At 49.0% G+C, this 70,739-nt stretch overlaps 1 protein-coding gene and 1 pseudogene across 2 annotated transcripts; one reads left to right on the top strand and one right to left on the bottom strand.

Moving 5' to 3' along the window:
- Nucleotides 1-37,995: 37,995 nt before the first annotated feature.
- On the bottom strand, nt 37,996-46,223 carry LOC148042352 (uncharacterized; annotated as a pseudogene). The gene is made up of 3 exons (XR_015695220.1): nt 46,108-46,223; nt 44,011-45,971; nt 37,996-38,940 (listed from the first exon to the last, which is right to left on the bottom strand). The product of XR_015695220.1 is annotated as an uncharacterized LOC148042352 (transcript).
- A 3,352-nt stretch (nt 46,224-49,575) lies between these two features.
- On the top strand, nt 49,576-60,434 carry LOC148042351 (prelamin-A/C-like). The gene is made up of 10 exons (XM_087703042.1): nt 49,576-49,829; nt 51,625-51,750; nt 53,746-53,916; nt 54,171-54,296; nt 54,779-54,999; nt 55,398-55,608; nt 56,854-56,961; nt 57,247-57,393; nt 58,539-58,952; nt 60,296-60,434. Exons 2-10 carry the CDS (start codon nt 51,670-51,672, stop codon nt 60,320-60,322), a joined length of 1,506 nt encoding a protein of 501 aa, XP_087559168.1. The 5' UTR covers nt 49,576-49,829; nt 51,625-51,669; the 3' UTR covers nt 60,323-60,434.
- The last annotated feature ends 10,305 nt before the right edge of the window (nt 60,435-70,739 follow it).

Here is a 70,739-nt window from a genome sequence, read left to right as displayed (position 1 = left end):
TCTAGATATGGGAAAGATGGGATTTAAATCAAGAATCAACAAACCAAGAACCAACTTGGTAAAATTTTAATGAGAACGGACAAAAAATTGATTAAAAATACATAATTACTTATTGACTTATAAAATGGAGGAAGAGCAAGTCAAAGAAACAAAGATTGTATGGCCAATTTTTTTTGGTTATAATATAGAATTAGAGAAATGGTAAAAACTTTGGGACATTTATAAATTGACTACGGCTTTGGCATACAAAGAGAATCTTTACAAAATCTTTTACAGGTAGCATTTACTGCCGGCAAGACTGGCAAAAAAAAATGTTTAGCAATCTTCCTGCCAAATGCTGGAAATACAAGCAATCCCCAGGTACTTACTATCATATGTGGTGGCCGTGCATTAAAGCAAGAAAACTTAAACATTGGGAGAAAATACATACCTGGCTGGGAAAGATTATTCAACAGAATAAAGATCTGAAACCAGAAATATGTTTGTTGGGCATCATGCCCGGAGGGTTACGATAAAGGGACCACATATTTAATTTTATATATACTAACAGCAGCAAGGATCATATTTGCAAAATACTGGAAAAATGAGAACACCCCACCAGGTGAAGATGTAATTCAAAAAAAAAATTAGACTGTGCTGAAATGGACAGACTAACTCTAAAAATAAAAGATAAAGAAGACACAGAATATTATTTGCTTTGGAATGGATTTTATGAGAGGTTAGAGACAAGAGGTAGAAATTAGAAAAAGAAAGACTATGAATGTTTGTATTTTAAAAAGTTTATAACTACAATTATTACAAGTAATAAAAAATGTAATTAAGTCAATGTAAAAAGAAAGTTAGTTCATTAAAACTACTTGGTTATAGCATTATTATTATCATTAGTACATGTGTGATTATATAATTATTATTGGTTTATGTGCTAATATTTATTATTATTTTTTCACTGGTCTTTCTTTTTGCAAATGGAACATCCCGACAATATACTGTATTCAATATACTGGATGAATAAAACTTTTAGAAGAAATCTTTGTAGCCTCTGAGATCTCAAACACATTGTAAGAGCTCCTCTCCTAAAGAAAATGAAGACTCTTGAATTTGCAATTAGCGGAAGTGGAAAAGGAAGGAAACCAGTTGTAAAATATCAGTTCTCACAGGCACTGCTAATAAATCGACTCCAAGCCCCCTCCCCCTCCTCCCAATTGAGTGGCAGTATCACTTTTAGGGACCTGACACACATATAACCTAAAATATCACTTAATTTCCTAAATATTTCGTGTTTTACTGTTTTTCAGAGCAAAGCCCTACTGATTTGTAAGAACAGGCCGTGTATATTTTAATAATTATACAAAGGAACATAACTTCTGCTTATGTCTTTCTCTTTCAAAACCACAGTCTGGGTTAGAAAATACATACATACTTTCATAATATCCAAGAGCAATTTACAGTTTGAAATACGTTTTGCTAAGTCCTCGCAGTTACAACTGGTCAGCAGGAGTGAGAGCGGTGCCCATTGGCTATGGCACAGGCAGGAGATTGTGGCCACCCGATTGGTCACCCGTGTCAGTTTCCACATTGCATGCTGCACCCTCGATTAAGACTGTTAGATGAATGGTGTGTTTGCTGTGGTGTGTTGTGGAAGCACTGCTGACCGATCATTCCTGGTCAGCTGAGTCACGGCTGACAGCGAAAGAGTCCTCTCGGGGTCTTCCCGCTCTCCTTTCGGCTGGAGCGATCAGATGGCTAGTCCGCAGATGGCAGTGTTGCTCGGCAAATGTTGGCTAAGTGGCCCTTCTCTCCGCACATCCTGCAGATGGCTGCCTTATATTTGCACTGAGCTTTGAAGTGGCTCCCACCACAGCCCAGGCACCCTCCCTGAGGAGATTTAGCAGAGTAACCTAAACGTCTTAGCCATTAAGCCACAGGTCCCCTCCTTATCAGCTGAAGCCAGGGAAGAGGTATATATTTAGTGTCACAACCCCTGGTAAGCCCCAATTATGGGAGGAAGCTAACTGCTTCCATCATCTGTCAATCGGCTCGTCACAAGAGTCCATCATGACAGAAACCCAATATTTTTTTACTGTTGCATATTTGTGTTTTTTATTTGTGCTGATAAATAAATAAAGGGAGACTAGTATAGATCTATTTCAAACTATTTAGCTCTCATCAGCTAGCCATACCCTCACTGGGATTCGAACCTGTGCTGTATTGCATCTTAGGCAAACATCTTAGCCATTAAGCCACAGGTCTCCTCCTTATCAGCTGAAGCCAGCGAAGGGTCGTGATGGACTCTTGTGATGAGCCGATTGACAGATGATGGAAGCAGTTAGCTTCCTCCCATAATTGGGGCTTACCAGGGGTTGTGACTCTAAAGATAGATAGATAGATAGATAGATAGATAGATAGATAGATAGATAGATAGATAGATAGATAGATAGATAGATAGATGATAGAGAGATAGAGATAGAGATAGATAGATAGATAGATAGATAGATAGAGAGAGAGAGAGAGAGAGAGAGAGAGAGAGATTACAAACAAACACCTTAAAATCATCTTCCATTACAAATCGTAGAAAGTGTAGAAAGTGTGTCAATTGGTTACAAAGAACTTTCATGCATCCCTTCCACAGTCATCACCTCTGATTCATATCAAATTATATACTTTACATCACATATATTTATATATATATTTCTATCATCATACCTCATCCTTCATATGACTATAGTTGTTTTATTGTCCCTTTATAACAAACATTCCAGAATTTAAAACAAAACCACATAGTGGCATTCCCTTATCTATTTTCAATATCATCCAGCCACATTATACCTTTATAACACATTCAAAATAAAAAAAATTAATTATGTTTAATAACAAAATGTTTAGACCTCTTTTCTTAATCATTGTTTACAATTTATATCCAATTTCTCTTTTATCATGTCAATACAAATTATTACATTATTATCTTTATCAGTCATTTATTTAACAATAATTTAACTAAGGTCAACTTACTTTTTCCCCTTTTTTCACCATTTAAAATTTATACCAAATTTCCTCTTATCAAACCAATACATATGTATACATTGTTATCATCAATTATTTATCTAACTTTATCCATTGTCACTTCCTTTTTTAACATAAAGCTCTAATTTTAACTAAATTTAACTAATGTTTTATTATTAATTTTCATATCTCAATCTTTGTCTTTCCAGTAATAGTGTAGTCCCATTTCCTTTGTCATTTATGAAATTAGTCTTCTGGTTATTTCCTTAACCAAATTTGTTTGGACTTCTCTTCGCAACTTGTTGCTTATTACATATCTTGTAAAATCTCGAAACCCTCCATCAGCTTCTTTAATCAGCTTATCTTTGGTTGTCAGTAGTGTTTTTGTCAAAGTTTCTCTCCTTAAGTCCATGAATTCTTCTCTTTTTTCCTTCTTTTATACCTTGAAATCTTAAGTAAAGCATATTTCCATCTATCTTTCCTTTCCTTGTTCCACTCTTTCCATCTCCTACCACACTCAGTTCACTGTCAATATCCACAGTTATCTTGCCTGTGTTCATTTTTAGGACTCTAGCCTCCACTTTTTCCATTTGCTGGATATCTTCCATTTTTCCGTCAGGTTTTACCACATTACAATTTGTATTTTCAATATTTTCCCATCTCTTCTCAATTCTCTCTGTTGTTTCTAATAATTTTTGAATTCCAAACATAATCTGATGTAATGTTATGGTTTCTTTTTGATGTCATGCAATCCTTCCAATTAGTAAATGCTGCCACTTTAGTTTAAAAACAAATCTTAGTTTTCACTTCTTTCCAGCTAGCAACAAACATGCAAAGGGCACCTGTGTAAACAATCCATGCCCTTCTTTATAAACAAGCTGAAGCCTTTGAAGTGCAAGGTCAAAATGATCAAAGGGAAAAAAGAAAAAGCAATGTTTCCAGGTCTCAACTTCCAACCTCCAAGTGGCAGTGTAACTTGTTTTCCCTCTAAGATTACTACCCTCTTTATATTCCTTTTATATCTTCTTTATGTTTCAGGCTTAGAAGAAACAAAATTCTTAAATGAAACAAAATAAAAAGAAAGAATCCATTCCAATCAGTATTGTAGAAATAAAGGAAAAGATTTAATCTATAGGAAAAAGAAATAGAAGAAGAAAATCTGATACTTTCACTTTAAAAAGTAAAATATGTTCACAAAACTTCTATCAATGGAAAAAAATAAAATAAAATAAGATAACACACTGTCCAATAATGCTTAATTTCGCCACTTATTTCCTTTTCTTTACCAGTTTAATTTAACTTCAATCTTTTTTTGCAGTCTTTTATAAAAATAAGATTTCCTCACCAGATGGACACACTTTCTTTTTCCTCTTTCCTTCCGTTACGGAGCTGTCCCGACTTCAGCAGCTTGAGCCTGTGCTTATTGCCGCTGGCTAGATCAATCTCTTGGATCAATCAGGGACTTTGCGATGTCCCTGAAATCAGAAAGACATACTCTTCCCTCTCACCATCTCTTCGGGACGGTTTAGGTCCAAATGGACCATCTAGCAGCAAAAGTGTCGATTGTGATCTTGGAGCTCCGAGGTTGCACATCATACCGTCGTGATGTCAGCTCCTTTCGCAGGTCGCAGAATTCTTTGATGCATTCAGCCACCATTCGGCGTCCTTGCCTGATGTGCTTGATGCTGTCTCTGGCCTTTTGGTCAGATAGGGGGTCTTCCATCTCAGGGCCATCATAAAGCAATTGAAGATTCAAAGATCTGGGGTGTCGGCATTGGGGAGAGTCACCATTTAGCTTTTAAACTTTTAAAAGTATGCTGGTACTATTTTATATCTTGGGGTTTAAATTCTAGGAATTCTAGGCTTTTTCAGATTCTCAATTTTCCAGGAGCATAAAATTTGTAGAGTTGGGAAGGACAATGAGGAACATCTAGTCCATCAAAACTATTCCAAGGCCCCTACCTTGCTATTTCCACTCTGATTGGAGGGAGAAAAATGGTAAGCCAATAACAGGGGCATCCTGTGAGGGGATTGGTGACAATTTGCTGCAGCCAATTATACTTGGCCAACTTGCTATGGTCAACTTGCCATGGGACAACTCACCAGTCAACTCATCCTGGGACAACTCGCTGGAGGACAGGAGTTACACTAATATCAAAGAAATGGTGGAATAGAATCATTCAAGAAAGAATGCAAAAGGAGGGACGAATTGAAATCTGGATGACAAAAATGAAAATAAAATTAATTTTTGTTTATTTTAAATAATTAAATTTTATTGTGAAATAGTCCCACAGCCAGTTGACCCTGGTGAGTTGGCCACAGCAAGTTGGCTGGGGCAAGTTGTCCCATGCCACAGGTGGGGTTCCAGGAGACCAGCCTGGTAGCAGAAAGAGGCTAAACCCAAGCAAAGCTTCCAATGATCACTCAGGTGTTCTCCAGGACAGTCCTTCCTGTGGCCTGGTCATCCTGAGGCTTGGCGGACTGTTGAGTCTCTCTGGTGGGGCAGATCCTCCTTTTAAGCAGGCTCAGCTCCCGCATGGGACATTTGAACCCCACTTGCTACTCTATGAAAGAAAGGCCATTGCCCAGAGAGCCCTCATCATGTCTTCTATCTTGGAGCCATTCTGTCCTTGCTCAGAAAAGGCTTCCAGGGCCAGAAATGGGATGCATAGAAGGTCTCTTCTGACCCAACTTTGAAGGATTCCTCTTTCTTCTTGCAGGAACGTTTGGAGCAGAAGAACTGATTGGCATTCAGGGGGAGTCTGTCACATTCCAAGTGGAGACTTCTCCACCATTTGAAACAATTTCCTTGAATAAAATTGTCAACAGCAATGCTATAAATGTTGCTTTGGTGACCTTCAAGGAGCTGCCATGTGACTTCTTGTTCCTCCGCCCAGACTTTCAAAAGCGACTGAACATCTCCAGTGACTGCAGAAAATTACATCTTGGCCCTCTAGAGAAAGAGGACACTGGCAGATACAGTGTAGACATTTTTTTACCAACTAAAAGGACAGTGAACGAGCCCTTTGATCTGCGAGTTTTTAGTAAGTATCCCAGCCACAAATTCCTGGAATCTCTCCTTTGCCCAGAAAGATGTGGAGAGGTGGGGGAGATTTCTGTTGGAGGATGGAGGGCTATTAGAAGCTGAAATCAAGCAATATCTTGCACCCTTGGAAGGAGGTCTATGGGGGTCCATCACAGCTCCCTTCAGCCTCCCCTGCCCATGGGGCACAGGCTGGACTGGATCAGGCCAAACATGGATTCCCATGAGGATGAAGAGAGAGGCAGGTGGACTTTGAGGCTGGAATCTCCAGTCAGTTCAGGATCCTCTTTGTGGATCTGGTGGGAGTGGCTGGACCCACAAACTCTTTGGGGAAGAGTCAGGGGGTCCTTGAGGGTCTGAACCTGGAGCCTCATCCTCTTGCCCTCAATCCATGGCTTGGTATAAACAGGGCTTGGAGGAAGGCAGAGGATGAAGGGTACCTCCCCCCACAAATGGTGGGCCTCTTTCTTCACAATGAGTGTCCCATGTGAGAGGGGAGAAATTCATTGTCAGAGAAATGAGTGACACATATTTTGCCTGCTGTCATTCAAGCAAAACTATTCATTGACTCTCAACTGTTGCTGCTTGGCCTTCCTCCTTGGCCTTCTGCTCTTTCACAAATGGTGTCTCTCCATCTCTCCTGCCAAGAACGTTTGGTGGACTCTGAGCTGAAAGTGACCTGCACTCCTGAGGGGACTGGAAACAGAACCTGGCAGCTGACTTGCTCTACAGGGACCTGGGAAGACAGAGTGAACATCAGCTGGACCTCATCTGCCCAGAGCACAGGTCCTACCCTTGGGAGTTCTATGATCCGGTTTGTCTCCCAGGAGTTCAATGCAACATGCAGAGCAGAAAACCCTGTTAGCCAGGCATCCAGGACAGTCTCCTTAAAGGAAGTTTGTGCAGGTAAGTTTTTCTCCTCTTAAAAGAGCCTGTGAGACCAAAGATGAATCTGGGATTCTCTGGAATGGTATAAGGTCTCCTGACTGAGCAGGGGTGTCAAAGTACATTTCATTGAGGGCCATGTAGGGGTGAAATCCAGCCAGTTCTGACAGGTTCTGGAGAACCAGTAGTGGAAATTGTGAGTAGTTCAGAGAACCAGTAAATGCCACCACTGTCTGCCCCCCCCCCATCTATTCTATGCCTCCGGAGACCCAGCTGATGGGGAGGGAATGGAGATTTTGCAGTATCCTTCCCCTGTCACGCCCACCAAGCCACGCCCACAGAACCGCTAGTAAAAATGTTGAATTTCACCACTGGGGCTGCATCAGGGCTGTAGTTGACCTTGAGGGCCAGGTGGGCATGGCTCCCCAAATTGCTGGCATGTTTCCTCTTCACATTGTGTAGACTGGGCCAAAGTGACATTGGCCAGCCCCTTACATTTTCCAGGACAGTCCCACAGGCCGGTTCCAAAGACATCACGGGTCGAATCCTGCCCACAGACCTTGTGTTTGACACCACCCCCCATGGGGTTGGACTAGGAGACCCCCAAGAAGACATAGAAAATCTTCCAACTCTGTTATGCTGTTACATTTAGCCGAGAGACCAAAGTTTCAGGAGAAGGTAGATCTTCCCATGCAGAAGAACCATGGGATTTGGAAAGGGGTTGAGCTACAACCAACAATCCAGAAATATGTCAGCATTTCAAATAGCACCCAAAATTAAATCAGAGTCTGTGGCAAAGTATTGTTCAAAGTTCCCATTTATGAAGAGAGCCATGTTGGCACATCTGGGAAAACCCACATCTGAAAGCTTCCCGGTTTTCCTCACCTAGTTGAACGTTCAAGATCTTTCCCCCACACCCATAAGTCCATCCCATGGTCCCATCTCCCACTGCCGTGCTGGCAGTTCCACCCATCCAGTTCCAGTCAGGTGTAGAGACAAAGGATGACCTTGGCTTTCTAGAAAGGAATTTTATTTTGGCTACATAGTATTTAACTCCATACAAACATAAACAAAACATAGTAGAATGGAAAGGCCAAAGATCCAAAAGGAATATGGCTGCAGGTCTGACAGGCAGCCTCTCCTCAGAAGAAAAGTGTTTCCTGAAAAGAGAATAATGTAGAGGTTAACATAAGGAGAACTAACCACCTCCCCATCTCCCCACCAGGGGTGCCTGGTGGCTTATCGGGAAACTTATCATGGAATTGTTTTACTAACTTATCAGCTTTTACATTCCAAGTTTTCACCCAAGTAGCTTCGGACAAAGGGTATCCCTTTCGATGCACTAAATATTGCAAACGGCCTCTGTACAACCTAGAGTCTAAAATTTTCTTCACTTCACAGAGTGTTTCTCCTTCTATCGCTACTGGAGGAGGGGGAGGCTGGGTGGGCGGTCTTAGGCTGGATCCAACTACTGCAACTCCTTAGAGGCAGTAAATTCCGAGGCTTCATCTTGCAGAGCTGGTTCTGATTGTGAGGGAGGCTCTTTGCACCTGGCTCCCAGCTGGCTTTCTCTCTCTGCAGCCTCTGCAGCCTCCACCAGGGCTTTGGAAGACACGTAGATGGTCTCGACATAGATAGGCATCATCTGCTGCTTTCCCATGGCTTTCTTCTCCTCCTCCGTCTTCACGGAGTTTCTCCACTGCCCAAGCTTGGCTCAGTGCTGGGGCTCAGAACCCCGAACAGCACCCACCAATTTTCAGGGTAGCTGGTCAAGTGTTTTAAGGGAGATTCAGGTTAATGTCGGGGTTCCAAATAGCATCCGCACAACAGGCCAAGTCATGCTGTCCAATAGCTCACTGACGGTGGTCCTTTAGTTCATTGCTGAGTGCAATTATAGCTCTGGGATAAAAGTTATTCAGAAGACGTGTGGTCCTAGTTTTGATTCTTCCGTATCTTCTGCCAGAAGGCAACAGCCTAAAAAGATTGTAAGCAGGATGGGAAGAGTCTCTGAGTTGCTCTCCAACAGGGACACTGAATCGGGGGGAGGGGAGGAACCTGGAAGGATCCTCAGACAAGGAGTCAAAATTCCTCATTTGATTCTTTGCTGGACAGATCTCTAATGCGGAGGTGAGAAGGACCCTGCACAGACATTTCACTTAATGGGAATTTACTTTAACTTGTTAAATCTAGGAAAACTGGCAAAGCTGTTGGATAGAAATATATTTTGCAGCTTGGTAGAGGATAGTTTTACTTTAAGCTAGTTGGCCATTCACATATCCTGTGTTTAAAATCAGGAGGTTAATGCTTCAAGCCCTTCAGTGGCATTTGGTGAATGCGGTTAGTCAACTCATTTTGCAAGCCTTTTAACGCAGAGACATGATGAAGATCGCATTGCTTGCATTTCCTGTTCTACTTTGGCTCTCATTCCTCCCATTTTTGTTTGCAGTTGTTTTGTGTTTGTAGTAAAGAATGGAGGAAAACAATTGTAAAATTAACCAGGCTTAACAATCGGCTTCAGGGAGGGTTAATGGGGTCTTTTGGCTGTTAATCGGATGGCTTCCCCCAACCAGAGATGCTCGATTTCTCACTGCCTGATCTCTGTTTCCTTTCGATCTGCTCTCTTCCACTTGCATTCTGCCCATCACGCTGAACCCCAGAAGAGAGACCTGGGACCGAGGACCCCCAAGTGAATGGTGAGCTCCACCCACTCCTTGTAGCTCCCACCCTTCCTGCCCCTCCCTCTTGGCAGTTTTTCCAAAGGTTTCCCCCTCCCCCTCAAATAGTTTCCAATTTCCTTCATTGCCTGCACAGGTCGCACAGCTTTTGACATAGTCCCCGATGTCCCGTTTCATTTCTGGCCACCAAAATTGTCTCCCTGCCAGGTTTTAAGGAAGCCGAAATGTCCCCCCTGCTTGGAACCTTCTCTGGAGGACCTGTAGATGCCAGCTATGGGGGACAGAGAGTTTAGAGCCCTTCTGGCTAGTCCATCTTTCAGGGTTAGGACCCCTTTGTTGCCCTGCAACCTGCATGTTGCAGCTGTAAGCTTAGTTTTTATTTCTTTTGAGTCAAGCCCCCTCCCTCCCTCCCTTCCTCCCTCCCTGGCTCTCTGTCATTGTGGCTGCCCTCTGGGGGGGGGCTTGTGTGGCTGGTTGGGAGGGGGAAGCATGACATGGACCAATTCTTCTTTTTCCCCAAAATCTTTTATTTTTTGAATAAAAAACAAAGAAAATCATCCTCCATTACAAATCGTAGAAAGGGTGTCAATTGGTTACAAAGAACTTTCGTGCATCCCTTCCACAGTCATCACCTCTGATTCATATCAAGTTATCTATTTTACGTCACATATATTTATATATATATTTCTATCATCATACCTCATCCTTCATATGACTATAGTTGTTTTATTGTCCCTTTATAACAACATTCCAAAATTTAAATCAAAACCACATAGTGGAATTCCCTTATCTATTTTCAATATCATCCAGCCACATTATACCTTTATAACACATTCAAAATAAAAATTAATTATATTTAATAACAAAAAATATTAAACCTCTTTTCTTAATCATTGTATACAATTTATATCTAATTTTCCCTTTTATCCTATCAATACAAATTATTACATTGTTATCATTATCAGTCATTTATTTAACAATAGTTTAATTAAGGTTAACTTAGTTTTTCCCCTTTTTTTCACCATTTAAAATAGTTACCAAATTTCCTCTATCAAACCAATACATATATATGCATTGTTATCCTTTATCTAACTTTATCCATTAACACTACATTTTTAACATAAGGCTCTAATTTTGGCAATTTTTTTTAAACCTCTTTTCTTAATCATTGTATACAATTTATATCTAATTTTCCCTTTTAACATATCAATATAAATTATTACATTATTATCATTATCAGTCATTTATTTAGCGATATGTCAAACCAATATATATGTGTACATTGTTATCATCAATTATTTACCTAACTTTATCCATTATCACTACATTTTTAACATAAAGCTCTAATTTTAACTAAATTTAACTAGTGTTTTATTATTAATTTTCATATCTCAACCTGTGTCTTTCCAGTAATAGTGTAGTCTTATTTCTTTTGCCATTTGTGGAATTGGTCTTCTGGTTATTTCCTTAATCAAATTTGTTTGGATTTCTCTTCGCAACTTGTTCCTTGTTACATATCTTGTAAAATCTTTCCATCTTTCTTCCCTTTCCTTGTTCCACTCTTTCCATCTCCAACCACACTCAGTTCACTGTCAATATCCACAGTTATCTTGCCTCTATTCATTTTTAGGATTCTAGCCTCCACTTTTTCCATTTGCTGAATATCTTCTATTTGCTGAGTATCTTCCATTTTTCCATCAGGTTTTGCCACATTAAAGTTTATATTTTCAATATTTTCCCATCTCTTCTCAATTCTCTCCGTAATAGGGAGGGCGATCTCAGCAAAATAGGGGATGAACTACTGTCTGTAAAAGTTCACAAACCCCAAGAAACTTTGGAGTTATCAGTCACATTGTCCAATAGAGATGCTGGCCAGTTGCTTGGTTACTCTGCTCCCCCCACTCTCTCTCAAGCACCTTTGGAGAATGTCCTTGGTTCCCACAGGAAACTATTTTATTTGGACTACAAAACCCCAGCTATCTCTATTCCCCCCTCACTATCCCCTCTAGCTGGACAACGGACAGGGATATTTTGAATTACTCAAGTGTCCTCCAGATGTATTTTTCAGGTGGCCTGGTCTGCCTGAAGCTTGGTGGAGCTTTAGGTCTCTCTAGTGGAGCAGATCTTCCTTTTGAGCCCCAAGAGAAGGACTCAGCTCCCACATAGGGCTGGTGGTTCTTCTGCTGCAAGGGGGGCATAAACTGTCCATTCCCTGGTGTTTAACACGCTCTGTGGCTCTTTTTCAGGTCAGACCGAGAACTTCTACCAGCTGCCTCTCTGGGCCCTGCTGTGCCTTAGCAAAGTGGGAAGCCTCCTCCTCCTTGGCTGCTTGGGGCTCATTCTGGTGGTGAAATCCAGGAAAGGTAGCCTCCTAAGGAGGATTTCTAAGAAAATCAACCGTTCTCTTTTCCAGAAACAGAGCAGAGAAGGCATTGGAATGACCGGCTCCCTTTGCTGCCACCCACCTCAATCATGGCAACCTAGAACCCAGGGCTGAGGGGCTCAGGTTTAGTCCCCATGCCACAACCCTGCGCCTTGTGCTCACTTTTGCAAGGCCTGGTCATCAGAGCTTCAGCCCCCTGGAGTCCCCCCCCCCCAGCTGCTGAATGCTAGGTGGTTCTGCAATAAGGCACAGATTCCATCCCAAACCCCAAAGTATCAGGGTTTACTTGACATCCATGCCCCCTTGGAGAAACCCCCTTCCTCCAAGACATCTGTCTCTTTCTGAATACTTTACTCTCACGGATTCCGTGGATGCCTTGCTGCAGAGCCACTGACCACCAGGACACGGACAGCTCCTAAAGCTGATGGTTCCTCTCTAATCATCTGAGCTAAGAGGTCCATGGCTTCAGTTCCTGGTAGAAGGTTTGAAGCCCAGAGAACAGGATCTCGCCATGTAGGTCTGTTGATTTCTAATACAGACAGCAAGGATCCCATGATGCCTCCTGGTCAGTCCAGGAGAGTAGCCTTAGAACTGAAGATGCCAAGTGACCCTTCAGAACAGGATTAGTTGCTCTTCGTCCATTCTGGACCCATCAAGGTCATCAGGGCATGACTGGTGTGGTTTCAGTCCAGTGGTGGGTTTCAAAAAATTTTAGAACCTATTCTGTAGGTGTGGCCTGTTTTGTGGGAGTGGCTTGGTGGTCATGTGACTGGGTGGGAGTAGCTTGGCAGTCATGTGATTGGGTGGGAGTGGCTTGGCAGTCATGTGACTGGGTGGGAGTGGCTTGGCAGTCATGTGACTGGGTGGGAGTGGCTTGCCAGTCATGTGACTGGGTGGGAGTGGCCAAGTCAGTGTCACTGAATTCTTTGCCCCAAATAATGACCTACAAAAAGAAGATATCAAAAAATGAAATTTATTATTTTGTGCACTTACTATTTAAATAAGAATAAAATAAGTACACAAAACAATAAAACAGCTACTTAGAGAGGAAATATGGCTGTCCTTGTTGGTCTTCAACATTACCAACTACCTTATACACACATTTCCAGCCCCTCTGCCTCTTCCCTTTTCCTGGATATATAGGTCTGTTGATCTCTAATATGGACAACAAGGATCCCATGATGCCTCCTGGTCAGTCCAGGAGAGTAGCCTTAGAATTGAAGATGCCAAGTGATCCATCAGAACCAGATTAGTTGCTCTCCATCCATTCTCGTCCCACCAAGGTCATCAGTGGGTGACTGGTGTGGTTTCAGTCCCATACGCAGTTCTGGCCCTTGACTTAGAGGTCCTGATATTCTGCTTCGTCCTGGTCTCTGTCTAACTGGGGCTCAACCACCATCTCAGCATCTCCGAAAGGGAAAGTTGGAGAGCATTCATCATCCCCTGCCTCCAGCCCCTCCCTGATCACTCTGGCCAACCAGCAGGTCTGGCGTTGAATTCACAGATGGTTCAGTGAAGAGCCCAGAGCACCTTCTCTTTCCCTCAGCATCCACAGCTTCAGACCGACCCCAAGTACCTCCACCACACAAAGCCTCTGTCATCTCAGCCATCCTTAGGGTCAACAGAGAGCTCCACTTTGAGTCCAGCTCCTTCACAGTAGTAGGAAGACATGGATTCAAAATAAATAAATAATTGCTGTGGCCAAACTCCCCCTCCTCCTTTTGCCCCACCTGTCCTGTTCCACCTGGCAGCCCCTTGGACATCTGCCTTTCCTTCCTTCTGTCTCTGAAAGCTCAAAGGTCTCCTTGGTTTTCTTCCCAGCAGTTGGAGGATAGAGGCTTCCGACCCGATTCCTGCCAGCCTCCCAGAGGAGCCCATCACCACCTCCCAGGGTCAGAGCCCATAGCTCTCCCAGCCCCACATTGGCCGAAACTGATGGACTCCTGCCCTTCACTTCAGAGGCCCATGGACTTCCTCTCAGCTTTCAAGAGAAATCTTTGCAACAAGGGAGCTTCTGTGACTCACACAATGAGGTCTATTCTCGATTTGCCTAGTGTGAGGAACACAAACCATGTTGTTTCCCTCTGGCCACCCCATTGCCTCTCCTGCATCCCCAATCGCTGCGTTTGCCCTCGCCTCCTGCCGCTTCGCGCACGATGCTGTAAGCCACATCGGGGAAGCACTGTGGTGGAGAGAAGTGGCTGGGTCTGATCCTCCGGTGCCTCATCGCTTGATCTCACCAGGCTTTCAACAAGATCTTTGCAGCAGGAAACGGCAGGCGGCTACTTCCAGACTTTCTTGGTGCAGCTGGGCAACGCCTCGGTTGCTCAGGGAGACATTGAACTTCTCTCCAACGGGAGACACTGGCCTTCCACCTCACAGCCTGCCATGCCCACTGAGCCGACCCACGCCCAAAAACTACGAGCATTCATTGAAAAACCATTAGAACTTCAAATGATCTTGATTCTATCCTTCTACTAATGCAGCCTAGAAATGCAGCAGCCGAATGCTTCTGGCACATATTTAAGTGATTGTCTACTACTAATTAATTACAATTGGTTGCTAATTAATTAATTCAGGCATGAATCCCCTCATTCTCCTTCACTGGTGCAGGAGCATTTCCTGAGTGAGGTGCGCAATCGGCAAGGCACCCTGGGGGCCAAGGCAGGGAAGGAGAGGGACCCCCCCACCCCGAATCTGAAGAAGTCGGGCTCGGACAAACTGAGCATCACCGTCTATGAAATTGTATCATGATTTGTCTTGTAACATTTATTAGGAATAAATTATGGATCCAATCGAGACGAGTCCAGGTAGACTCCTTCTGTGCGCCAGTCAGGTGATTGGGAAAAGGGGTGCAGTGCCAGGAGTCGGGGTAGGGTGGCAGAGATGCCCTCGTGGGTGGCCATATGTTCAGAGGGTCTCCTGGATGCCCCTGATCTGTTCCTTCCTTATTTATTTTGATTATTCCGTTGGGGAAAGTCAGCTCCCTGCAGACACCTGGAGCCTCAAATCTCCAACTTGGTGACTTTGAGATGCAGGGACTCCAACTCCCAGAATTCCCAGCCAGGATGCCCAGATTAGTTCCATTTGGATTCATGGGTTGTGGGGACCCTACGCTTGTCGGACGATACGGGGCAGCATCAAGTGGGTTTAGCTCCTTCTGCAATCGCCTGGTGAAATGGGTCCCACTTCAGTCGCTGACTTCGGATCCCCCAATGGGGGTCGTTGGTCTCTTGGGGGTCGAAGGGGCCTCTGCCCAGCCTCACTGGGGTCTGAGCCAGGACAGGATGCGCTGAGGAGGGTCCCTTCCATCTTCATCATCTGTTCCTCTTTTTTCCTTCCGTTCAGTCGGGTCCAGTTCTCGAAGACTGTCTGAACCTGTCCAGGCGAGGTTTCCAGGAGTGGATTTCCCTTGCCTCCTTTCTAGGGCTGAGAAAGAATGGTTGGCTTAAGGTCACTAGGATGGCCCTCGCTAAGGGGAGGAAGAGAGGAAGGGGGGAGAAAACAGGGCGGGAGGGAGGAAAGAAGAAAGGAAGGAGGGAGGGAAGGAAGGAAGGAAAGAAGGAAGGGAGGAAGGAAGAAAGGAAGGAGGATGGGAGGGAAGGAAAGAAGGAAGGAAGGAAGGAAGGAGGGAGGGAGGGAAGGAAGGAAGGAAGGAAGGAAGGAAGGAAGGAAGGAAGGAAGGAAGGAAGGAAGGAAGAAAGGAAGGAGGGAGGGAGGGAAGGAAGGAAAGAAGGAAGGGAGGAAGGAAGAAAGGAAGGAGGATGGGAGGGAAGGAGAGAAAGAAGGAAGAAAGGAAGGAGGGAGGGAAGGAAGGAAGGGAGGAAGGAAGAAAGGAAGGAAAGAAGGAAGGGAGGGAGGAGGGAAGGACGGAGGATGGGAGGGAAGGAAAGAAAGAAGGAAGAAAGGAAGGAGGGAGGGAAGGAAGGAAGGGAGGAAGGAAGGAAGGAAAGAAGGGAGGAAGGAAGGAAGGAAGGAGGATGGGAGGGAAGGAAAGAAAGAAGGAAGAAAGGAAGGAGGGGAGGAAGGGAGGGAGGGAGGAAAGAAGAAAGGAAGGAGGGAGGGAGGGAAGGAAGGAAAGAAGGAAGGGAGGAAGGAAGAAAGGGAGGAGGATGGGAGGGAAGGAAAGAAGGAAGGAAGAAAGGAAGGAGGGAGGGAAGGAAGGAAAGAAGGAAGGGAGGGAGGAAGAAAGGAAGGAGGGAGGGAGGGAAGGAAGGAAGGAAGGAAGGAAGGAAGGAAGGAAGGCTTTGATGCCTATTGGAGAACTAGAACTCACAATATCCTGGTTATAGGCCCACAGTCATGTAGAAGCTGGAGTAGAATTCAACACGAATGATGCTGGAAGGAAAGTCACCATATTTCAGTTATTGCTCCAAAGTCCTTCAGTGATCTTTCAGGAGTGATCCAGGAGTGGAACTCACCTTTTAGGGTAAGAATTCATCAAACCTACAGCAGAATTTAAACTCACGGCTCCTGGTGATTGGTCCAAAGTCTCTCAGCCGCCTAGCCTGAGGATTCCAGGAGGAGAACTGAACCTAATGCAGGAGGAGATTTCACCCTCTTTTAGTTACTTGCCCAAAGTTGGAATGGGACTGTTCACCTCGTACCCTTGGCCGCCCCGTGTCCACCCCCAGGGTTCCTCCCCCAGCCATTAACCCCTACCATTTCCCCTCTGCTGAAACGACCCTGGCTGTACGCCCTGGCCAATGGGCCCCAGCCTCTTCAGTCCCAGACCCTTCCTCAAGGCCCATTAGGCCAAATACTGCTAACTCTGGGCTTTGGGGCTCAGGATACAGTTCACCGCCAGCCAATCGGAAGAAGGGAAGGGAGAAAGAGAGAGGGAGGGCGGGAGAAAGTGTTCTGTGTTTCCTCTCTGGGAGTTTGTTTCTCTGCCCAGTCGCCTCGGTCTGAGCTAGAAAAACCTTTGCATTTCCCTTCCTTTCCGCACATCAACAGCATCCTGCTGCACTTTCCAAATTAACCTGTTTTGCTGTCTGTGAGATGTCCTGGTGGTCCCCTTTCCACTTACAAACTGGCAAATTCACCTGCTCCCCAAAGATGGAAATGGTGCGTAGAACTAATATAAGGAACATTCCATCAATTCCATGAGGACATAACTGGGATATTAATATTTAAATTTGATACTTTAACATAATCCCTATCTCAATGTAGTAGAATACCAATTTGAGAGAGCCTGAATGTGTGGAAACATGGTGAACTCTTAATAATACACATTTAAGCCTCTGGCCTGCTCACTTTCAAGGTGATGCACAGGTGGGGTGCTGAGCAGAACTGAATGGGAAGTAGGAAGCTTCTCTTGCAAATTAACTACTCAGAAGAACTTTTTTCCAACCACAATACCAGCTACACCTGTTATGTAGATGAATAACATATTCCCAAAGATTTGAGGAATAATTACTATAGGACTGGGGTATCTTCCCATAGAAGGGAAAAGAGAAGAAGAATTCATCAAATCTACATCAGAATTTGAACTCACCGCCTCCTGGATTTTGGCCCAAAGTCTCTCAGCCACCCATCATGAGGATTCCTGGAGGAGAACGGTCCATGCCTAATGTAGGAAGAGATTTCAATATCTTTTAGTTACTTCCTCAAAGTCATTTAAGGGTCTGTTTTGAAGGCTAAAGGAGTGGAACTCACCTTTTCGGGCAAGAATTCATCAAATCTTCATCAGAATTAGAACTCACCGCCTCCTGGTTATTGGTCCAAAGTCTCTCAGCAACCTATCATGAGGATTCCAGAAATTGAATGGTCCATGCCTAATGCAGGAAATGATGTCACTATCTTTTAGTTACTTCCCCAAAGTCATTCAACTTTCTGTTTTGAAGGCTGAATGAGAGGAACTCACCTTTTAGGAGAAGAATTCATCAAATCAACTACAGAATTGGAACTCAGCACCGCCTGGTGATTGGTTTAAGGTCTCTCAGCCACCCATCATGAGGATTCCTGGAGGAGAACGGTCCATGCCTAATGCAGGAAGAGATTTCAATATTTTTTAGTTACTTCCTCAAAGTTATTCAACTGTCAGTTTTGAAGGCTGAAGGAATGAAACTCACCTTTTCGGGCGAGAATTCATCAAATCTAATTCACAATTAGAACTCAGCACCTCCTGGTTTTTGGTCCAAAGTCCCTCAGCCACCCATCATGAGGATTCCCGGAGGAGAAGGATCCATGCCTAAAGCAGGAAGCGATTTCAATATTTTTCCTCAAAGTTATTCAATTGTCAATTTTGAAGGCTGAAGGAGTGGAACTCACCTTTTAGGAGAAGAATTCATTAAATCAACTGCAGAATTAGAACTCACCACCTCCTGGTTATTGGTCCAAAGTATCTCAGCCACCCATCATGAGGATTCCTGGAGGAGAACTGTCCATGCCTAATGCAGGAAGAGATTTCAATATTTTTTAGTTACTTCCCCAAAGTCATTCAACTTTCTGTTTTGAAGGCTGAAGGAGTGCAACTCACCTTTTAGGAGGAGAATTCATGAAATCAACATCAGAATTGGAACTCACCGCCTCATGGTTATTGGTCCAAAGTCTCTCAGCCACCTATCATGGGGATTCCTGGCTAAGAACGGTCCATGCCTAATGCAGGAAGAGATGTCACCATCTTTTAGTTACTTCCCCAAAGTCATTCAAGTGTCTGTTTTGAAGGCTGGAGGAATGGAACTCACCTTTTCAGGCAAGAATTCATCAAATCTACATCAGAATTGGAACTCACCGCCTCATGGTTATTGGTCCAGAGTCTCTCAGCCACCTATCATGGGGATTCCTGGAGGAGAACGGTCCATGCCTAATGCAGGAAGAGATGTCACCATCTTTTAGTTACTTCCCCAAAGTCATTCAAGTGTCTGTTTTGAAGGCTGAAGGAGTGGAACTCACCTTTTAGGAGGAGAATTCATGAAATCTACATCAGAATTGGAACTCACCACGCCCTGGTGATTGGTCCAAAGTCTCTCAGCCACCTATCATGAGGATTCCTGGAGGAGAACGGTCCATGCCTAATGCAGGAAGAGATGTCACCATCTTTTAGTTACTTCCCCAAAGTCATTGAACTTTCTGTTTTGAAGGCTGAATGAGAGGAACTCACCTTTTAGGAGAAGAATTCATCAAATCAACTACAGAATTGGAACTCAGCACCGCCTGGTGATTGGTTTAAGGTCTCTCAGCCACCCATCATGAGGATTCCCAGAGGAGAAGGATCCATGCCTAAAGCAGGAAGCGATTTCAATATTTTTCCTCAAAGTTATTCAATTGTCAATTTTGAAGGCTGAAGGAGTGGAACTCACCTTTTCGGGCAAGAATTCATCAAATCAACTGCAGAATTGGAACTCACCACCTCCTGGTTATTGGTCCAAAGTCTCTCAGCCACCTATCATGAGGATTCCTGGAGGAGAACGGTCCATGCCTAATGCAGGAAGAGATTTAAATATCTTTTAGTTACTTCCCCAAAGTCATTTAAGGGTCTGTTTTGAAGGCTAAAGGAGTTGAACTCACCTTTTCGGGCAAGAATTCATCAAATCTACATCAGAATTAGAACTCACCACTTCCTGGTGATTGGTCCAAAGTCTCTCAGCCATCTATCATGTGGATTCCTGGCAGAGAACGGTCCATGCGTAATACAGGAAGAGATTTCAATATGTTTTAGTTATTTCCCCAAAATCATTCAAGTGCCTGTTTTGAAGGATGAAGGAGTGGAACTCACCTTTTAGGAGGAGAATTCAACAAATCTACATCAGAATTAGAACTCACCACCTCCTGGTTTTTGGTCCAGAGTCTCTCAGTTACCTATCATGAGGATTCCTGGAGGAGAACGGTCCATGCCTAATGCAGGAAGAGATTTCAATATTTTTTAGTTACTTCCTCAAAGTTATTCAAGTGTCAGTTTTGAAGGCTGAAGGAGTGGAACTCACCTTTTAGGAGGAGAATTCATGAAATCAACATCAGAATTGGAACTCACCACCTCCTGGTGATTGGTCCAAAATCTCTCAGCCACCTATCATGAGGATTCCTGGAGGAGAACGGTCCATGTCTAATGCAGGAAGAGATGTCATCATCTTTTAGTTACTTCCCCAAAGTCATTCAAGTGTCTGTTTTGAAGGCTGAAGGAGTGGAATTTTGCTCCACGTGGGTGTAGTTCCCTTTGAGGACTACATGGTGAGTATGGTCAACTTTATCAAATGCTTTTCTGAAATCTAAGTTTACTATGTCCGAAGCCGTTTGCTGATCTACTATTTTCTTCACTTTGTCGAAGAACAAAATAATATTTTTGGGCGGGACAATCTCTTTTTGACCAACACATGTTGGCTTCTGGTTATAACTTTTTTTGCTTCAAGGTGTTTGGAATTGGAATTGGAATTGGAAAGTTTATTTATAGGCCGCCCTTTTCCCTGGGGGGACTCAGGGCGGCTTACAATTCATGGGGAGGGGAATACAAACAGTGAGACATAAAACAATACATAATTAAAAATAAAACACAACATTCATCATTCGAGTGGGTACGGATTACAATCTAACCCCAGGCCTTACGGGCTAGCCAGATCTTAAGGGCTGTGCGGAAGGTCTGGAGGGTGGTGAGGGTACGGATCTCCACGGGGAGATCGTTCCAAAGGGTCGGAGCTACTACCGAGAAGGCTCTCCTCCGCATAGTCGCCCGTCTTCACTGACTGGCAGATGGGATTCGGAGGAGGCCTAATCTGTGTGATCTAATTGGTCGCGAGGAGGTGATTGGCAGGAGGCGGTCTCTCAAGTACCCAGATCCACTACCATGAAGGGCTTTATGGGTGGTGAGTAGCACCTTGAAGCGCACCCGGAGATCAACAGGTAGCCAGCGCAGCTCGCGGAGGATAGGTGTTATGTGGGTGAACCGAGGTGCACCCACAATCGCTCGCGCAGCCACATTCTGGACTAGCTGAAGTCGCCGGATGCTCTTCAAGGGCAGCCCCATGTAGAACACATTGCAGTAGTCCAGTCTTGAGGTCACAAGGGCACGAGTGACTGTTGTGAGAGCCTCCCGGTTCAGGTAGGGTCGCAACTGGTGCACCAGGCGAACCTGGGCAAATGCCCCCCTGGTCACAGCCGACAGGTGGTGATCAAAGGTTAGCTGTGGGTCCAGGAGGACTCCCAAGTTGCGAACCCTGTCTGAGGGGTATAGTGTTTGACCCCCCAGCCTGAGTGATGGAACACTTGCCAAAACACAACAGCCACTCGGTCTTATCCGGGTTGAGTACCAGTTTGTTAGCCCTCATCCAGTCCCTAAATTTGCCGATTTGTTTATCTTTTCCACGATCTTCCCAGGTATTGATTTGTCAAATTTAACATTTAGTGGACACCCAGTTAAATAGGAGCCAGATATGCGCATGCATGAGAATGGGAGATGGCTGCCGAGTCTCACCGCTCCGGCTATCAAAATCAAAAAAACAAAAGACTTCAGGTGACCAAGACCCTGGACATGAGAACGGAGGGGTCCCTCCAAGATACCAACGCTCAGGCTTCCCGGGGAGGTAATTATTTGAGGAGGGGGCTGCCTCTGGGTGGCTCCTGGACGGTGTTACCTCCCTCGACGATCTTCTTAAACAGCTGGTCGGCGGCGGCTTTATGCAAGCGGCGGTGGTTTTGGCCTCGCCGCCCTGAGAAGCCGCCCCATTGCCCTGGGAGACCCGGTCTATCACTAAATAACTTTTATTGTTGGCGTGTGGGCTTGTGCCCCGAACAGGGGGTGGGGAATCCTATGGAAGTGCCTGCCTGGACTAGAGAATTAGCTCTCTCCCCTCACTACAATCCTGCAGCTCTGCAACGCAGCCCAGCTGATTTTCCCTTTTCCCCTTTGGCACGGCATTTATCTCACATCTTGCCATTGCCTCCGTCGGCTTCCACCTATTGTTTAACTGCCGGGGCTGTGACCCCAGGACTTCAACGACGGGTTCCTCGCTGTACTGGCTGTGTTGGTTATTGTTTGCTGCTGTTGCCATCTCAAGAGAGCCACCTCCGACAGAACTATTTACTGAACTCTTCTACATTGGACGCCATTGCTCTGGAAAGGCAAGGTACCTGGAGCTTAGACTCCCTCCGGTGGCCACTACTGGTACTTTTTTTCATCTTTGGGCTGGTTTACTATTTTAGACTCCCCCCTGTGGCCATTACTGGTACTTTTTTCATCTTTTTTAACATCTACCCACCCTTTCTGCAATTACATCCTCTGGGCTTCCACACGCGCGAACAAACTGTATCTGCCCGACCAACATTACTTTTCGCCACCCCAGGGAAACCATCTCAGTCACCTAGACTTTGCCTTCCCCAACATCGTTGGCAAACCGGACTAAACATCGTTGGCGGTCTTTTTAACTGCCTAGACTCTTGGGACCTTTCCAACTGCGTAAGAAGGGAAGAAATGCCATCTTCCCCTTCTGTATATTTTTTGTATGACCCCTTTTGTAACATCTTCGCACGCTGCGCAAATTTTTAAAACGGTATGGTGAGTGTATGGGACTTGTATGTGTGAATTGAATGATCCCACTTTTATTGTTATTATCGTTGTATTTTTGTGTTTTAATTATCATGTGGGGATTGTTTGTGTGAGTGCCTGAGTATGTCTGATTCGGAGGACCTGCCGGGGAATGTGGGGGTCATTGGGGTGGTTGGGGGGACCACGGCCACGGGAGTGGGTCGGAGCATTGCGGTCGTAACAGGGAGGGGCAGATATGGCGGGGACTTTAGGGCTGGCCATTACCGGGGAAGGAGGGTTCGCTACATCACAGAGATCCCTCCTTCCGGCCCTATGAGTCCCACTCCGAGGCCAGATGGCGCGAGTAATCAGGACCCTGGTCTCAGGCTGTTGTCGCTAAATGCCAGGTCTGTTGTTCACAAGGCTCCCCTCGTCCGGGACTTAATTTTAGACGAGAGGGCAGATCTGGCATGTATTACTGAAACCTGGCTGGGCACGGAGGGAGGAGTCCCCCTCATAGAGATGTGCCCAGACAGATTTCAGGTGCTTCATCAGCCGAGAGCCCAGGGAAGGGGTGGCGGTGTGGCTATCATTATCCAGGAGTCTTTAGCACCTCGTAGGATCCCTGTTCCGGAGCTTGTCGGGTGTGAGTCCCTGCTGGTGAAGTTGGACCTCAAGGGTCAAGTGGGTCTGCTGCTAACGTACCTGGCTCCCAACAGCGTTGCAGCAGCCCTCCCCTCGCTCCTCGAGTCAGTAGCCGAGCTAGCAATTGAGTTCCCCAGGCTTATGGTCCTGGGGGATTTCAATTTGCCTTCGCTCGGTGAACACTCTGATGGGGCGCAGGAGTTCATGGCTTCCATGACAGCCATGGGCTTGACCCAGGTAATTCGGGGCCCAACCCATTCAGCGGATCACATGCTCGACCTCGTATTCCTCTCAGAGCAGTGGACTTGTGATCTTGGTCTGAGGGGTAATGAGATCATACCCCTGTCGTGGTCAGACCACTGCCTACTGAGGCTTGACTTCCGGAGGCCAAACCCCCACTGTAGGGAGGAGGAACCGACCAGGTGGTTCCGCCCCAGGCAACTTATGGACCCTTTGAGGTTCCAGACGGAGCTTGGGGTTATTCCTGATACTCTTGCCCACAGTTCGGCAGAGGCTCTGGTTGCTGCCTGGCACTCGGCAGCATCGGAGTCCCTTGACCGGATTGCGCCACTACGGCCCCTCCGGGTCGGCGGATCCCGGAGGCCTCCTTGGTTCACCGAGGAGCTCCGGTAGAAGAAGCGCCGGAGGAGACGCCTAGAGCACCTGTGGAGGTCCGATAAGTCCGAATCGAACCGAGCACTTTTAACAACTTGCACCAAGGAATATATCAGGGCATTGAGGACAGCAAAAAGAACGTATATTGCCACCTTGGTTGCGTCCGCTGAGTCCCGCCCAGCCGCCCTGTTTAGGATAACCCGCTCCCTCCTAAATAGGAGGGATACGGGGGACCCCCTGCAGGGTAAGGCTGAGGATTATGTCCAGTTCTTAGCGGACAAAGTTGCTCAGTTTCGGTCGGACTTGGACTCCACCTTTGCAGATCCAGCCGAGGCACAGGGGGATAACTTGGCAGACCATCTCTGGGTTGAGTTTCAGGATGTTGCCCCTGGGGATGTGGACAAGGCCATACGAGCTGTGAGTGCCTCCACCTGTGTACTGGACCTGTGTCCCTCCTGGCTGGTTGCCAACAGCAGTGAGGTGACACGAGGCTGGATCCAGGCGGTCGTTACCGCCTCCCTTCGGGAGGGGCACTTCCCTGCCGCACTTAAAGCAGCGGTGGTGAGACCCCTCCTGAAGAAACCATCCTTGGATCCAGCCATTTTCAACAATTATCGTCCAGTCTCCAACCTCCCCATTGTTGGGAAGGTTGTTGAGAAGGTGGTGGCCTTCCAGCTCCAACGGTCCTTGGAGGAAGCTAGTTACCTTGACCCCTTCCAGTCCGGCTTCAGACCTGGTTACAGCACAGAAACCGCTTTGGTCGCATTGACCGATGATCTCTGGAGAGCCAGGGATGGAGGCCATGCGTCCATCCTGGTTCTCCTCGACCTCTCGGCGGCTTTCGATACCATCGACCATGGTATCCTTCTGCGACGACTGCAGGAGGTGGGGGTGGGAGGCACTGTTTTGCAGTGGTTCTCCTCCTACTTCTCAGACAGGTCACAGTCGGTGTTGGTTGGGGGGCAGAGATCGTCCCCTAGGCCCCTAACATATGGGGTGCCGCAGGGTTCGGTCTTATCCCCCCTACTATTTAACATCTACATGAAACCGCTGGGCGAGATCATTCGGAGGCACGGGATAAAATACCACCAATATGCGGACGACACTCAGTTGTATCTGTCCGCCCCGTGCAAACTCAATGAAGCGGTGGACGTGATGAACCGGGGTCTTGAGGCCGTTAAGAACTGGATGAGAGCTAACAAACTGGTACTCAACCCGGACAAGACCGAGTGGCTGTTGTGTTTCCCTCCCAATAATTTGGCCAGTGTTCCATCGCTCAGGCTGGAACAAATTTAATACCCCTCAGATAGGGCTCGCAACTTGGGAGTCCTCCTGGACCCACAGCTGACCTTTGACCATCACCTGTCGGCTGTGACCAGGGGGGCATTTGCCCAGGTTCGCCTGGTGCGCCAGTTGCGACCCTACCTGAATCGGGAGGCCCTCACAACAGTCACTCGAGCCCTTGTGACCTCTAGGCTGGAATACTGCAATGTGCTCTACATGGGGCTGCCCTTGAAGAGCATCCGGCGACTTCAGCTAGTCCAGAATGCGGCCGCGCGAGCGATTGTGGGTGCACCTCGGTTCACCCACATAACACCTATCCTCCGCGAGCTGCGCTGGCTACCTGTTGATCTCCGGGTGCGCTTCAAGGTGCTACTTACCACCCATAAAGCCCTCCATGGTAGTGGATCTGAGTACTTGAGAGACCGCCTCCTGCCAATTACCTCCCTTCGACCTATTAGATCGCACAGATTAGGCCTCCTCCGAGTTCCATCCGCAAGTCAGTACCGACTGGCGACTACGCGGAGGAGAGCCTTTTCAGTAGTAGCTCCGACCCTTTGGAACGATCTCCCCGTGGAGATTCGCACCCTCACCACCGTCCAGACCTTCCGCACAGCCCTTAAGATCTGGCTATCACGTCAGGCCTGGGGATAAAGATTTTAATCCGCCCCACCCGAATGTTGAATGAAAGTTGTGTTTTATTGTTTATTTTTTTATTCACATACTGTCTTATGTTTTGTCTTGCACACCCCCTCCCATGAATTGTAAGCCGCCCTGAGTCCCCTCAGGGAAAAGGGCGGCCTATAAATAATAAATAAAATCTAAATCTAAAATCTAAATTTAACATTAACAGAGTTAGAAGCGCCCTTTAGGTCATCTAGTCCAACCCCTGCCCAAGCAGGAGACTCTTTACCATTTCTGACAATTGGCCGTCCAGTCTCTTTTTGAAAGCCTCCAGGGATGAAGCTCCCACAACGTCTGAAGGCAACGTCTGTTTTCTTCAGGGGCTTTGGAGAATAGCTTGACCCCCTTCTCTCTTTTGCAAACATTGGAAGATGCTCTCCTGTCTCCCCTGGCCCTTCTCTTCCTTAGACTAGCCAGGCCCGGTTCCTGAAACTGTTCATCATAGGTTTTGGCCTCCAGTCCCCTCGTCATCCTGGCTGCTCTTCTCTGCCCTCTTTCCAGAGTCTCGACGTCTTTTTTATAGTGTGGTGACCAAAACTGCCTGCAGGACTCCAGGTGTGGCCTTGCTAAGGCTTTCTAGACTGATATTAGCACCTCCCTTGATCTTGATTGATTGCATTGGCTTCTTTGGCTGCTGCTGCACACAGCTGGCTCCTATTTAACTCTCCACTAAGACTCCCAGATCCCTCTCTCTCAGTCACTACTATTAAGCCTGGTTTCTCCTAGTCTCTATAGGTCCTTTCGGTTTTCTTGCCCAATTGAATTCACCCTCTCTCCCTGATTGTCCCCAAATCCCTCAGCTTGCCTTGGTTGACTAGATCTTACCGTCGCCTGGTTATTGGCTATTATAAGTCACACAGCAGAACTAGACTGCAGAACTAGAATTCACCGCACCTGTTGCAGGACAAGAAGTTCCTCTCTTCGGCTGATTGGCCCAGCTGACATTCACGCCTAAGGCAATAATAGCAATAATAGCAATAACAGTAGACTTATATACCGCTTCATAGGCCTTTCAGGCCTCTCTAAGCGGTTTACAGAGTCAGCATATTGCCCCCAACAACAATCCGGGTCCTCATTTTACCCACCTCGGAAGGATGGAAGGCTGAGTCAACCCTGAGCCGGTGAGATTTGAACCGCTGAACTGCTGATCTAGCAGTCAGCCTGCAGTGCTGCATTTAACCACTGCGCCACCTTGGCTCGACTAGAACTCCTCACTTCAGGCCCCTTACCCTGACCGCTAAACTAAATTGGCTGACATTGAGGGGGAGGGGGGGTGCCAATCGCTCCCAACTGTCGGAGCCCCTGAGCCAAGCTGGCATCTCCTGGCAACTTCCCTGGAAAGGGGGTCTCTGCCCACCTGCTGCTTAGAGACCTGTCACCTCTGATGTCACAACGGAGGGAGGGGAGGGGGCTGGGGGGGCTGTAACTGCCAGCAGGGGAGACCCAGCCCTCCCCACCCAGCCCAGCTCTTTGTTGCCCTGATCCACCATCATGGCTGCCCAAAGCCTTTGAGGTCACTTCTTCCTCTCCCTGCTCAGGTCCCTGCTGGAGTCCCTGAAGGGGGGGTCCTCCTGGGTGCCCCCAATGACCCCTCCCCTGGGCGGCTTCTGTGCTTGGAGCCTCCTCTTCGTCGCCTAGGACTGGGGCCAGTGGGAGGAGCAGAAGGAAGGGGGGCAGACAGGTGGGCCTCAGGGGAAGGGGCTGGAGGGACCCCTGGCAGGCAGAGAAGGGGGGATTGACACCCAGGGTCTCCCAGATGCCCCCAGGGGGAGGAGGAGGAATTGACCACCACATAAAAGGAAAAAGAGTTTTTATTTCTTTATTTTGGGTGAAAAGTATGATATGACATCACAGGCTGGAGAAACACACAAACACACACAGACACGCATGTATCAATGGTGGAATTCAAAACTTTCCCCTGCTGGTTCTGTGGCCGTGGCTTGGAGGGGGCGTGGCTTGGAGGTCATGTGACTGGGGTGGGCGTGGCTGCACAATGCAAAAGCAGCTGGACTTCACTCAAAATCTCCCCTGCAACAAGCAGGAACCCCGCAGACCATCAGGCACAGCAGATTGTCCCACAACTGTTGCTTGGAACTCCTTTTCCCCCCTTTCTAAAGCATCCCCCCCCCCGCCAGTTCAGGCCAAGGATCCCGTTCCACCCCTGAGACACATAGACAGGCACACAGGCCCATATAAAGAAACACGCCAAGGGAATCCGGGAGAGGCTTAGGCCGACTAGGGTATTCTGGGATTTGAAGTCCACCCCTTGTCAAGCAGGCCGTCTGGGGGATTCTGGGACCCCCCCCCCAAAGCCTGGCCTTCCCCATCCCTCAGCCCCAAAGAAAGGGAAGGGGAGTGCTCCAGCTTCAACCTGACAGGCTACGGAAACTATTTGGCAGAGATTGTCAGTGGGGTCTCTTCAAAAACCCACCACAGAATTTTGCATTAAAATAAGCACAGGTTGACAAAAAATAGTAAAGAAGGGAAGGAAGGAAGGAAGGAAGGAAGGAAGGAAGGAAGGAAGGAAGGAAGGAAGGAAGGAAGGAAGGAAGGAAGGAAATAAGGGAAGGGAAGGGAAGGGAAGGAAGGAAGGGAAGGAAGGAGGGAAGGAAGGAAGGAAGGAAAGAAGGAAAGGAAGGAAGGAAGGAAGGAAGGAAGGAAGGAAGGAAGGAAGGAAGGAAGGAAGGAAGGAAGGAAGGAAGGAAATTAAGAAAGAATTAAAAGAAGCACTATTGGTTATTAGGACTTTTTTTATAAAACTCTTTAAAAAACTCTTTATTATTTTTCAATTACAAAAATAAACATTCCATCTTCCCTTATGCCGTGTGTCTGTGCAACCTCATTCCTCTTTTGCCACGTCTTTCACATTCATATTAACATTCTTTCCCTAAGTTTCGCATTATAATATATTGAGCATTTAAACATTATAAAACACTCCAGGTCTGTTTTTTTTTTTTTTAGTGCTGTCACAACTGTGAACAGTTGTTACAAAAATGGTCATAAGTTGAGGATTGTGTGAAAGGTTCTGCTTCCTCCTCAGTCTCTCACATCTGGAGCAGAAGCTCAGTCAGAAGAAATTCTTAAACTTGACAAAAAAATTGACAAAAAAGGAGAGAAAGGAAGCTGCTAGGAGCCAAACAGCCGAAGGGATCGCTGGGGACGAAGGGATCCCGAGATGGGATGGAGCTCAAACCCGAGGGGATCCCAGGAGGCGATTGGGAAACAAGGGAGCCAAGGAGGGACGGGGGGATCCACTGGAAAGCCAGGGATCCCAAGGGGGGGGGGAAGAAGCGGATCCCAGGAGGGGATACCCCCCACCCTTCCTTGCAGGGGGGGAAAAGGACCCCTCCTCCTCCTCCTCCCTTTGGGGCTGAGCAGGGGGGAGACCAGCCGCGGGGGGAGCTCTGGGCCCCCTGGAGAAGGAGCTGGAGAGGCTCATGCAGTTGCTCTGCTTCGGTGGCTCCTCTGGACTGGATCCCCTAGACCGGATCCCCTGCGGTTGAGGAGGCCGTGGCCCTCTGGCCACAGGGACCCCCAACCCTGCAGCGGAGGAGACCCCAAGGCCCCCCATGGCACAGAGCTGCTGGACGTTGCAGCCAAGGAGACCCCAAGGCCCCCCAGTTCAAAACAAAGTCTGGCTACGACCAAACAGGGCCGGAGAAGGCGGGGTGGGAACAGGGGGGCCAAATAAACTCTGTTCATGCTCAGACGCTGCTGTGGCCTGTTTTCCACAAAGGACGGTTGGGGATCCTGGGAATCGTTATCCCACATCACGCATGTCCCGTGAATGGCAGCTGCCAGCTGGCCTCTAATTGAAATGGGCCCAATTGGCTGTGGAAGGGACAGGAGACCACAAAGAGATCTCCACTCTGCCTGGAAGAAGCAAAGGCTAACTGCTTCCACATTGGGGCTTCATAAATCAGAAATACACTTCCTAAGGTGGGAAACGTGGCCCCACGTGGCTCTGTCTAAAACTGCCCCCTTGGCTGGGGACCCATCAGCAAAGCCCTTTAAAATATCCCAGTAACGTTCTGGTTGGTCAGGTGACCGACCCTCTTTATGACCGTCCCTAGTTATGACCTTGCTGGCAAGCTCCATTACGATATTTATGTATATGTACTTGAATAATTATTTTATTTATTTATTTATTTATTAAATATATTTAATCCCGAAGGACTCCTGGCGGCTTACACAAAATATAAGAAAAAAACACATAACGATAAAAGAAAACAATTTAAAAACGGCAAACACCCTCATACATTCATTCTAGTTGGGGCTGGAGCTCAACAGGGAGGTCAACAGCCCCAGGCCTGCCGGAACAGCCAGGTTTTTACAGCTTTCCTGAAGGCCATGAGGGTGGGTATGGTCCGGATCTCTGGGGGTCGCTGGTTCCAGAGAGTCGGAGCAGCCACAGAGAAGGCTCTCCTCTGGGGGGCCCCCAGCCGACACTGTCTGGCTGACGGCATCTGAAGAAGGTCCAATCTGTGGGATTTTACTGGCTGCTGGGAGGTATGTGGCAGTAGGCGGTCTCGGAGGTATCCTGGCCCTAAGCCATGTAGGGCTTTAAAGGTGATAACCAACCCCTTGAATTGCGTCCGGAGACCAATTGGCAGCCAGTGCAGCTCGCGGAGGACAGGTGTAACATGGGTGTACCTCGGTGCACCCAACATCGCTCGCGCGGCCGCGTTCTGGACTAACTGCAGTCTCCGAACGCTTTTCAAGGGTAGCCCCATGTAGAGCGCATTGCAATAATCCAGCCTCGAGGTGACAAGGGCGTGAGTGACCGTTTGAAGTGCCTCCTGGTCCAAATAGGGCCAAATAATTCTTCTTTAACATGCAATGAACAGATGAAGTGCAAATGTATAATGTTCCCTGGCCATAATTTCTTGCAAAGCGTAAAGGAGAAATCTGAAAAAGGGGCAAAGCTAAAAGAGGATAGAAAAAAATGTTGGTGACTTTGTTGACTATGGAAAACTCAAGAGCAAAACCAAGAAATTCAATCATTAAATGATACCTAAAGGAGAGTTTTCTGAAATAAAGGCCTCGGAGTCATTAGATCTGCAAATCAGAGTCTCCCCCCCCCCCCTCATTTGCACCCAGAAACAACCTGGAGACGAACACAGTGTGCCTAGAATTGGGCTTACACAACTAAAGTGGCTCCTCTTCACCAACCCACACACACACACACACACACACACACACACACACACACAGACGGGTGCATTTCTCGCCCACTGGAGCAATCTTCAAGGGCAGCCCCAAGGAAAGGGAAGGGCAGACCTCCAGCTTCAACCTGACAGGCTACGGAAACTATTTGGCAGAGATTGTCAGTGGGGTCTCTTGAAAAAACCACCACAGAATTTTGCATTAAAATAAGCACAGGTTGACCAAAAAATAGTAAAGAAGGGAAGGAAGAAAGAAGGAAAGAATTTAAAAAAGCACAATATTGGTTAGAAGGGTTTTTTAGTGCTGCCATAACAGTGAACAGTTGTTACGTAAAGGGTCGTAAGTGGAGGACTCTGAAAGGTTCTGCTTCTGCCTCCTCAGGGTTTCACTCCTGGAGCAGAACCTCAATCAGAAGAAATTCTAGAAGTTTAAAACTTTCTGCCGCCTCCTGGAGTTTGGCAGCAGCTCAACAGGTAGCGGCACCTGGATGGAACTGGAGTGGAAGGTTGCCGGTAGCTCAGCCTGGTAGCCGGTGCCCCTTGCGGAGTTGTGGCTCAGGTCCCAATATTCCAGCTTGTTGTGTCCTAAAGGAGTGTTTCTCAAGCTTGGCCACGAAGATGGGAGGACTTCAATTCCCAGGGGGGGGCATGGTATTTGGGAGGAGAATCATTGTTGTGCTGGAGGAAGATTCTAGAGTTTGAACTGTCCACCTTACTGTGCATGTGGAGGAGGAGTGTTTCCCGCCAGGGCCAACGGAACCACCATTCCATCCTGGTGATGCCTTTCGAAGTTATCTCACACCTGACAATTGGGAGAATTAGGATCGGACTGTACCATGCCCCCCTCCCCGTTTCAATGGCAGCCGAAGCAGCAACAAAGCGGACAGTAAGAGTTTTTATTTTTTAGTCTCATAAACGCATTTACAAGTCTACATTCTCATAGTTATTATTCTTATCACATTTTAACACTTTCAAGCATTCATTTTTCCATACAAAAAATTAAAATATAGGATCAGGATTGCTTTGCTTATCATCCCATACACCTATTTCGTTTTGCTGCCACCCTAATTTTCTTTCCTTTCCTTCTCCCCTCCCTTCTCTACTTTCTTCTTTCCTCCTCTCCTCTTCCTTCCCTTTCGTCTCCCCTGTTCCTCTCTACCTCTTCCCCTTCATATCCTCTCTCCTCCACTTCCTATCCCTCCCCATCTGCCTCTCTTTTCCTTTCTTCTTTCCCTTTCCTTCTTCCCTTTCCTCTCCCCTGTTCCTCTCTACCTCTTCCCCTTCATATCCTCTCTCCTCCTCTTCCTATCCCTCCACATCTCCCTCTCCTCTCCTCTCTCTTCTTTCCCTTTCCCTTCTTCCCTTTGCTCTCCCCTACTCCTCTCTACCTCTTCCCCTTCAAATCCTCTCTCCTCCTCTTATCCCTCCCCATCTCCCTCTCCTTTCCTCTTTCTTCTTTCCCTTCTTCCCTTTGCTCTCCCCTACTCCTCTCTACCTCTTCCCCTTCATATCCTCTCTCCTCCTCTTTCTATCCCTCCCCATCTGCCTCTCCTTTCCTCTTTCTTCTTTCCCTTCTTCCCTTTGCTCTACCTCTTCCCCTTCATATCCTCTCTCCTCCTCTTTCTATCCCTCCCCATCTGCCTCTCCTTTCCTCTTTCTTCTTTCCCTTCTTCCCTTTGCTCTCCCCTACTTCTCTCTACCTCTTCACCTTCAAATCCTCTCTCCTCCTCTTCCTATCCCTCCCCATCTGCCTCTCCTTTCCTCTTTCTTCTTTCCCTCCCCTTCCCTCTCTTCTCTTCTCTTCCTGGGATTCTAATGGGCTATATGAAGATGTAAACGAGGGGGAATTAAATAATATGTCCTTCCCTCACCCCTCCTGCTCCATATGGGGGCTACCCTCTTGACCACAGGCCATTCATGTAACGCCACAAGGGCCCGTTGAAGAGAACCATCAACCTTCGCCATTCCTACCCACCAAATCCAGAAGAGACAAACAGCACAAAACCATACAACCAGGCCAGGGACACTACTGGTTTAGCAATCATTTTGCTGAGCGCTCAGGTGTGCAATTTAGAGAATACTTTCCTTCTGGATGAATGCTTGGTAAGGAAAATAGCTGAGGGACGGCAATCCACTCTGCCACGTGGCGACTCAGCTGAGAAGATAAAGGTAGAGGAAGTGCAGGGGTGGGCAGGCCCCCTTGCTAGAGCTACCAGTTCGTCCAAACCAGTCCGAACCGGTAGGATCCTCCTCCTGCAGTGGTGGGATTCAAATAATTTAATAACTGGTTCTCTGCCCTAATGACCCTCTGGGTAGGTGGGGCTTGCTGGTCATGTGACTGGGTGGGCTTGGCCAACTCCAGGTCACTCATGTCGATGGGCACTTCGCCTTAGCTGTTACAAGGGAATAAGGGTGAGCCGGAGAGGCAGTTTCTGTAAGCAGGACAGTAAAGATCAGGCTAGAAACAACAGCAGAATGTTTCCTTCCTGCCTTCCTTACAGATTAGCCCTGTAAAGTGGGAAAAAACAAAAGGAGATTTTTCCCAACAACCGGGTCTCCAAACTGCTTAGAAAGTTAACAACCGGTTCTCCCGAATAGATGCGAACTGGCTGAATCCCACCACTGCACCCCTGTACACAACAGAATAGAAAACGCCAACCTGGTACCAAGCGGAAGATGGAACGTGGGGACATTCCCTCTGCAGCCCTTCCCCACCCCAAACTCTGTCCTCCCACCCCAGTTGCTCATGCAGGGACAGCCCCCATCCAGGAAGTCCAGAGCAGTTAATCACCCTCCACAAAGGACATGAAAGTGTGGGATGTCGTAGAAGACACAACAGATTCTAGGAAATACCATCGGGCCACTCAGTATTTAGTAGATTGGAAATATCTCCCAATAAGAAGTTACTGTGCTTTTCCTAACCACAAAATGTGTTCAGTAAACAGGACAAGATAACCTTTGTTATTCCAAGCTCTTTATAGGCGCCTACGTACAAGATAGATAGGAAGCCATCTGCTCAGACAAAAGGCACCAGAGAAACCAAATAAGAGATGGATGCCTCTCAAGAAATTCTCAGGTTGACCCTTTGGAGTATGGGATGACGAAAGTAACAACATAAATGAATGAGCAGGAGGGGGAGAATTTCTTAGGAGTAGAGGGTATAAAATGCATTGTTTGAATGCTATTCTTTGCTCTCCTTGTACTCCATCCACTTGGAGGCCACCTTTGCAAACGCTTTTTATTTTTCTATAAATAAACCTTTTTGAATTGTGAACCGGGCTTCTCTCTGTGTTTGAGGATTTCATAATTGGGTTTTTACATCACAGGTTGGTATCCCCTCCTGTGCTGAGATGGCCCTCCTGATCACCAAGTTACTAAAGACTAAGGGGGTGGATAAGCCAAAACCTATCCAACCATTAAAATGGACCATGGGATGCCAAACCCCCTTCAACCACCTTCATCTCTTTATCTCACCACTGGAGAAAGCAAAACCGAAGCGCCTGGGAGTTGAGAGTTATCGCCTTGAACATCTAATAGTCAAAGTCCCACACGGGGTTCAGGAGATTATGGAAGCGAAGGGAGCCTTTTGGATGACTGGGGGCCGCCAAGCCAAGTATCCGACTATCCTGCTTGACTCCCCAGCCATTCAATTAGAGGTGTGCGATACCCTCAATCCAGCTACACTCTTGCCCCAGGTGGATACTGAATTGCATCAGGATTGCGTACAGGTGGTGGAGTCTGTATATGATAGTAGACCCAATCTTAGTGCTCAGCCTCTCCCAAATGCTGACTGTGAATGGTTTACAGATGGTAGTAGCTTTATGATGGAAGGTCTGAGAAAGGCGGGATATGCAGTGGTCCCACTGTGGGAAGTTATAGAAGCCGAATCACCACCAGTAAAGACTTCTGCTCAGCTGGCTGAGCTGTTATCTTTAACTAGAGCCTTACAGCTGGCTGTAGGACTAAGAGTAAATATTTACACAGATAGCAAACGTGCCTTTGGAACCTTGCACACCCATGGAGCTTCATGGAAGGAAAGAGGATTGTTAAATGCAAAGGGGTCAACTATTAAGTATGGTCCACAAATTTTAGAATTGTTGGAAGCAGCCAAAAGAGGTAGCAGTCATAGATGTCAAGGGGCATTCTAAGGAAGACACCCTTTACGCGAAAGGGAACCGGGCTGCAGATAGGGCTGCTAAGGAAGCTGCCCTACGACACTCAGATGGAACAGCTACCCGAATTCCCATGTCTCCTTCCATGCCCACTTCCTTGGCCTCTTATACACCCGGGCACAGGGCATGGGCCAGGTTTATCGGAGGCAAGGAGGGGAACGATGGGTGGTGGGTAGAGAGCAAAGTTATTCTACCAGATGCACCTCTAAGGATTCCTTTAAAACAAAATTCGTTATCTGCAGGACTAGATCACCCAGGGCATCCGTTTCAGCCTGCAGACGGGACGCTTGTAAAGACGCGGGGACCAACAACCTCCTTAGATCAGCAGTGGAAGGGACCCTCTCAAGGGCTTCAGACCACCCATACAGCCCTAAAAGTGGAAGGCCTGGCATCTTGGATTGATCACTTCCAGAGTGAAGAAATACCCACGATCTGCCCGTCCGGATTCCTGGACTGCGCAGCCTGTGACTTTCTCAGTAGCAGAACTGGGACTGAAGTTATTGTTCTGGAACCAAAAGCCTCCGGAACCATAGTTGTGTGAGAGGAGAACTGCCATCTCCCGTAGGTGTTTTCGCAATTAGAACATTTCCCCAAAAGGTGTTTGTAGCTACCCACCCTAGGAGTTACCCAATTATTACCACTAGCTGATTGGTGCGTCTGTGTGCATGAAGGCTAAGATATTAAGACAAATAAACTTAACAACCTTTGGGATGAGACCACATGATTTTGTTATGTATCTGTGCTCTTCCCATATAGGTGGGTACCTATGTTATGCCCACTTTACCTGAAAGGAAGATTGGAAACCACAGGAATCTTGAACAACTCAGAAAGTACCTGAACCCCTTTCTTTGCTCCGTGGGCTCTGGTCCCTCAAAAATGCTTTGTATCACATACAAGCGGTGGGGGAAATCTTAGCCAAGGAGACTGGGGAGTTTTTTATTGCTGCAGCCAAAGAACAAGAAGCCATTTGGACAATGACAGTTCAGAATAGAATGGCTCTAGATATGATATTGGCATCCTAAGGAGATGGGTGTGCACTACTTGGACAACAATGCTGTGTGCAGATTCTGGAGAAATCCTGGAATTCCACAGCTGAACTACACACATCACAAAGAGAGCTGCAACCCCTCCTCCCCCATGGACGAATGGAAAGAGAAGTGGCATTGACTGACAGGAGGGTTGCCTGATTTCACTGGTTAAGGACCTAATAATGACCCTGGGAGGCAAAGTCATTGTTCTCTTAATCACCTGTTGTGCATTACAATGCCTTCTGCTTTGCCTCCCCACCTGTCAGTAAACTACCAGGTCTCCCAGTACAGGGATATTGCTGTTGGGTGAACCTTGGAAAATGAGATCATTTTCAGATTCAAAGGGGGGGGATGATGGGCTGGGGGCTAAAGCAAGGTCATAGCACACACTTGAAAGTAAAGCGGGGAGACTGTAATTGGGGTCTGGGGCTCTGTCTGTCTCACAAGAACAAAGAATGCTTATCAACAGGAAATATGCATTTGTAAAGCTTGCAGCAATTATGGGTAGCTAGAAAGTGGATAACAGTAACAAGAATTAGACAACTTGCAGAGCTCAGCTAAAAGTTAGGAATAGAGATGGCCGGCAGCCAATGAAAGGCCTGTTAGAGAACTCCTGGGGCCTTCGTTAGCCAAGGCTTAGGAATGGCACAGCTAGAGACCAATAGAACAAATGGTAGAATTATTGCTAAAGTGTTTTTTAGAGGATATTTCTTATTATTTCACCTTGTCCCGCCTTCTCCTTGAGTGAAAATGTATAGCTTTCTTAATCCTTTGTTCTTGGCCTTTTGACCAGGAACGTTTTTCCTTGGAGTCCTCCAATAAAAAGCAATCAGAAAACCTCCCCTCCTGTCTGGGTCCATCATTGGCTTCCACACCAGGCTCAGACCCCAATTGGGGACAACACAAGTGTGTCTTTAAACAGAAACTACGTGGATACATTTTCTTCCTGGATATCTGAATTTGGAATTCATGCCCAAAAGGAGACCGTCTCCAGTTAAAGAGGAGCTAAGGAGGAGAATCTCCTGCTAGTGAATTTCCTCATAGAAATCAATATCTCATTGTTGGGGGGGGGGAAAGAATCAGGAAATCATTCAGCGCTGATATTCTCCAAGTTGGATTCTTTCTGGGTCTTCAACTGCTGGAGCCCTCAACATTTGGAAGATGGGCAAAAGAGGGTCATGTCCTTGGGGATTCAGCATCATGAAGCCACGCAGGATTTTCATATCTTACTCTCCAAACTCAGGCACTAAGTTTGGTGTGGAGCCGAAAAGAACTTGATTGCCTGAATTGGGGAGAGTTTGAGAGAAGCAAAGGGGAGCCCAACTGCCAATGACTCTGGGTGGCTTACAAGAGAGGACAATAAAACGGGGAAGAAGATGGGCAAAACACTGTATGAAAATCCAAAGCTCCCAATGGCTCAAGGAAGAGCCAACCCAGGGGTGGAGGGCTATGTCGCAGGGCACAGTGGCACAGGCAGCAGCCGCAACAGGAGTCCCCTCCAAAGAGGGAGAGGGTGTAGGAGGAAAAACACACACACACAGACACACACACACAGACACAGTTTCCAAGGGCTCAAAAAGGTTGAAAACTGCAACTAGGAAGGGGGCAGTATTGGAGGGGATTTCCCCCACTGCTGCAGTCTTTGGAAAGGAGGAGATGTGGAGAGGGAGGGGCTGGTAAGGCAGCTAAAGTGGGGAGGGGCTGGCTGACTACCGTGCTTACTGTCTCTGGGGTGCATAGGCACACAAGAACAGGTTTCCCCCACCTGCCATCACTCTGCTCAAGAACGAATTCCCACACCTCCTCCTAAGACTGCATTACTATCTTCTTCTTACTCTTCTCGGTAACTGTCTCTCCCCACTTATGACTATGTTGCTTGTATCTTGACAATTTAGATGGTTCTGTTTGTTTCTTAGTATGATTTGATTGCTTATTAGTAACTTACGACTATCACCGAGTGTTGTATGTTGATGGATGCCTTTTATTTTACTTCAGGTACACTGTGAGAGGTGATGCACCAAAGACAAATTCCTTGTGTGTCCAATCACACTTGGCCAATAAAGAATTCCCTTCTGCTCTGTCCTATTAACGGAGGACATTTCTTGGGTGAGAAGTGAAGGGAAAGAAAATCCAGTTGCCTCCTGAAAAAGCACCTTCAGGATGAGATCTGCTGCTTGAGCAGAGGGTTGGGCTAGAAGACCTCTAAGGTCCCTTCAAGCTGGCTTGTTCTTATTGTGTCAGCTCAGAAGGGAACTTCCTCCACCGCTCTAAGCCTCACTGGGCTCCAGCATCAGATTAGCTCAGGTCTTCAGTGCAAAACAAGGAGAGCATTAAAAGGGCGGAAAACTCTGTGGCCCCTTCAGCTTTTGCTCGCCTGGCTACCCTCCCAGACCTCCCAACCCACCATGCCTAGGGGAGGGAGGGAACGGCTGCAGTCCCAGGAGGGACACTCGGCCTCCCCCTGCCTGAATGCGGGGATTGGGCGGAGGTTTTTCTCCTGAATGGATCCTCTGATGTCTATAAAGATGGCTCCTCTGACTGAAGCTCTTTCCACACTCCAGACATTTATGAGGTTTTTCCTCCTTGTGGATCCTTTGATGTGCATAAAGGCTGCTCCTCCGCCTGAAGCTCTTTCCACACTCCAGACATTCATGAGGTTTTTCTCCTGTGTGGATCCTTTGATGTGCATAAAGGTCGCCCCTCCGCCTGAAGCTCTTTCCACACTCCAGACATTTATGAGGTTATTCTCCTGTGTGGACCCTTTGATGTGCATAAAGGCTGCTACTCTGACTGAAGCTCTTTCCACACTCCAGGCATTCATGAAGTTTTTCTCCTGTGTGGATCCTTTGATGTCCATAAAGGCTGCTCCTCTGAATGAAGCTCTTTCCACACTCCAGACATTTAAGTCCAAGGGCAGATAGGCTGTGTTAACCCAGCATTTGTGGCTCTCTGAGCAGTGCACCGGAGAATATATTTACTACAAGAAATGCAATATGTTCAGACCAGGTTTATGTGTCTCAAAGTGGCTGCTATTCTATGGGCAGGCCAGGTTGGTGCAAGGCAGCTTTGCCAGATTTAGCGTGTTTCACCCTCGTTGAATTTTATATCGTATTAATAGTATTAATTATACGATTATAAAATTGTATAATTTTAATTTTGTTTTAGATTATTAACACAATGAGTAAGAAAAAGAGGATGCACATTACAATACTTTGAAGTGTCCATTCCCCTCCCACGAAAGGGGAAGCCTGTTTACAGTGATAAGTGCGGACAACGATCCATTTTGAAAAAGTTGGACAAAGTTTCTTTGAAATGTCTCACAAGATTGTTCTCCGACTGTGCTTCTCAGTGCTTTTCTTAAGAGCTGGTAAGTTGTTTTTACTGTCTTTCTAGCAGATTCAAACCAGGACTAAAATGAATGTTTTGTTTTTTGGGGTTCATCATAATTTTCAGATTTAAAGATTTAAAACTGCGGTGGAACTTTATTTCCACCCCAAAAAGCTGAGTTGGAGAACCTCAAGAAAAAGGGAGATAAGTTAGAAATAAATTCTAGCACAAGAAATAGAAAAAAAAATCTGCATTTTTTCTTTACAAAATATAAGAAACACATAGATAACGCCATTATTTATGTTTTGTGGGAATATGCTACTTAACAGTATAGTATTAAAAGAGAATTTGACAACTAGACAGATTCTTTGGGTATTAAAAGTTTCTTTACCATGTGGAATGGGATGAAGGAATGGTTACCCTTAAGATTACTTGTTCTCTTTGCTTCCCCTAACTAAAACAAATGAAACAGGATATTTGTACCAATACCCCCTGTGGGGAGGTAAATGAGTAATCAATGTCATGCCTCTGTTTTGGGAGATTGTGTAGAGGTCTACGTGACACAGGAAGGCCAGGTATTTGGGCATGATCGATAAGTTGTCAAAGAGTAGAAAAGACTGTACAGAATTGCCATTCGGGGTTCAGGTTTTGCTCCTGAACCTTTGCGCAAATAAACCTTTCCCTTGGACAAAGAGCTGGCCTTGTCTCATTTTCTGCAACAGTATAAATTAAAGAGGACTAGAAATTCAATTTCATACCCAAACATACTGCAGGTCCAGAGCAGTAAATAAAGATTTCAAAGTCCCATTTCATTTCATGTAGTCAAATAACCACAAAACATTGAAAAAAACGAAGGAGCCTGGCGAAAGGAAGGGAAGGCGATGGGAGGTTCATCCAGAGGCACATGAATGAGTGGAGCCTCCCTGGACAGAGGCAGTCTACCTGCACAAACCTCCTCAGGAGCCTTGGAAGGAGGCCGTTTCCTCTGAAGCCCCCCCGACCCTCCTGGATCCTTTGGGGCCCCCGGGGTCTTCCGAAGCCTCCGCCTCCCGTGGCCCCCCCTCCCGGCCTCCCCCCGCCAGACCAGGCCTCCCTTCTGCGGAGGACCCTCCCGGACTTCCACTCCCGGAATCCCCTGCTCCCCCCCCACCTGCATCAGGCCGCATGCGCACTCGAATCGGGAAAGTCCTTCAGCGGCTGCATGGAATCCGAAAGTGAGGGTCTCCTTCTTCAGCCAAGCCCCGCCTCTTCCTCTTCTAGTCACGCCCCCTGCGCTTTCCCCGCCAGTTCGCCTCATTTGCATCGGAGCAGCTTCTGCTCCACCCCATTGGCGGGCTGCCGCCGGGCCACACCCCCTACTCGACTCTGCAGCGGCCGCCTTCCCTCCCCTCGTTTGGCTCCTCCCTTGCGCCGCTGGCTCCGCCCCGCCGCTCCCTCCCCTTCGCCCGGCTTAGCCAAACTAAAGAGAGCGGGGGGCGATGGGGGCGAATGGGGGATTCCCAAAGCGGCTGCAATGGACGGGAACGGACGGAGGGTCCCATGGGCAGCCTCGGCTTTCCTGTGCCGGAACCCTTTCTGCCTCCCCGGAGCTGCTCCCTTCCCCGCCCCATTCAGCCTGCAGCCCCGTGGGCATCTCCGCGTGGCCCCCTTTTCTCCTGGGGCGGGTGGGGGGAGAAGGGGGGTTGCATCTGGGTCCAGGTGCTGCTGGCCGCCTGGCACCAAGACCCCCTTCCTTCCCCCCCCCCCCCGCTGGAAGGAGGAGCGGGCGAGGTCGCGATGGGTATTGCCAGCCTGAAAGAAGCCTTGAATGTCGCCATCCTTCCGGGTCTTATAATCAATACCATTGAAATTTCCCGGCCACCTGAACCCCGGAGGCTCCAGGCGGTTTTGCAAATGTTAAAGCAAGTTTTTATTGTTGTGGGTCGCCTACATTTGGGAGGGTCAAATCCTTCAGGGAAGAAGATAAAAGTGATTTTAGAATACTGGTGTCTCCCCCCCCCCTCTTTGTAGTCCAGGAACCTCTGTGTAGTTTCTCTCCTGGCCTTATTTTCCTTTTGTGGGAAACTCTTGGTGGTACCTGAGCGAAATCATAATTTATTCCACCTTCCATCCTCACTTCTCATTCTGGAGCCTTGGACTCAATTGCAATTGTTTCCTGAATCTTTGGGCTTCCACAGAAGGAAACAATTTACCTGTCAGAAACCACTTAGCCAGGATGTTGAATGCAAGAATAGCCCCCTTACAGGAAAACCCCCAAATCCACATGGGGAGAACATGAAACTAGAAGCTTTGCAAGATACCTGTGACCTGGGATAGGCAACAGGTGGCCTGAGGTGTACCTATTTAAGAATAACAAGTGTAAAGGCTTTAGGGGGGGGCAACTGTAACTCAGCTAACCAATAAATACTACTGGCATTATTGGCAGGGCAAGGGAGTCTGTGTGACTCACCTGGGAGTATAAAAATTGAGTGTAAGACTGTAATCTGGGACTTGGAGGCCTTCAAGGCCAGGGTCCTTCTATCCTGGTACCAAAATAGAAGAATATTCTGGTCTCACATCTTGTGTTTGTCGATCAATTGGCTCTCACATCTTGTGTTTGTCGATCATTGGCTGTTTGTCGATCAATTGGCTGTCGATCAAGTGACACCCCCCCCCCCCAGGTCCCTTCCTGCTCCCTTCCGTTCCTTCCCCGCTTACCTAGTAATTAATGCTAGTTGGTATTCCTAAGGAAAGAGTATTGGGCCCCAGGGAGACCCTCGGGGTGCCCCACTGCCTACTTCCCTGCATGTGGAAGTTCCATTAAGGCAGGGCTGTGGATCATACGTCCTTCCAAAGAGGATCTCCAGAATCCCAATAGAGGAGGATGCTGGAAGAGAGCAGCTGCTTTGGCCCTCAGCTTCCCTATAGAGTGGAAGCCACGGAGTGCTGTCCACAAAGTGGCTGCCATGTTGGAGTGGCCAAAAATCACTGCAGGTGCTCTCAGAATGGTGCCCACTTTCAGGACAGCAGCTAAGATCCTCTTTTCAGGAAGGCCATGCATTGCAGAGGCTCTTTCCTGAAGAGATCTACTCAAAAGATTTGCTCTAGGAGTTCAGGGACTGGGCCGGAAAACGCTTACAGATTGTTGAGAGCAATATGCTAACTCTTGTAAACCCCTTAGAGAAGGCTGTAAAGCGGTGTATAAGTTCAACTGCAATTGTTACTAAGACAAAGGTTATTAGCCGTGTATTTTTTAAAGCACATCCATGTTGTTCAATTCAATGATTGAGTAAATTTTCTCTTAGTGCCTGAGAACAAATACATTCTTGCCATTACTGAAACCTGGTGGGATGAAACCCAGAAGCATTTAAAAATTTCAAAACAGACGCAATAGAAGAAGAGGTGAAGTTACACATCAACAGCTAACCCTTTTTTAATTGCAAAAAAAAAAAAAAACACTAAACCTCCCCCCCCCCAAATCCTTCATTAAATGCACTTGGGTTATTATGAAAGGAAAACGGAATGTGGTTACCATAGGTGTAAACTCCGGATTATCCAATCAGAGGAACTAGAAGAACCGTTTGCTAATCATTTAGCTGGTTAACAGGAAGCATAAAAATAGGGGACTTTAACCATCCTGACAACTGGGAAACACCTAATCACTGCACCTGGTGGGAGGTCGAAGAGGTGAGATACGAGAATATGAAGTTTTCTTGGCCTTAAGAGAGTCCCTTGTAGCGGTTTCTGCTGGAAGACAAGGGGACCATTCTGGGGATCCAACTGGCAAGAGTGTCAGATGTCTGGAGATGGTCTTACATGGTTCGGACATTTGGAAAACCCATATAGAGCGAATCAAATAATGACAGAACAATTGTTCCAATTAAGCACCAAGTGGGATGTCAATTTGAAAGCAATTTATTAGAGTATTGTAGCAAACAGATTTCCCTCAACTAAAGAGGAAACAGAACAGGGTTTCATTTTATACTCAACACAGTAGAAAAAGTAGAAAAGAAAAATTGATTGTATGGAAAAAATAAGATTTTTTTAAAAAAAATATAGAAAACATATATTTATAAATGTAGATCAGTCTGTTTTTAAAGCATGGAGGAAATCATCCTGCTCAGCTACAGTTATATCAGAGACGTGGACAGTAACATCCCATAATATTAAGCACCAGCATTGAAATGAGCATTGCATTACAGAAGAGAACATCCCCATGAGAAAAGGAATCTCATTGTAGCCAGTAGAAACATCTAGCATGTACACTTGAAAAAGTCCTTTCTTAATCAGCCTGGGAAACTCCCTTATTTGGCAACTATTAACTTTTCTTAATCTCCTCTTTACTCAACCCCCTTATTGGAATTACAATTATCATGGATATCATTATTCTGTTGCTTTTTTAGGACACTGGAAGTTTGTGCACTTGGGACAAATCCCTAGCGTGTCAATTCACAATTGGCCAAATTGGATGCAAAATTCAATTCCCGAGATACACTCTATGACTTCTCCCACGCCCTTGTGAATTATTTGGTCTTGATGGAGGCCTCTACGCTCAGTATAGCTCTTTCCCCACTCCAGGCATTGGTAGAGTTTCTCTGTAGTGTGGATTATTTGATGCTGAATAAGTTTCCCTTTTGACTGAAGCTCTTTCCACACAACAGACATTTATGAGGTTTTCCCCCTGGGTGAATCCTTTGGTGTGCATAAAGGTCGCTCCTCTGATTGAAGCTCTTTCCACACTACAGACATTTATGAGGTTTTTCTCCTGTGTGGATCTTTTGATGTGCATAAAGGTTGCTCCTCTGACTGAAGCTCTTTCCACACTCCAGACATTTATGAGGTTTTTCTCCTGTGTGGACCTTTTGGTGTGTATTAAGGTGGCTCCTCCGCCTGAAGCTCTTTCCACACTCCAGACATTTATGAGGTTTTTCTCCTGTGTGGATCATTTGATGTGCATAAAGGTGGCTCCTCCGACTGAAGCTCTTTCCACACTCCAGACATTTATGAGGTTTTTCTCCTGTGTGGATCCTTTGATGTGCATAAAGGTTGCTGCTCTGACTGAAGCTCTTTCCACACTCCACACATTTATGAGAATTTTCTCCTGTGTGGATCTTTTGGTGTGTATTAAGGTGGCTCCTCTCACTGAAGCTCTTTCCACACTCCAGACATTTATGAGGTTTTTCTCCTAAATGGATCATTTCATGTCTATAAAGGTTGCTCCTCTGACTGAAGCTCTTTCCACACTCCAGACATTTATGAGGTTTTTCTCCTGTGTGGATCCTTTGATGTGCATAAAGGTTGCTCCTCTGACTGAAGCTCTTTCCACACTCCAGACATTTATGAGGTTCTTCTCCTGTGTGGATCATTTGATGTGCATAAAGATTGATCCTCTGACTGAAGCTCTTTCCACACTCCAAACATTTATGAGGTTCTTCTCCTGTGTGGATCCTTTGATGTGCATAAAGATTGCTCCTCTGACTGAAGCTCTTTCCACACTCCAAACATTTATGAGGTTTTTCTCCTGTGTGGATCCTTTGATGTGCATAAAGGTTGCCCCTCTGACTGAAGCTCTTTCCACACTCCAAACATTCATGAGGTTTTTCTCCTGTGTGGATCCTTTGATGTGCATAAAGTTTGCTCCTCTCACTGAAGCTCTTTCCACACTCCAAACATTCATGAGGTTTTTCTCCTGTGTGGATCCTTTGATGTGCATAAAGGCTGCTCCTCTGAATGAAGCTCTTTCCACACTCCAGACATTTATGAGGTTTTTCTCCTGTGTGGATCTTTTGGTGTGTATAAAGGCTGCTCCTCTGACTAAAGCTCTTTCCACACTCCAGACATTTATGAGGTTTTTCTCCTGTGTGAATATTTTGATGTGCATAAAGGTGGCTCCTCTGACTGAAACTCTTTCCACACTCCAGACATTTATGAGGTTTTTCTCCTGTGTGAATATTTTGATGTGCATAAAGATTGCTCCTCTGACTGAAACTCTTTCCACACTCGAGACATTTATGAGGATTTTCTCCTGTGTGGATCTTTTGATGTCTATAAAGGCTGCTCCTCTCACTGAAGCTCTTTCCACACTCCAGACATTTATGAAGTTTTTCTCCTGTGTGGATCCTTTGATGCCTATAAAAGCTGCTCCTCTGACTGAAGCTCTTTCCACACTCCAGACATTTAAGAAGTTCTCCTGTGTGGATCCTTTGATGTGCATAAAGACTGCGCATCTGACTGAAGCTCTTTCCACACTCCAGACATTTATGAGGTTTTTCTCCTGAATGGACCTTTAGATGCTTTCGAAGATACTTATTTTCCTTGAAGAATTTTTCACATTCCGGGCACTGATATCTCTCTTCTTCCTCCTGGATCCTTTGGGGATTCCGGGGTCTTCCGAAGGACCCTCCGCCCTCCAGGCCCGTCTCGGCCTCTCCCCCCGTTTCCTCCTCCCCGCATCGCCCTCCAGGCAGCCGCCTTTCCCGGGCTCCTGCTGGGCTCATCCCTCCTGCAGCTCCGGAGCCCCCCGGCCTTTCCCCGCCGTCTCCAGGGGCTGCTCCGCGGGGCCCGCTCTCCTCCTCCTCCTCTCGGGCGGCGCTTCCTTCCTTCCCTCCGGCGCCGGGCTCCTCCGTCCTCCTGCAGGGGAGAAAGAGAGGCAGGTCACGGCGGCGTCCCCCTCACCGCAGGAGAGGCCCAGGCCGAGGCCTCCCCTCCCGAGGACCCGAAGGAGACCCTCCCAGGCTGCCACTCCGTCCCAGCAGCCTCTACTTACTTCCGGTTTCTCCACCCCCCAAGCGCCCAATTGGGCTGCAGCCTTCCCTTCGCCGCCACGTATTTCATTCTCCGCGCCTGGTTTTCCGCCTCAGCAACGGTCCCTCTCGCCTCCGTAGCTCCGCCCACCGAGCGCCGTCGCTGGGAGGGAGCTGCTTTCCCAGCGTCCTGTGCGCTTGCGTCTCTGTCCCCACTCCGGCCCCTCCTTTCGCCCCGCCCCCCGCCCACAGCCAGCCACACGGAGAGGCGGAGGGAGGGCGGGGCTTCGGTGGGAGGAGCCCCGGTGGCCCCTCCCCTCCCGCCACCCCTTCCCTTCGGGCGGCTCCTTTGGGCGCGGGAGGCTCCTGGCGGGGGTGGCGGAGCTTCGCCCGGGGAGGTGAAGGGGAGGCTCCGAAGGGAAGGCCCGCCTCCTCCCTTCCCCGGCTTCTCCTGCCAGGGAGACGCAGCACGCAGGCTCCGAAGACTTCCAGGCTCCCCCCGGGGGTCTCGGGCGACCCCTGGGAAAAGGCCCTCCCCCCCCCCCAGGAGGAGAACCGCCGGGCCAGGAGCCGAGCAGCCGAAGGGATCCCGGGAAGGGACGGAGCTCAGCCCGAGGGGATCCCGGGAGGCCGTTGGGAGACGAGGGAGCCCAGGAGGGACGGGGGGATCCACTGGAAAGCCAGGGATCCCAAGGGGGGGAAGAAGCGGATCCCAGGAGGGGATCCCCCCCACCCTTTCCTGCAGGGGGGGAAAGGACCCCTCCTCCTCCTCCTCCCTTTGGGGCTGAGCAGGGGGGAGACAAAACTCTGCTCTGCTGGCATTCAGGGGAAAAGCTCTCCCTGGAAACGGAAGCCTGGCATTTTGCTCCGACTTGCAAGGCTGGTGGGGGCAACGGGCATGTTTTCCGCACGTTTCCTCCTGGCTTTTACGAGCGGAGCAGATGAGTCATAGGATAATGAAACTCGTCGTTTCTGCTGCCTTTCCAGTTTTGGTCACCACAATACCAAAAAGACGCTGAAACCTTATAGAAAGTGTGCAGAGAAGAACAGCCGAGAGGATTAAGGGGCTGGAGGCTAAAACATATGAGGAACGGTTGCATGGCTACTTTGATGGAGAGAAGGACTAGGGGTGACATGAGAGCTGCCTTCCAGTATTTGAGGGGCTGCCCCAGAGAGGAGGAAGGGGGTCAAGCTATTCTCCAAAGCCCCTGAAGGCTCGACAAGGAACAACGGATGGAAACTTAATTAAGGACGAATTTCCTGACAGAACAATTAGCCAGTGGAACAGTTCAGAAGTTGTGGGGGCTCCATCACTGGAGGCTTTCAAGAATTGACTGGACAGCTATTTGTCTGGAATGGTCTAGGCTCCTTGTGCAGGGGGTTGGACTAGAAGACCTCCAAGGTCCCTTCCAACTCTGATATTCTGTTGCTCCCTTTCTGCCGATCCCAATTCTGCAGCCCTCTGGGAGCTCCTTTCTTTCGTAATCTTGGTGTGGGGAGAAGGGGGCTTTCTTTCTGATGTTCTGCGATCAGCCCTGCCATGCTGGGGGAAGACATCTCCCTTCGGAAGACATTCCCCTCCGTAAAACGTGGCCAGTGTCCTTTTCGCAAGGAGAGCCACGCAACCAACTCCCCTCCGGCTTCACGGTTTCTCTGTGGGTGACCCTGCCACACGCCCGGCCCCCTCCTCCTCCGGGATCCGGGCCTGAGCTTAGCATTCTGGAGCAAGGACTCTCCAACCTTGGCGCCTTTCAGACTTGCGGACTTCAACTCCCAGAGTTCCTCCGCCAGCAAAGCAGTTCTGGGAGTTGAAGTCCACAAGGCGCAAGGGTTGGAAACGCCTGTTCTGGAGGGCTTCGTGTATCGCTGCCTTTCTATCCGGCTTGACTTTTCACATCTCCAGGCAGTGGATGCGATGCGACGCTGAGTACGTTTCGTGCCACTATAAATACACAGAGGGTCCGCCTGGGTCTCCGCCGTGTGGCTGAAAAGTGCCAGACAGGATAAGACTCCAGTGTTCCTTGGCAAAGCGTAAGATGTGCCGACTTTAGCTTCAGGGAAACGTCTGCAAGGAAACCAGAAGCTCCGAGCGGGACCCCTCCCCACTCAAACCCTGAGCTACAAATACGGCACGAATTCCCAGTTGATTATCCTCACCAGCTGCGGCGGTGGGATATCGGGGTAGGAAGCATCGCTCTGCCACTCAACCTTCCTGCTGGCGCCCTTTGCCTCTTTCTTCAGGGGGGCATTTGTCTTTTGCCCCCCCCCCCAGCCTGAAATCCTGAAAGGCCCCCAGCGCTCGGCACCCAGTTTGGAAGGAAGCAGGTGAGAATAGAATGATGGGGAACCTCTCTCGTTTACCTTCAGCATCTTCCTTAGCACTGCACAGGCCTTCTCTGAGCAAAGCTGGGTGGGGGGGGAGGAAGGACCTGAGCAAAGGCCCCGGGGGCCCAGTGGGCAGCTTCTCCCCCTTCCTGGCGAGGGAGCCCACCCCACAGGGGAAAGGCAGAACCAGGAGGGGAATTCAGGCCTGGGTCACGGAACCGGCAGCGACCCAGGCATGATGCTCCTCTGAACCGCTTCCCTCACCGCTGCTGGGCTCCCGCCGTTTTGGATTTTACTGACTGCACATGTGCGGTTCCCTGTAAATTGTTCTGCGCGTGCACGAAGGGTTTACATTGAACAGTGCACAGGCATGCAGCGCACCTCTGGCACGTACACACACACACACGTTCCATGCGGGTTGCAAACCGGTAGTAAAACCAGCAGCAAGCAAGCAAACACACACACACACGGTGAAAGGGAGGTCCTCTGGGTGGGATATTGATTGCTTTAAGCATTTGGTCCAAACTAATTTAAAGTTCTTGCTTGTTGAAGCCCACAAGATCTTAGGCAATGATCAGCACAGCTGTCAGTCTCTGCTTTGCTGTTGCTTCGGCTGCCATGAAACGGGGAGGGAGGGCATGGTATTTGGGAGGGGTTACGCATTGTGCTGGAGGAAGGTTCTGGAGTTCACCGGCTGATCGGACTACGCATGCGTGGGTGTTTCCCGCCAGGACTAACGGCACCGACATTCCATCTTTGTGATGCCTTTTGAAGTTATCTCACACCTGACACTTGGAAGAATTATGATTTGACTGTAACTGTGATGCCAAGGGGACGGGAATGGGCTGTTCTATATATCAATCGCTGTCACGCCTAAATAATCAGACTTCGCTTCGCTATGCCTTTAATCATTCTTAATTAGTAAAAGTACACTTGATTTCCACACATGGACTCTCGTGGTCTTTCTTTCCTAATTAATTAATGGAGAGGTGCTGACAACAGCCAAATGGGGGCGCCAGATTCCCAGAAAATGCAATTCTGCTCTCGCGTGAGCCTGTTGGGGTTTACTTAGGGAAAGCTTGCTGAAACGTGTGAATGGGGTCGTTCTCTTTATCTCTGGGCCTGGGTTTAAATTGGGTGAATGTTCTGGTGCTCCCAAGTCTTCCTCCCAGGGGATCATCTTGTGGGCTGGTGCCGAAGTCCATCTTGCCTGCTGGGAAGGCTCTTTCTTCCTGACCCCATCGCCGCTTCTTTCCCTTTCAGGAACGCCAAGAAGGAAGGAGACCTGCTCGCTGCCCAGGCCCGCCTGAAGGATGTGGAGGCCCTGCTCAACTCCAAGGAGGCTGCGCTCAGCACCGCCTTGGGGGAGAAGCGCAACCTGGAGGCTGAAGTCCGTGACCTCAGAGGCCAGCTGGCCAAGGTAGACCAGGCACACCTGCGAAGAACCCCGGGGGTCCCTCTGCTCTGCCCTCGAGATGGGAGGGGGGCTCTTTCTCCTTCTGGGCCTCCCTCCCCCGTCCACCTTTGGACTCCCGGTCCCAAAACGTGCCAGGAGGAGTGAGTTTGCAGGCTCAGGTAGACGATGCCTGTAAATGTCTCTTGTGCAGAAGGGGAAGGGTGCTTCTGCTAGGAGACCATCAGCCTTCCAGGTCGTTCCTAGGCTGGCCGACCTTATTAGGCTTCCGGGACTGAAGGCAGGCTGGTGGTCTTTGGGTTTCTCCCCCCTCCCGGACAATGGGTGGCTGGGCTCCTGCGATGCTTTCAATTTGGCCATGCTTCCTCTTTGGGTGGCTTCTGTAATTGTGGCCTTAACGTGTGCTGTGCCGGAAGGAGGCCAAAACAGCAGCAAGATACTGGAGAATATTTCTCCAGCTTGGCAGCTGATGGGGGAATTCTGGGAGTTGAAGTCCACCCATCATTCAGCTGCCAAGGTTGAGGATTTCCTTGGTCTGTGAGGACCAGCAGAGCTGTTGACTGTGCTCAGTTGTGGCCCTTCGAAGGTAGACTGCTCCTGGCCACGGAGGTGCCATCGACTGTCCCGAAATTAGCTCTGCTTTCCCCACTTTATGTCCGTCCTGCACCCTCTCTGGGCTGTGCTCCAGGACAGTCTGGATTTTATGATCAGCTTCATTTTACCTTCACTCCCCCCACCCTCCCACTTGCTCCCCCAAACTGGCTGGGGCGGCTGGAGAAGTTCACTGTGTAAATGCTTTCCCAGTTGACATTCATGTCTGCAGGCACCAGGTGAGGCCAGCAGGGGGCGGTGGAGCCCACCATTTGCCAAGGCAGAGAGGAGGAATGGAGGGCTGGGAAGCAAATTGACGCTTCCATTCACCAGCCTTTCAGAGAATCTGGCTGTAGGGACTCTTGCTCCCATCATCCCCAGCCAGGGATCTTCCTCCCTGCCCAGGGGCATTTTCCATCTGTTTGTTTGTTTCTATAGTTTATTTATTTATATCCTGCCTTCCTTATTTTTATAAAGAACTCAAATTGGCCACGATGCTAAATTACTCCTCCTTCCTGTTTTTCCCAGCACAACAACCCTGTGAGGTGGGCTGGGCTGAGAGAGAAGGAGCGGCCCCAAAGTCACACGGTCGGTTTCACGCCCAAGGCGGGACTAGAACTCCGAGTTTCCCTGTGATTGGACCAAAGTCACCCAGGGCTTCTGTGCCTAAGGCGGGACTAGAACTCCGAGTTTCCCTGTGATTGGACCAAAGTCACCCGGGGCTTCTGTGCCTAAGGCGGGACTAGAACTCCCAGTCCCCCTGTGATTGAACCAAAGTCACCCAGGGGCTTCTGTGCCTAAGGCGGGACTAGAACTCCCAGTCCCCCGGTGATTGGACCAAAGTCACCCAGGAGCTTCTGTGCCTAAGGCGGGACTAGAACTCCCAGTCCCCCTGTGATTGGACCAAAGTCACCCAGGAGCTTCTGTGCCTAAGGCAGGACTAGAACTCCCAGTCTCCTGCTAGTCTGGTACCTTCTGGCTCTCCTTCTGCTTCAGACTCTCTGGCGTTTTTCCCTCCCTGCAGACTCCTGAGAGGCTGGAGGAGGCCTTGAGGGGGAGAAGCTGAATTGGGATGGATGGCTTGAACTCCCAGCTCTTGACTAGGGGAGGGGGACCTGGAGAGGAGGGTGGGGGCTCCTGTGGAGCAGCTGAGGCCACACAGGGTCTCCCTTCCTGGCGTGACGGGGGTCCCTCCTTTGTCCCCCCGCAGGTGGAGGGATCCTTGGCCGACATCAAGAAGCAGCTTCAGGATGAAATGCTGCGGAGGGTGGATGCGGAGAACAGGCTGCAGACCCTGAAGGAGGAGCTGGACTTCCAGAAAAACATCTACAGCGAGGTGAGTCCCACAACCCTGAAGGGCCCCTTAGAGGTCATCTAGCCCAGTGTTTCCCAACCTTGGCAACTTGAAGATGTCCGGACTTCAACTCCCAGAATTCCCCAGCCAGCATTCACGTATAAACAATTCAGTGTCTAGGACAGTGTTTCTCAACCTTGGCAACTTGAAGATGTCCGGACTTCAACTCCCAGAATTCCCCAGCCAGCATTCGCGTATAAACAATTCAGTGTCTAGGACAGTGTTTCTCAACCTTGGCAACTTGAAGATGTCCGGACTTCAACTCCCAGAATTCCCCAGCCAACATTCGCGTATAAACAATTCAGTGTCTAGGACAGTGTTTCTCAACCTTGGCAACTTGAAGATGTCCGGACTTCAACTCCCAGAATTCCCCAGCCAGCATTCACGTATAAACAATTCAGTGTCTAGGACAGTGTTTCTCAACCTTGGCAACTTGAAGATGTCCGGACTTCAACTCCCAGAATTCCCCAGCCAGCATTCGCGTATAAACAATTCAGTGTCTAGGACAGTGTTTCTCAACCTTGGCAACTTGAAGATGTCCGGACTTCAACTCCCAGAATTCCCCAGCCAGCATTCGCGTATAAACAATTCAGTGTCTAGGACAGTGTTTCACAACCTTGGCAACTTGAAGATGTCCGGACTTCAACTCCCAGAATTCCCCAGCCAACATTCGCGTATAAACAATTCAGTGTCTAGGACAGTGTTTCTCAACCTTGGCAACTTGAAGATGTCCGGACTTCAACTCCCAGAATTCCCCAGCCAGCATTCGCGTATAAACAATTCAGTGTCTAGGACACTGTTTCACAACCTTGGCAACTTGAAGATGTCCGGACTTCAACTCCCAGAATTCCCCATCCAGCATTCACGTATAAACAATTCAGTGTCTAGGACAGTGTTTCTCAACCTTGGCAACTTGAAGATGTCCGGACTTCAACTCCCAGAATTCCCCAGCCAGCATTCACGTATAAACAATTCAGTGTCTAGGACAGTGTTTCTCAACCTTGGCAACTTGAAGATGTCCGGAGTTCAACTCCCAGAATTCCCCAGCCAGCATTCGCGTATAAACAATTCAGTGTCTAGGACAGTGTTTCTCAACCTTGGCAACTTGAAGATGTCCGGACTTCAACTCCCAGAATTCCCCAGCCAGCATTCACGTATAAACAATTCAGTGTCTAGGACAGTGTTTCTCAACCTTGGCAACTTGAAGATGTCCGGACTTCAACTCCCAGAATTCCCCATCCAGCATTCACGTATAAACAATTCAGTGTCTAGGACAGTGTTTCTCAACCTTGGCAACTTGAAGATGTCCGGACTTCAACTCCCAGAATTCCCCATCCAGCATTCACGTATAAACAATTCAGTGTCTAGGACAGTGTTTCTCAACCTTGGCAACTTGAAGATGTCCGGACTTCAACGCCCAGAATTCCCCAGCCAGCATTCACGTATAAACAATTCAGTGTCTAGGACAGTGTTTCACAACCTTGGCAACTTGAAGATGTCCGGACTTCAACGCCCAGAATTCCCCAGCCAGCATTCGCGTATAAACAATTCAGTGTCTAGGACAGTGTTTCTCAACCTTGGCAACTTGAAGATGTCCGGACTTCAACTCCCAGAATTCCCCAGCCAGCATTCACGTATAAACAATTCAGTGTCTAGGACAGTGTTTCTCAACCTTGGCACTCCCCAATATTTCAAGCCATTTCAGTAATAATAGCTAATCACTAATCGTCCGGACCTAAGCGACAGAGAGTCCCTCTCCATGGGTTGGGAGACTTGAACACACCACGTTGCCTTGGGCCAGGCAATCAGCCCAGCTCCTGCAGCCTCTCCTCCCCACACCTTGGAACGGCCCCACAGAGGAGCTGGGGATCCTGGGGGCTGCAGGGGGGGGCTGGGGGGGGAAGGCGTTGCGGTTGGGGGGGGATTGTGCCTCCCTGCCGGTCCTGGGATGCCCTGCTCACCCTCTGCCCCCGGCAGGAGCTCCGTGAGAGCAAACGCCGCCACGAGACGCGCCTGGTGGAGATCGACAACGGGCGCCAGCGAGAGTTCGAGAACAAGCTGGCCGATGCGCTGCAGGACCTCCGTGGGCAGCACGAGGCCCAGGTCCGGCTCTACAAGGAGGAGCTGGAGAAGACCTATGCAGCCAAGGTAGGTCACCCGGGGGTGGCTGGGGGGAGGACTCCCGCTCCCATCCTCCCTTTCAGGTTCTCTGGAGTCCAGGGAAGGCCCCCTGCTCCCCCTCACTGCAGCCTTGAGAGGATGGGGGGTGGGGGCACTGAGGCAGGACGGGGCCAAGCTCTTAGCCTTGGAGGGGGGGGGGTCCCCACTCCTGCCCTGCAGAGCAGTCTGAGCAGCCTTGAGGACTAGCCCCTTTGCCATAAGCCTCTTTCTGGCCTTTGCAGCTGGAAAACGCCAAGCAGTCGGCCGAGAGGAACAGCAGCCTGGCTGGGACGGCTCACGAGGAGCTTCAGCAGACGCGGATTCGCATCGACAGCCTCTCCGCCCAGCTCAGCCAGCTGCAGAAGCAGGTAGGGGCCCCGCGGGGGGAGGGGCGGGGGGGCTGCTCCCACAGCCGCTCGGGCTCCAGCCGCTTTGGCTCCGACCGCAGGAAGGGCCGTCCCTTTGTGGCCCCTGGTTCTGGGCCCCCTCACTGCAGCCTTGAGGTCCTGGACTTACAACCGTTTGTTCAGTGTTTAAGAAAAAGAATAAAAAAATATATAATAAAAAAAATCAGCCGATGGGCAGAAACGCCGTATGTGGAGGACTGGCTCTGGGGAGCAACGTCCCGTTGGCCACCTTACGGGCCCCCTCCCCTCTTCCCTCCCTGGGGGAGGACATCCAGTGCCCCCCCTTGCAATCTTTGGGGTCAAGCCCTGCCGCAGGAGGAGACCCTGCTTGCCCTCCACCCTTTTGGGTTGGGATGGAAAGGGATTGGGGATCTGGGGCAGGGGTCTGCTCCCCCCCTCCCTCCCGTCCAGGCCCCCACCCCTCTCTTGCCTCCCCCCCCCAGCTGGCGGCCAAGGAGGCGAAGCTGCGGGACCTGGAGGATTCCCTGGCCCGGGAGCGGGATACCAGCCGCCGTATCCTGGCGGAGAAGGAGCGGGAGATGGCCGAGATGAGGGCCCGAATGCAGCAGCAGCTGGACGAGTACCAGGAGCTGCTGGACATCAAGCTGGCCCTGGACATGGAGATCAACGCCTACCGCAAACTCCTGGAGGGCGAGGAGGAGAGGTGGGCGCCTGGGCACCCTTTGCAAGCTAGGCAGACCACCTTGGCCTGGGGGGGGGCTTGGCCAAGCTGGGCAGCCCCCCCCCAAGCACAGGCAGCCTGGGACCTTCAGGGGCGACCCGGAGAGTCTGCTGGGAAAAGGTCGCCCCCCCTCACTGAGGAGACGGAAAGCCTTGGGGTCCAGATGTGGGGTTTGCCCGGCTGCCCCTCCTTCGGGGGGAGCGTTTGGGGGCCCTTCTGGGACGGGTGGGGCAGAGACCCTTCGGGCAGCAAGATCTGCTCGGCCTGAGCGCTGCTTCCCCTGGCACCGAGGGTGGGCACTGCAGCCCTCCTGCCTGCTGTGGGCATCCCTGGGGAAGCGGCCTCTGGCTCAGCCCCCGGCCTCTCTTTCTCCCCCCCAGGTTGCGCCTCTCCCCCAGCCCCTCCTCCCAGAAGAGCGGCTCCCGCATCCGGGTCTCTTCCTCTGCACAAAGCGCCACCAAGAAAAGGAAGCTGGAGGACGGCGAGAGCCGCACCAGCTTCTCCCAGCATGCCCGCACCAGCGGCCGCGTGGCTGTGGAGGAGGTGGACCTGGAGGGCAAGTTTGTCCGGCTGAGGAACAAGTCCAGCGAGGTGGGTGCTGGTGGCCGGAGGTCCAGAAGTCCTGGGCAAGGAGGGCCGGGGAAGCCGTCTGCTCCTGGTGGCGGGGGTTAGGGGGGGCGTAAAGTCACCCGGTTGACCTTTGAGCTGCAAGAGGCAGCCGTGTCTTTGTAGGGCGGAGGCCCCCCAAGATCCTGTCGTGCAGCCCCCCCTCTTTTTCAGGGGGCCCCCTAAGAGTCGGATGGGATGGAAAAGGGAGGCGACGCAACAGCTGAGAACAGCAAATTCTCATCTAAATGGAAGAATTTAGGGTTTAATAGCAGAGAATCCCTGCAGCTGAGAGTTGAACTCTGAGCTGAGCTGTTTCCTTGCAGACGTCTCGTGACTCAACTAGGTAACATCATCAGTGCTGGATGGAAGTGGGCTTTGGTCTCTCTTCATGAACAGCAGCCTGCCCTGCCAGGGATTCTGGGGAGGGGGCGTCTGTCTCCTTGGTGGTTCGTTGATTGAAGTATTGTTTTCTGCTTCTTTGTCTGGGGTTAATCCCTGCTTATCTGGGCGTTGCCTGCCAGAGGGGATGTGTTTGGTCTGATGAGGTCACCTAGTTGGGTCGTGAAACATCTGCAAGAAAACCACCAAGCTCAGAGGGCACCCAGGACCCCACAAAGCAGGTTTTGTTGAGGCTTCATGGCTACTTTTTAGAGCTAAGTGCCCCCCACCCACCCCGCAGCCACCTGGGAGCTGGGAAAGGCGGTGGCTTCCCTCCCTCTGAGCCCATGGAGAGTCTCCTTGAGTTTGCAATGGTCACCTCCTGTGACGGTTGGAGTTTGGCTGGAGCCGAAGGCAGATTCCAGGCGCCCTTCCCTGCTTCAGAGAGAGCCGGCCTTGCTTTGTGGCCCCCCCAGCGGAGTCTCTCTCTCTGGCTCCTGGTCAGGAGGAATGGAGAAGCTTTTTATATATAACTTCATTAAACTTTTGAAGAAGCCAGATGAAAATTAACCAGAACTACTGGAGTAGAGAGAGAAGGAAAAAGGAGAGAAGAAAAAGAGAAAGGCAGAAAAAGAAGATAGAATTAATATTAAACTTCTGGTTTTCCTTGACAAATGTAAATTGGCCTCTCACTCTCTGGTTGCAGCCTTCTATTTCTTTTCCCACCCTCAGAACTGCCTTCCTTTTGATTGGCACAGCCCCCTCCTCCCCCCCCAGCCTGCCTGGCATCTCTTGGGCCACCTAACCCCGTGAGATGCCCGCCATGCCTCCCCCTTTATGCCCCCTTAGGACCAGTTGCTGGGAAATTGGCAGATCAAGCGCCAGAATGGAGAAGACGCACCCATTTGCTACAGGTTCCCTCCCAAGTTCACCTTGAAGGCCGACCAGCTGGTCACGGTGAGCAGCAACGGTGGGCTTGGTGGGCAGGAAGGGTTGGGAGCCCCCCCCCGTCCCTCTGGTGCCCATGCCAGCCGTGGGGAGGTACTCTGCAAGGGTCGTCAACGCAGTGGTTCCCAAACTGGGCAACTTTAAGACTTGCTCTGCTGGCTGGAGAATTCTGGGAGTTGAAGTCCACAAGTCTTAAAGTTGCCAAGTTTGGGAACCACTGTCTTACGGGATACAAATCTATTAAATCACAAATCTATTAAATCTATTAAACTCTTCTCTTCCTTCCCCTGCAAGATCTGGGCTGCGGGTGCAGGCGTGTCCCACAACCCCCCCACGGACATGGTCTGGAAGAACCAAAGCTCCTGGGGGTCCGGCGACAGCTTACGCACAGCACTGCTGACCTCCAGCGGGGAGGTAAGGCGGCTGGGATTCGGGGGTTGGGTGGGCGCACAGCCCCACGGCGTCTTCGTTGTGTGGGTGGGCAAAGGGGGTCAACCTTGGTGCCGGAAAGGGGACAGAGCATTATGGAATTAATTAATTCAATTAACCTAACTCTGGATTGCGGAATTAACGCCCCCTGTCCAGAGTAACTCTGGGTGGCTTATAAATACAATAAAAACGGAGCTAGAAAAACAGTGAGAAATATAGGAGGAGTTATAATTAACAAAAAAAAATGGACTATTCTGGCTGCATAACTGTAAAAAGGCTGGGGGTGGGTGGGCTAGTTTTGGGGGGAGGCGGAGGGCCCCCCCCCCCGAGGGCTGGCTTCCATGGGGAACAAGCACAACTCAGAAGCCATCCGGGGGTGGTAGGGGTGGTGGGGTTTTTCCCAAATGCAAAGGGCTCTGGCTGTGGGGCCAGGACTCCCCCGGGAGAAATTTTGGGGTTTTGTGTGACCGTGTTCTGCCCAGGATTTCTTCCGTCTGTTTGTCTGCAACGGAGATTAAGAGTCCGTTCAGAGGCCCCCAGTGACAGTGAAGGCAAGCAGACAGCCGAAATCTTCCTCAGTTTTAACAATAGTTTTCATTATTCTCAGGTGTAGAAACTGAAATATTTATACAAAGAAAGGAGAATCTTTTGTAGCTCAGAGCTGACACGAGGGATCCTGGGGGGCTCCCCGAGTTTGCCCTTTTTCTTGCAGGCGTTTCAAGGAAGCTCCGGCAGCACCAAGGATCCCTGAAATCCTTGCCTGCCTCTCCTTCTTTTAAACAAAAGGGCCAAATAAATGGAGTAAAGCCAGTCCTTCTTTATGGTTCATTTCATGAACTAAACTGACAGGCCGTCCGTGTCTCAGACTCTGGGCAAACTTCCCCTCTGTGTGGAGTGGGTGGAAAGGAGGAGATCTCGGGAATCCCAGGGTGGAATCTTCCCCAGCATTCACGGCTACTGAAAGAAAATACAAGACAAAGGCCTCTTAATCAAAGCCTGAAATGGGAAGAAGGGAAGTTTTGCCTTTGTGTCCATTGGAGACTTCAGACCACTTTGCAAATTTAGCCTTCAGCTGGTTAACCTGCTCCCGTTTAACAGGCTTGTAAATCTAATGAGTAAAGAGAGAAATGCGTTTGGCCTCAATTCCAGTGTAATCTCTTATTTCTGGAATAGTTAAATGTAACGTGGATTCTACACTGGGCTTTGTTTTAAAAAGGCACCAAGGAGCCCCCAGATCCGAATCCAGCATCTCCAGCCCCAGGTGGGGTCTCGGTCCGGGTGGCGCCAAGCTCTGCTTCTTCCCCTCTTCCTCCCTTCTCCAGAGCCACTGCAGTGCCAGCGGAGATCCGGGCGAGTACAACCTGCGTTCTCGCACAGTGTTGTGTGGCACATGTGGGCAGCCGGCAGAGAAGTCATCCGGGGACACGAATGTGGGCACCAGCACCATGTCCACCGGCTCCTCCTCCTCCAGCTTGACCATCACGCGCAGCTACCGCAGTGGAGGCACCAACCTCGGGGAGAGCCTCCTGCCCCGCTCCTACATCCTGGGCAACTCCACCCCACGCCAGCAGGTCAGTCTGGGGGCGCCCCAGCGGGCATGCGTGATCCTGGGCCGGAGGAGGAGGGGGCTTTGTGATGGGAGGCCTCCGATTCTGAGTGCCCCCCTTCCTCCCCTTGCGGGGAAGCTCCTGAGACCGATCACTGTGCACTGTCAGTCCTTCCAGGGAGGCAGAGAGATGGCTGTGGGCATCCCAGGGCTTCCTGGCACCCTCTGTGCCACACGGGGCTCCTCAGCCAGGGCATGTGGGGAAGGCCGGGATGGTCCCCACTGAACAGCAGGCGTGGGGTGGGCTGAAAACCCTGACAGGCTGCATTCTCACACGAGAACAGTCAGCTCCAGTTGGCTTTGTGCCCAGGCTTAGCGTATGAGTTGTTTGGCATGGAATTCGGTCTCCGGCTTGAACAGGGGTTGGACTAGAAGACCTCTGAGCTCCCTTCCAGACCGAGTCCCCAAACCATGCGAACGCAAGGAGGCACCCGTGTGCTCCCAACCCCCCCAATGAAATGTGTGCATGGCCTAAACCGAACCCCCGCATGTGCCCCCCCTCTGAATGTACCCTGCCCCTCCCACCTCTGCGCATTCACGGCAGAACCCGAAGACCCTCTGGCCTGCTGGAAGCGCATGCACAAGCGTGGCGGAGCTGAGCTGGGGCTTGGCCACAAGAGGGCGCCGCATGCCACAGGTTAGCCTTCAGGGGCCTAAAGCAGGAGGACAGCCGTGTGTGTGTGTGTGTGTGTGTGTGTGTGTGTGTGTGCATTTGTGTGCATGGAGTGGGCGGAGCCAGTCTGGCCAGCCAGCCCACCTCCCACAGACCCCCACCCGCCCCTCCGCCAAACAAACGGAAGTGGCCTCGGCTGGGGCTGCTCAGTGGCTTCACTGGGGGGGGGGGCTGTCAAAGACCCCCCTGAGGTGGGGGGACTTTTTATGCAGAAAACTTTGCCGTTTGGAAAATGGTCTCGGCTGTTGTCTCCCTGGAGGTTTGGTCACACAGAGGCAGCCTTAGCTCTGGGGAAGGGGCTGTTCTTCCCCTGGGCAGGCAGGTCCACGTGTCCCTCCCCATAAGCCTTTTGGGCTGGCAGCCACGCCTGCCTCTCCCACAACTTGCTTGCTGGCATTTTGAGGGAGGCCCGGTTCTGGATCGGCCCTGAACCTAGAATGAGGGAGAAATGTCCTGATTGCGAGAACAATTCCTCCGTGCTTCGTCCCTGGAGGCTCTTAAGTAGCGATCGGAGGGCCATTTGCGTGGAACGGAAGAGGGTCTCTTGCTTGGGGAGGGGGCTGGGCTAGATGACCTCTGAGGTCCCTTCTGACCCTATGTCAGTCTTCTCTCTCTCTCTCTCTCTCCCCTCTTAGGGTCCTTCAAACTGCAGCATCATGTAATCGTCCGATGTTCCCGACATGCACTCAAATCTGCTTTATGGAGCTCTCTGTCCTTTACGTGCTCAGAAAAAGAGGAAACCATTTTTAAAAGAAGTTATTTTCTATGCAAGAATTTATACTTTATTACATATCTATATCTATATCTATATCTCTATATAAATACGCTAAAGATGCTTCAGGTTTTTTAAGGGGGTGGGGGAGGTCTTTTTCCTATCTCAAAAGTTTAAAAGGAAGTTTAAAACCTGCCAAAGAGGTGAATCTATTACTGCCCAAAAGGAAAAAAATTCCTAGAATTGTCATATGTTTCTTCTAGTAAGGGGGAGCCTGCAAAAGGACAGGATCCGTCTGTGTGTCTGCTTGAATACCAAAGTTTTCTTTGAAAAACGAATCAAAAATCACAAAGTTTTTCTCCTTCTGGGCCACCGTTTGTCAACTTCACCAACTTTAAGAGGGGGGGGGGACGTCAACTCCCAAGAATTCCCCAGCCAATCCCCCCCCTCTCCATCTTAAAGTTGGTGGGGTTGTGAAACTCTGTTCCAGGGAAATCTCTTTAAATTTGTTGCACTTAACCTTCTCCCTGTGGGGGGGGGGGTGTTGACCACTAACTAACCATGGTTAACTTCTGCCTTGCTTCCCAGCGATTCGTGCGCTTGAGCAAAAGAGTCCAACTCTTTTGAAGACTCAACAAGCCAAGAGTTGACCTTCGTTTACATCTTGAAAATGGGAGGGAGACCTTCAGACGGAACCCGTTTTGGGTTGCAATGATACTTGAGGGATCCCCCTGTTGAACCCAGGGTCCTCAGCCCTGGCAGGTTTAAGGCGGAGGAACTTCAACTCCCAGAATTCCCCAGCCAGTATGGGGGACTCCGGGGAGTCGAGTTTTAAAATTGCCACGTTTGAAAAACGTGAATTTAACCTCATGTCAGTCCCCTCCGGCCCAAATCAGGTTGTTTAATACCTGCATTAAAACACTTTAGGAGGTGGACATTCAGGGATTCTCCAATTAAAATCCAGATTGCCCTGACTTTAGAACTTCTAGAATGTCTGCTCTACATAGTCTCCATTGACTCCATTTGGACAGAACCAGCGGAGATGCCAAGGGAGGGTCTTGCTCAGATTTCCTGGAATGAGTTCCAGCTTGTCACCCCTGAGGAAGTGGACGAGGCCATGGGAGCGATGAGTCCCTCCACCTGTTTGCTGGACCCGTGTCCCTCCTGGCTGGTCTCGACCAGCAGAGAGGTAACACGAGACTGGCTCCAGGGGATCACGAACACATCTCTGCAGGAGGGATCTTTCCCGCAGCCCCTGAAGGAGGCGGTGGTAAGACCCCTCCTCAAGAAGCCTTCTCTGGACCCAGCTATTCTTAAAAACTATCGTCCGGTCTCCAACCTCCCTTTTCTAGGGAAGGTTGTTGAGAGGGTGGTGGCCCTTCAACTCCGAAGGACCTTGGATGAAGCAGATTACCTAGACCCTTTTCAGTCTGGTTTCAGGCCTGGATACTGCACTGAAACCGCCTTGGTCGCACTGACCGATGATCTCTGGCGGGCCAGGGATAGAGGACATTCCTCTCTCCTAGTGCTCCTTGACCTCTCAGCGGCCTTCGATAGCATCGACCATGGTATCCTTCTGCGACGGCTGGAGGAGGTGGGAGTGGGAGGCACCGTTCTACAGTGGTTCTCCTCTTACCTCTCCAACAGGTCACAGTCAGTGTTGGTTGGGGGGCAGAGGTCGACCCCTAGGCCCCTTAAATTATGGGGTGCCGCAGGGGTCGGTCTTGTCCCCCCTCCTATTTAATATTTACATGAAGCCACTGGGTGAGATCATTCGTCGGCACGGGATTAAATACCACCAGTACACGGACGACACACAGTTGTATCTTTCCGCCCCGTGCCAGCTCAGCGTAGCGGTGGAAGTGATGTGCCAGTGCCTGGAAGCTGTTAGGGTCTGGATGGGAGTGAACAAACTCGCACTCAATCCTGACAAGACCGAGTGGCGGTGGATGTTGCCCCCTAAGGACAGCCCAGGTAGTCCGTCCCTAAGCCTAGGGGGAGAAAATTTGGTCCCCTCAGAGAGGGTCTGCAACTTAGGGGTCCAGAATTAGTGCAGAATGCAGCTGCGCGAGCGATACTGGGTGTACTAAAAGACACCCACACTACACCTATCCTCCGTGAGCTGCACTGGCTCCCTATCGGTCTCCGAGCACGATTCAAGGTGCTGGTTATTACTTTTAAAGCCCTACATGGCCTGGGACCCGGATATCTGCGAGACCGTCTTCTGCCGCATACCTCCCAACGGCCGATAAGATCGCACAGGGTGGGCCTTCTCCAGGTGCTGTCAGCCAGACAATGTCAGCTGGCGGCTCCCCGGGGGAGGGCCTTCTCTGTAGCCGCCCCGACCCTCTGGAATGAGCTACCGGACCCTCCCCACTCTCATGGCCTTCCGAAAGGCTATCAAAACCTGGCTATTCCGGCAGGCCTGGGGCTGTTGACCTCTTGACCGAGGTCCAGCCCCGATTAGACTGGGTGCATGATGTGGTTTTTTAATTTGTTTTCCTCCGTTTTTTTTAACTCTTCACTTTTTAAAATTTATTTTCTGTAAGCTGCCCGGAGTCCTTCGGGATTGGGCGGCCTATAAATTTATTAAATCAAATCAAATCAATTGTCCTCTGTTCAAAAATCCCAGGTGTTTCAGGAATCCCCCTCCCTCTGGTTCCATTGAGGATGACGTCCTACTTCTTAAATGAAGTTTGATTTCACTCCCCCCTGTAAAAAACTGGTCCATTGTCGAAATCCATCCACCTGATGGGAAATTAAGCGGACAACCCCTCTTTTGCTTCAAGGAATAATGTTGAGTAGAGACGTTTCCCTTTGGAAGAAGAGAAGCTGCCTTAGAGGGTTTGCTTCTGCAGCAATGCTGACCTCTCCGCCCGGCCACCCCTTGCCCAGCCCTACGCATGGCACACGGTGCCTGAGCCTGTCTAGAGGGCCTTGCCAAGGGGTGGGGTGTAGAAGTGGGCTCCCTGCGTCTGTCAGGGGAACGCCTGGGCTTCAGGCCGCCTTCCAGGGCGCAGGAATGGTGAGGATGGACGTGGGAAAAGTGCCCTCAACTGCCTGCTGTGGGATCGGCTGTTTCTAGTCAAGGGGGGAAATGTGGGTCTTTGGCCTCTGAGGCAGAGCGGATGCCTTTTGGCCAGGGGAGGGGGAGGGGCCAGCTGTGCTTTCCAAAAGCCCCCCCCCCCGCTCTGCTCCACCAGGAGGACCGGACCATGTCTTCTCTTGGGCTTGGAGCAGAGATCTGCAGCCTCGTGTGGTGCCTTGAGGTCTGGTTAAGTTTGGGAAACGTAGTTCTTGTATGCGGTTTGGGACTGGAAGCCTTACCTTAAACCAGTGATTCCCAAACTTGGCAACTTTAAGACTTGTGGACTTCAACTCCCAGAATTCTCCAGCCAGGAGTTGAAGTCCACAAGTCTTAAAGTTGCCAAGTTTGGGAACCACTGCCTTAAACCTTTGCTGGCTGGGGAATTCTGAAAGTTGGCCAGATGGAGATGCAAAAGGCCACGTGCCAATGCAGAAAGCGCATCAGGGCGTTTCCCCAGCCGTTAGTTTGGTTTTTATTAAGACTCTCCTGTCGAAGGTGGAGCTGGGGATGAAGGAAGAGGTGAGGAGCCACTGAATTTGGAAAATCACCCTCCGGATTTTTGTTTCTTTGCATTTTCCAATGTCCTGCATTTTTCACTCCATTCTCTGCAGCTTTTCCGCTCTTTCTACAAGATATATATTGTTCATTTCCCTTTTTTGCCTTATTCATTCCATTACATGCCATTATTATTATCCATGCAGTCTATCACTTCATTCTCTGTTCCACATTTTGTTTTTCATCCATTTTGCAACCTTGTTCTTTTCTTTCTCTCCCAAACAGTTTCCAAGCCCCCCACCTTTTCTTCCCAAGGGCCACTTTCCACCCGTTCTCTGTTGGGAGAACTGGCTGGGATGCAAACTCCAGTAACAACTAAAATAATTAATTGATACAATACAATACAAGAGCAGAGTTGGAAGGGACCTTGGAGGTCTTCTAGTCCAACCCCCTGCCTAGGCAGGAAACCCCATATACCTTTTCAGACAAATGGCTCTCCAGCATCTTCTTAAAGACTTCCAGTGTTGGGGCATTCACAACTTCTGTTCCACTGATTAATTGTTCCAACTGTCAATGTATTATAATACATTTTAATTTCAAACTCCTGCTTTTTCTCCCTGCAGTGATTCAGATTTCTCTCCTTTCCTTCCATGCCTGGTTTCCCCCACGATCCCTTTGTGGGTCTATCACGAAATAGTCTTCTCTCCACCTTCTCTTATTACCAGAACCAAGCAGGCCGATCCTCATTCCTTGCCATAAGAACAAGGTGCAGTGGCGATGGCACCAGGTGAGTTCTAGTTCTGCCTTGGCCGTGAAAGCCGGCTGGGTGACATTGGGCTGATCACCAGGAGAGGTGAGTTCTAATCCCACTTATGGCATGAAAGCCAGCTGGGCCCTTTCTCGCAGGCCGGTCCACCTCACAGGGTTGTTTTTCTTAGGAAAATAAAATAGGAAGGAGTGCTTGCTGCCTTCAGTTACTTGTAAAATAATAAAGGTGGGATTAAAATAAATGAACCGAATTGTTTGAAAAGGTCAGAACTGCTTCTGATTCCACCCAGCAGGCAGCCTCTCATTCTTAGCTCTCCAGATGTCACCATTACTTTTCCCTTACTCTCTTGTAATGCACTCGTCCTCCATCCCTTTCTCCTGGATTGGATTCATTCAGGGGGGTGGACAATTCCCCCCAAACGCACCCCTGGTTCTTCCTTTACCACATCGGAGGCCTTCACAACACACAACCAGGACCCATGGATGCCCACCTCCACACAGAATAACGGAGGAGGAAGAAGGGACTTTGGAGGTCTTCCAGTCCAACTGCAGGGAATGAGAGATTCAAAAATAAAAGCCTCTGACCCTGGGGGATTAGCTGGGGGTTGCATCATCCAGACAGGAGAAAGTTGCAGGAGGAAACTGCCAGGCCCCACATGAAAAGAGGGTGATGGGCTGGCGGCTGAAGCAAAGGCATGGCACACACTTGAAAGGAAAACAGGAAGACTGGGTGTTTCTGCACTGCCAGCCGCCCTCAGAGCTCTTTTGACAGTGATTGAGTGCTCTGGAAATCAAGGGGCGATGCAGAGATCCGCCAACAGGGAAGCTGCCCAAAGATTTGCCAGCGGGTTGGATTTTGCCTCAATCTGAGATATGAGGAGGATTAGATATAGGGATCAAAGGCAGCCTTTTTCTCATCACTGAATGTCTGTCTGACCTCAACGTCCCTTGGACAATCCGGGTGATTTTGGGCCATTTCAGGGAGCTCATAATATGGGACTTCTGGAGCAACTAAAAGCAATATTGCAGGAACAAAAGATTTGAGATTATTTGTGAAACTTGTTAATAGTCTATTTCTGTTAGAGGAGTGTGGAGGTGGCGTTTCTGTGTTGTGTCCAAGACTTGGGAGAGGAGTAAGACCCTCTAATAACAATAAAGAAAAAGATCTTATTATTATTTTTTATTTTACTTTTAAAAAGGGATTTGGAAAAAATGGAGCTCGTGGGCTTGTGAAAGCTCCCTAAAATAATGATAATGATTGGTTTCCCTGGAGAAAGTATGAAAGGAAATATTTGTAGGTGGATTTTTATGCAAGCAGTTTGAATGGAGGATAAATCTGTAAGTATGCCGATGTGTAAATGCTTGTGTGTGTAGAGTCCCTATCCCCGACTGTGAAAGGGGTTAAATGTTTTGATTCCCTTTCTTACAAAGAAACCCAGTGCTCCTCTGGTTAAACTGGAGGACTCGGAGACTGGTCTGCCATCCCCTACTTACTAATGGAATGGGATACTCCAGACATAGAGACCCCAGGGAAGGGGGGAGGCTGAGGAACAACGTAATCTGCGAGTGACTCTTGTGGAATCCAATCTCATTGAAAACTAAAACCAGAGATGCTGCAGGCTCACTCGGAGAAAATATAGTGGCAGGAGGAGGAAATAGATGCGGTCGAGGGCTCGTTTTCACCCCATTTTCTACTTCTGACCTTTATAAGTGGAAGCAACAGAATCCCAGTTATAGGGAAGACCCAGAGAAAATGCACTCTCTGTGCTTATCTACTAGGAGGATGCATAGCCCCACTTGGGCAGACATTCAGACATTGACGGATGTCCTTTTAACACCAGAGGAACAGACTGCTGGGGGGGGGGAGAAAGGCAGTGGAGGGGCAGTTAAAAAAACGGAGAAGAATGAGAATGACAGCCGGTGGGAATGCCCCCCCCCTCATGGAGCCAGAATGGGATCTGGGTGATGATGGGGACAACACGAGGCTACTGAATTCTCAATCTTATATGGAATCCAAAAATGGAGTTCCCTAAATTAAGACTCTGGTAAAAGTGTATGAAATAAGGCAAAAGAAGGACGGGAGTCCTGAGGACTTTTCTTGAAAGGATATACCAGGATTTTAGCTAATACCCTGATTTAGATCCTGAAGCTTCAGATAATCAGGAAACGATGAACATGATTTTTATAGGGAAGTCAGCAGAGGACATTAGAAGAAAAGTTACGGAAAGTAGGAGGAGGTCCGTGGAAAGGCATTTCAGACTTGGCTGAGATAGCCTCCTGGAGAGTAGGAAGAAATGAGAAAGAAATCCAGAAGGCTGGCAGAAATGCTGTCTTCCTAGCAGATGCCCTTAGGCAGGAAAAGGTGGGAGGAAGGGGGACAAAGGAGAGGAGAGGAGTGGGAGTTTAGGGAACCCGAAAGCAGTCTGGGCATGGAAGAGGAAAGGTGGGACCTTACCAGTGTGCTACATGCGGAAAAGAAGGATATTGGAAGAGTGGATGCCTGGTGGCTATAGCCATGCGAGCAGAAAAAGAAGGGGGAAGAGGCCAGGGGCAGGGAGCTGTGGCTCCCCCAAGCCACCTCTGCGGAAGTCCCAATTGGGGGATCTAAACATGAGATGTTAACAGATACAGGAGCCAGAAGATCTGTTCTTAAGAGGTGTATTGTTCCTCGGACTACCGAGGATGAGATACCTTTTTGGGGGGGCTTCAGGAAAGGCCTATATAATGTGCCTGAAACAACAAAAGCCCAAATTGCACAGCAGGAGGTGAAAACTTAGGGGTTGGCATCTCTACAGGACAGCAAAGACCTTTAGCCTAAAGAGGGAAGCAATCTATGAAAGCCCTCTGTTAATAGAAAACAATTGGGATTCTTGGGGAAGGCTGGTTTTGGTAGAGTTTGGATTCTTAATTTTTGATTTATTGTCAAGCCCCTTTATGAGGCTGTCAAAGGGGATGGGAAAATATTTGAATGGACAGGAGAACGCCAACACGCATTCACACAAATAAAGAGTGATCTTGTGAGAGCACTGGGGCTTCTGGACCCCACTAGAGCTTTCACCCTCTTCGCACATGAGTGGGAAGGCATTGCTGCAGGAGTTCTCACCCGGAAACTAGGCTCATGGCCGTTCAATGAGAGGTGTGCGATACCCTCAATCCAGCTACACTCTTGCCCCAGGTGGATACTGAATTGCATCAGGATTGCGTACAGGTGGTGGAGTCTGTATATGCCAGTAGACCCAATCTTAGTGCTCAGCCTCTCCCAAATGCTGACTGTGAATGGTTTACAGATGGTAGTAGCTTTATGAGGGAAGGTCTGAGAAAGGCGGGATACGCAGTGGTCCCACTGTGGGAAGTTATAGAAGCCGAATCACTACCAGTAAAGACTTCTGCTCAGCTGGCTGAGCTGGTAGCTTTAACTAGAGCCTTACAGCTGGCTGTAGGACTAACAGTAAATATTTACACAGATAGCAAATGTGCCTTTGGAATCTTGCACACCCATGGAGCTTTATGGAAGGAAAGAGGATTGTTAAATGCAAAGGGGTCAACTATTAAGTATGGTCCACAAATTTTAGAATTGTTGGAAGCAGTCTGGCAGCCAAAAGAAGCAGCAGTCATACATGTCAAGGGGCATTCTAAGGAAGACCCCCTTTACGCGAAAGGGAACCGGGCTGCAGATAGGGCTGCTAAGGAAGCTGCCCTACGATGCTCAGATGGAAGAGCTACCCGAATTCCCATGTCTCCTTCCATACCCCCTTCCTTGGCCTCTTATACACCCGGGCACAGGGCATGGGCCAGGTTTATCGGAGGCAAGGAGGGGAATGATGGGTGGCGGGTAGAGAGCAAAGTTATTCTACCAGATGCACCTCTAAGGATTCCTTTACAACAAATACATGCTGGCACACATTGGGGGTCAAAAGCCCTGGTAAACTTTAGGAGATGCTGTGTGGTAGGCAAGGATCTCGATTCCGCTATCTCCGAGCTGTAGCAGCTTGTCTGATTTGTGCCAGAAATAATCCAAAAGGAGCCAGGCACCCACCCCTATGAGTCCAACTTAAGGGCAACTACCCAGGGACAATTTGAGAAACAGACTTGACTGAATTCCCTAGAAAGGGAGGTTTTAAGTCTCTTTTGGGACTAGAATCTCCCTTCACAGGATGGCCTGAGGCTTTTGCTTGCAGGGCTAATAAAGGTCATGAAGTAGTAAACGTCCTACTGGAAGAAATTATTCCGAGGTTTGGGCTGCCAAATAGCACATCATTGGATTGGGACCCATATTTCACAGCTAGGTTTGTGCGACATCACTCGGAAGCTTTCCTCAGCCTACCACCTGGCAAGTCCTCCTATGGGAAAAAATGTAATGAGTTACAAAAACTACAGATAGCTAAGCCCCGCCAGGAAGCTCACCTGTGCTCACCTCAACCTTTGCCACTCTCATTGCACCTCCAAAGCGAATAGGCTTGAGCCTCTTTGAGGCCCTTTTGGGATGACCACATCCCTCCCTAAAGGCAGAGGAGAGGCCCATCCCACTGGTGGGCAAACTGACTCTTTGGAATATAATCTAATGGTTGGGTTGGCAATATATAAATCATGTAACAATGTTGTACCTGTTTCTTTAAAGCATACTGTAAAATGTGATTGGTTGCTGTTTTTCCTCAATCGGCCATAAGAGGGAGCTCTCTCTTCCTTAGATGCTGGGCTCATCTGAACTGAGTGAGCTATTGTAAGTTCTGCAGCTGTTAGCAAACTTTGAGTTCCGAACTGATTATATGATACTGGACTATGTTATTTGGATTATCCCTTAACTGAAAGATGTTGATGACCGACTGACTTATCCGTGGGTGACTTGGACTGTTTGATGGACTCTGATACCAATATTTCCACAAAAGTAAAAGCCTATTTAAACTGCAGTGTTTCTGTATGCTGGTTTGTGTGTTCTCCAACACAACTCTCACAACACTTCTCTGAACGTACTTGGTCTCCCGACGGGGAGCTTACCTAACACTGGCCTTGTACCAGAAGCGTAAGACACCTCGCTGGGGTGATGAATTTCCTTTCCCGTTATCTGCAGCACTAGATCACCCAGGGCATCCATTTCAGCCTGCAGACGGGACGCTTGTAAAGACGCGGGGACCAACAACCTTGGATCAGCAGTGCAAGGGACCCTTTCAAAGGCTTCAGACCACCCATACAGCCCTAAAAGTGGAAGGCCGGGCATCTTGGATTGATCACTTCCAGAGTGAAGAAATACCCACGATCTGCCTGTCCGGATTCCTGGACTGCGCAGCCTGTGACTTTCTCAGTAGTAGAACTGGGACTGAAGTTATTGTTCTGGAACCAAAAGCCTCCGGAACCATAGTTGTGTGAGAGGAGAACTGCCATCTCCCGTAGGCATTTTCTCAATTAGAACATTTCCCCAAAAGGTGTTTGTAGCTACCCACCCTAGGAGTTACCCAATTATTACCACTAGCTGATTGGTGCGTCTGTGTGCATGAAGGCTAAGATATTAAGACAAATAAACTTAACAACCTTTGAGATGAGACCACATGATTTTGTTATGTATCTGTGCTCTTCCCATATAGGTGGGTACCTATGTTATGCCCACTTTACCTGAAAGGAAGACTGGAAACCACAGGAATCTTGAACAACTCAGAAAGTATCTGAACCCCTTTCTTTGCTCCATGGGCTCTGGTCCCTCAATAATGCTTTGTATCACATACAAGCGGTGGAGGAAATCCTAGCCAAGGAGACTGGGGAGTTTTTTTATTGCTGCAGCCAAAGAACAAGAAGCCATTTGGACAATGACAGTTCAGAATAGAATAGCTCTAGATATGATATTGGCATCCTAAGGAGATGGGTGTGCACTACTTGGGCAACAATGCTGTGTGCAGATTCTGGAGAAATCCTGAAACTCCACAGCTGAACTACACACATCACAAAGAGAGCTGCAACCCCCCCTCCCCCATGGAGGAATGGAAAGAGAAGTGGCATTGACTGACAGGAGGGTTGCCTGATTTCA

This window comes from Thamnophis sirtalis, unplaced genomic scaffold (assembly GCF_051295495.1).
Source record: "Thamnophis sirtalis isolate CommonGarterSnake01/CBP01778 unplaced genomic scaffold, rThaSir2_p1.2 scaffold_18, whole genome shotgun sequence".
Taxonomy (NCBI): Eukaryota; Metazoa; Chordata; class Lepidosauria; order Squamata; family Natricidae; genus Thamnophis; species Thamnophis sirtalis.
The sequence above is the reverse complement of the archived record's forward strand: the minus strand, read 5'-3'. Positions and strand labels throughout refer to the sequence as shown.

Bases quoted from the DNA above. Each gene is read 5' to 3' on its own strand.
- LOC148042351 (XM_087703042.1), top strand. From the start codon at position 51,670: ATGCTGCGGAGGGTGGATGCGGAGAACAGGCTGCAGACCCTGAAGGAG. The intron at 51,751-53,745 runs GTGAGTCCCACA...TGCCCCCGGCAG, and splicing joins AGAAAAACATCTACAGCGAG to GAGCTCCGTGAGAGCAAACG. The intron at 56,962-57,246 runs GTGAGCAGCAAC...TTCCCCTGCAAG, and splicing joins AGGCCGACCAGCTGGTCACG to ATCTGGGCTGCGGGTGCAGG.